This window comes from Solanum verrucosum, unplaced genomic scaffold, assembly GCF_900185275.1.
Source record: "Solanum verrucosum unplaced genomic scaffold, falcon-dt-bn FXZP01000015.1, whole genome shotgun sequence".
NCBI lineage: Eukaryota > Viridiplantae > Streptophyta > Magnoliopsida > Solanales > Solanaceae > Solanum > Solanum verrucosum.
In genome coordinates, this window is record NW_026020070.1 from 1,044,439 (window position 1) to 1,116,527 (window position 72,089).

The following is a 72,089-nucleotide window of genomic DNA, read 5'->3' on the forward strand; positions in this document are numbered from 1 at the left end:
TCCTTGGAGAATGAGTACTCACCACTGATTTTGTGGAACTGGAGATCGAGAACTGATCTAAGCGTAATCTGGATGCTGAGAACCTGAACCTACATCACGAGAAGATGTAGCACACGTATGCGCCAATACTTGAAAGGTATTGAGCATGCAGGATAGAATACAGCTGAAATAACATATAACTGAACAAAGCAAATAAGCAATGATATAATCTGAACATGATATAGATACTGAATGCTGAGATAACTGAATGCAGTGACCAATTTATAACATACTGAAACTGAATATTGACAATACTGATAAATGGTTAATGCAATAGAATCTGACTGAACTATGGGAGCTACTAATAACCGATAATAAAACCACATGAGCTAAATATGGAGTCCTATGTATACGCCCCATCGAGAGGACCCAATACACCCGGCCAAAGGTGTAGAGGCATGCTGGCGTGATCACTAACTGATATTGCCCACATAGGGGACTTACACCTACGTGGCTAGTAGTTCTGGGACTATATGGGTACGTTGAACCTAGTCCAACTCGGTATTATGCTACTCCCAATAGATTAAGTGATTAACACATTATGACTGAATATCTGTAATACTGGATAACTCAAAACTAAACATGCAAAACTGAGAATGCAACAATTAATCTGATAATGATGCATTCATAAACCGAGGCATGTATAACTTAATACTAAAATATCTATCCTAGCATGTGTAATTCAAGAACTAAAGAAATACATAGCTAGGGTTCTGAAATTCATGCAAGAAACTGAGAAATAACATGATAATCTGATTTGGAACATTTAAATAACTAATTCATGATGATCTGTTGAAATTCTAGAAACCTAGGTGTGTTCATAATCATGGAATCAAGAATCTGACTGAATTCTAGGGACATAATAAGAGAAAGGAACCCACTAGTGAAATTCCACATACCTGGTGACGAATTCCACGGAGAAATCTTTTGATTTCGGGGTTGGAATTGATGGAACCTTGTTGCGTTCTTGAACTAGGGTTCTTGACCTTTTTCTCCTCTCTTGATTCTAATTTTCTAAGTTTTGATTAATGATTCGACTTAGATAAGTTCTAGTTATGTTTCTAGGCTTAAACTGACTAAAACATTATGATTTAGGGTCTAAACGACGTATCTTAGGGGTCCAACGAAATAGGAAAAGGACCAAAACAACCCTAACTTAATTCTGGCGAAGCCCATCTGCGAAAGGAACAACGGTCCGTCGTTTGATCTACCGGCCGTCGTTTGGGTCCGTCGGTCAAGTCTGTCCGAGAGGTCTTCACTAAAACGAGCATAACTTTTTATTCGTAGGTCATATTTTAGCAAACTTGGTGGTGTTGGAAAAAGGATTCAATTATCTATCATATCATAGGTCATGGGACACATAATTCATTTTGTGCTAAGAGTTATGACCATTTGAAGTTGACCTAATCAACAATTTCCTCTAACTGGTTGTTCACCCCACGTATGGTCAGACCTACGGACCGTAGATCGAACGACGGTCCGTGCAGGTAGGCCGTAGTTCGTGTCAGAGGTTGTGTAAAGGGGTCTTGATCCATGGACACAGACCATGGACCATGGTCTGACTTACAGACTGTAGGTCTGTCCGTGGGTCGAGACTTAGCCGATTTTCTGAATTGGGTTTGGGGAGGGGTTGCAGTGGTGAACCACGGACCACCAGCACATGTCGTGGTCTGACCTACGGTCCGTGGATGGCAACCGTGGGTTCCACCTGCAACTTCTCAAAATCTGCATTTTTGGTCTGTTTCGGATACGGGGTGTTACAGTCAAGGTTGAAGAATTTCAAAGACCCACTTCTAATTTCTCAAAAATAGAAAACTTCAATTCTTCAAAGCAAAGGAAAATATTGTCTCAATACTCTCAGTTCTAAACTCTCAATTTCAAAACTGATTAATAAAAACTTAGATTGAAAATTCCATACTAAACTACGAATTTTAAAATGTATTTATAGTCACCAAAAATATGATGTGAAGGACCATTCGGCGCAGTAAGTTGGGATCACCGATCCACTCGACGATCCGCCCTTTGGTCTATTCCAGCACCTTTTTTTCTTTGGCCTTCAACATCTTCAAGTTCTGTAACTTTGGGCGATCTAGCACTGCATAGCGGAACTGTTCGGCGACACGCCGACTGCTCCTTTCTATCGTCGACTTGATTTTCTCCTTCAAGGCCTGGCACACTGGAACTTTAGGCAAGATCATGGCAATTCAGTGACTCGCCCAATGGGTTAGGCGATCATCAGGCCTTCTTTTCTTCATTCTTTAAGTTGTCTTGCTCCTTTTTGCTTATTAATGTCCATGTTTTGTTCCTCAATCCAAATACCTAAAAATCAAGGATTTACATAAGTTATTGGCACAAAATATGCATTTGAGGACACTAAATCTATTAAAATAAATCCCTAAATGAGTCTAAATCGTGGACTCATCAACACCCCCAACTTAAGCTTTTGCTTGTCCTCAAGTAAAACTCAAGTCCAGCAGTTCAAAAAGGTTGTCTCAAGCAGTGCTACACAAGACTCAATCATGAATGCACACAAAAAGACTCAACTTACTTATGCAAGGATCAATTGCGCACTCAAAGATTCAAGTTGTGACTCACCATTATCAAAGACTCTCAAGTTCACAATACTTGCTTCAAATGCAAGTTCAAGCTCAACAAAGGTATTCAAATGCCCTCACACAAAGGATGATTTCATATTCACACACAATGGTTCAACACTTTATAGCTCCGGAATCAAATGCAACACTCACACTCACAAAGATGAACACAATGCATGACTTCACCCATAGGTTTGCCCGTATTTTCCAACCAGCAATTGCTTCAGCTCACTTAAGATCAAAAAGGGCTTTTCAAGTCTTGTAATGGAGCTGAGTGTAAAGGTATGTTCATTTAGGCTCAATGGTTGTAATCTTCATAAAATATGGTATGAACAACGCTTTCTTTCCTTTTCTTCATCATTCTCATTCATGCTCAAAAGTCACCACATTATTCACTTTCCATGGAATATCGAACACCTCATTTTCTTTGTACTTTCATAACTTTTTCATTTTTTTCCTTTTCATTCTTTTCTTCTTTTTTTTTTTTTTATATGGAGGGGTTCCATCTTTTTCAAAACCATGGGTAAAAGGAGACTTTCTTGCACTTCTTGATTTACCTTCTCTTTTCACCACACCCCAACTTAGGCTTTTGGCCTAAGTTGGCTATTCACACAAACCACAAATCATGAGGATTAAGGGTGATGGATCAAGAAAGGTCACAATTTCATCAAGTTTCTTCCAAGAAAAGGGTAAGGCTGAAAGGGTGCTCAAGCGAGGTTTACACACTCAAAAGGTAGGCCACAAAAAGAGGTATAATGTCAAATTGGTTCACACTTTTCACAGTTGCCTAAAATCATTTCAAGAACTTGCATCACTTAGTCAACCGTACCAACGGGGCAAATTCTAGGTGTCATCACACATGGTTCACAGTAACCTCATCACACAAGGCATTGACACCAATGTCAAACAAGACTCCACACTTTTACTAGTGTGTAATGCTCATTACAAGAGACTCAATTTGATATTTGGCTAGTCACAACGAGATGCAAAAACTTCACATATTGTCTATGCAACTTCATTTGGCCTCATCGTAGCCACACATTTATTTTTATTCAATTATGAGCACTATTCAAGTCATAGGTATTGATCAAGACCGATACTCAAATTTGCAAGAAAACAACCACATTCAAACACAAACAAGAGGTGGCTCAATTTATTTTTTAGGAAGGGCTCAAAAATCATTTGCAATTAAAAACAAGGAGCCACAAGCTCAATCATCCACAAAATGCAGTATTAACACAATTTATAGCTCAAAAACCCAAATATATAGACATAACAATAGTCACAAAAGGTTGGCCTCACCCCACCACAAATTTAAAAAAAACATTTGTCCTCAAATGCAAGAAAAATAATATCTAAAAGTCAAATAACGTAAGACAGAGAGGGAAGTAAAAAGGGATCATATCTAAACAGTTGCTCCATCTGTCTGTGCATCAGTTCCCGGTGTAGTGCTCGGAACCTGGGCATTAGTTCCCGGAGTCACCTCAGAAGTACCACCAGCCCCACTAGGGTCAGCTAAAGGTGTGTCTGCCAACGAAGTCTCCATAGTTTCATTGGTCATGGCCTCCCTGTAAGGCCCTCCTAAGAAACTTCCTCAGCAACCTCAAGCATCTCCTCATCCGTCTCAGCCTCGAACTCAGGGTCAGTTGCCTCCTCAACTCTAACCTCATCTCCGGTGGTAGCCGGAGGCATCTCTGGCACATCTAGAATATCCACCGTAATCATGGACATTTTGGTGGACTTCAGTTGATCCACATCACTCCTCAGCGTAGCAATAGCGTCTTTTAAAGTCGTCACTTCCTCGGTGGCCCCTTGGCCACGCTCACATACCGCGATCCTAGCTGCAAGGGCATCAATGGTAGCACTCAACAGTGTCACAGCATCAACAAGGGTTGTCTGAATCATGCCCAGAATAGAGGCCTCAAGTTTGGCAGCACAATGATCGGCAGCATGGGCTAGCTGCCCCATTCGGAGTAATACAGCCTGAGTGAGCGAGGCGTGGGAAACAGCAACAACAGCAGCTCTGGGAGGCAATGTAGCAGTAGAGTTACTAGGGGTATCAGAAGGAACAGCACCAGAAGTACCTGAAGGCCGATGGGCCAGAGTAGGCAAAGGTACCTTAGCATGTAATGTATGAGGATCAACAATCGGGATGTATCCACCGGGGCTGCCTTCTTCTTCTCCGCCTGATCCTTTAAATACTCCACCTCGATCCTCTGGATATCGGTAGAGGATATGGGAATCACTTCCACATCCTTCTTCAAATCTCTAGGAACTCGAGCCCGTCTACATAGCTCAGTGATCAACACCGGAAAGGGAAGGGAAGTCTGGCGCTGCTTGGCCCGCATGAGCATCTCTGATGCAATTATCATCTCCAAGTTTAGTCGCATCCCCGCAATGAGGCAGCCTAGGTAGGATGCTTTGGTGTGGCAGAGAATAGACTCATTTTGGGAGGGCATGATCGTGCTACTGATGAAGCCAAACCAATACCTCACTACCACATTGATGTCCTTCTTCTCAATAGTTACCCCAACCTCAAGCCACTTAGGAGTGTCATCTGATATCAATGGAGTCAACCACTTTTTCATGTTCTCCACCATCTTCGTCCTGATCTTGTATTGGCAGTCATCCTCAAGTCTTGTAGTGCATTCTAGGACGGCATTGATGGCAGTAAAATCACATTGCACCCTCTTCCCCCTGACAACCACGTAGCCAACCGGTTTGAATTTAGTTGTCGGCTTCTTCCCTTGTGGTATCAAGGCACTGTACGCGTTGTAGAACTCTCTAACCCAGCTTGGAATATATGGGCCACGGGGCTTGGTGAAGATCTGGAATTTATGAGACTTCAGACAACTCATAATCTCTGGGTACCTGTCAATGACCCTATCAGTTCACAACCTCTTCTCCTCTATAATTGTCCTCAGTCTCTCACTTTTTAGTCTGTTCATAGACTTGGGAGAAGGACCCTGTATCGGTTGTGCTAGGACCGCATCATGTACTGGAGCGGGAGAAGGAGTAGTGGTGGCATGAGGAGTCCTGATCCTAGACGGATCGTTCATCTTTTTTTATCGCAGCTCAGCCCTCTTTGTTGCCAACAGTTCATCATCTTCAGGCTCTGAACCTGCAGCCTGATCCTCCCGGTGCTCACCCTCACTCTCAGAAGTAGTGAGGTGAGTGACGTAGATACCGTCACTGTCGGAGTTGGCCTCCGGTGACGCAGGTGCCTTTCCTTTTCCCTTGCATTTCCCACCAGTTGTGGAAAGTTTGGTGGATTTTCCCCTGGATGCAGCTACATCCTCATTGATAGTTATCCCATTTGCCTTCTTATGGGGTGGTATGTTTCTACCGACAACTTTTGGTCTGGCCATGTCTCCAAAACATCAGGAAAAAGTTACAAACAATTCAATTAAATGCACAGAAGAATATTTGCAGACAGACTCGTCGAACCGGTCGGCGAGTCACCGAATCTCTTTGGCAACGAGATCAGACTCGCCGAAAGGATTGGCTTAAAAATCTCAAAAAAAATTGGCAAGTCGGTGATGGGATGGAATTTCAGTGAATTGCCGACATATTAGCCTACCGAAATTTACAATGCAATTAAGGGTCAGGGGCACAGACAAAGGGCAATGAATAAGGGATTTCGCCGAGTCGCCGAGTGCATTCGGCAACCTCAGGCTTCTAGTCGAAAGTTACAGAACCAAATTTCACATTTAGCATGAAATTAAAGGCGAGATGGGGAACTTCGGCGAACCACTGAGTGATTCAGCGAGCTCGACCCAGCTCGCCAAACGACCCAACGTGCCTAGCTACTTTCAATCCAACTTCCCAAATTCAACTCTGCATCCCCTGAACACAAAGTCAAAGCATGAACTTCTACAATTCAACTAAGACCCTTACACCCATTACCCCGGGATACTCAGACTTCGATCAGTTTGGCCAAATTTGGCCATTTGATGACTTTTACCCTTAGGATTGACGTCAACTTCTCCATCATTGGGTAAATTATGTCATTTGGCACAAATGTGGGCTACATCAGACTTCATCCGACTAGACCCAACAACACGAAAGCACAAGCCCACAATTTTAACCAATTTTAAGGCACAAAATCTTGGGAAATTAACAACACAGGCATTACGGCCAAAATATTCAAATGAAAACAGGCATTCTAGCATACAAACACTATTAGAAAGGCCCAGCACACATCACTAAGATAAGATCATTGCAAATGAGTACAAAAATTGCTAAAAATAAATTTGGAATTCGGAAAACCAACCTTTGATGCCGATTAAATATTTTGAAATGCTAGGCGGCAAAGTAATCCACTCCGAACACACAATCAACGACTCAAATATGACACAAAAGCAAGTAATATAAAAAATACTTTACGGATGTGAGTATTGGAAGTTTAAAAGTGAGGGAAAGTGAAAGAGTTGGAAGTTTAAACCTTTTGCCTTTAAAAACCTCCCAGTTCTCGCCCATTCGGCGACATTAGTTTTACTCGCCGACCCACTCGGCGACACGCCGAGTGGGCTCTTACCTCGCAAAGTTTTACACGACCTCCAGTTAATGTGAGGGTCCAAATGGCAGACTAGATCGAGATCGCCGACCTGGTCGGTGACTTACCAAATTGCTTTTGGGCTCGCCGAGTTTTACAGACTCCAATTTAAAATTGTCTTGAGTCCAACGGCGGTCTAAGTCAGACTCGCCAACCTCTTCAGTGAGTCACCAACTGGACTATCAACTCGCCAACCTGCACTTTCAAACACCTTCCACACTTTGACTTGCACAATCAACACACCATTATTTCAAACTTAAAAAGAAAGAAAATAAAACTTGGGTTGCCTCCAAAGTAGCGCCTTAGTTAACGTCGTGGCACGACGCAAGTCCCCACTTAAGTTGCATTTGTGGGGTTTGCCTCACTTTCATAAAGCCACCTACCGTCTTGTTGTGGGTAGAGAGAAGACAACACCTAGTTCATTTGGGACTCTAGAAGCTGAATGAACATGGCGTGAGAGGTTGTCATCTGATTCAGCATCAAGACATTCTCTCTTACCTCACTCAATACTCTGTTGTGTTCTTCGACCTTGTGAAGAATGAGTAAGAGTACCTCTTCTATTTGTCCCCCCTCTTGTTTCTTCATTATTCGACGCTCATGAGGGGGAATGTAAATGTCCTTGTTTTTGGACATTATCTCCAAGTCCTTCACCTTTTTGGTCAAGGTCTCCCGCTGAGTCAACAATGTGGCCAAGTGTTGGTCCTTCTCAGTCTCCTTGTTGGTCTTGGCCACACAATCAATGAGTTGGGCTGATGTTTCCTAGGATTGTCGAATCAAACAACCCGAAGAGAGTTGGTCAGCCACCATTCTATTTTCGGGGCCAAGACCCCGGTAGAAACATTCCAGAAGCATCTTATCTGGAATCCCATGAGTTGGGCACTGTTGCAATAGGGACTTAAACCTTTGCCATAACTCATAAATGGCTTCACCCTCCAATTGCTTGAAATTTAGGATGTTATCCCTCAAAATCATCAATTTGAAAGAAGGGTGATCCATTGCGTCACTGTTGCTACCAGATATGCTCCAATTATCTGCTCAAACAGCAACACAAACACCAAAACTAAAAATAAGTAGGTTCAACTATAACTAACAAGAACAAAATTCAACTTAACTAAAGAATCTTAAAAAAAAACCAATCCCAAGTAGCGGCGCCATTTTGATTTCACGTATCAGGACACTTCTTCCAATTCTAAGTGCCAACGGTCATTAGTCAGTAATATAACCCAACTAAGTGAGTTAGGGTCGAATCCCACAGGGAGTGGTACATGCTTAAGATTCAAGAGCCAAGTACAAATATGTTCAAGTCAATCATAGGTAAAGACATTTACGAATAAAAGCATAGTTCAAATTAAGAGTGACACAAGTGCCAAATAACAAGGGGTTTGATTGAAATTATCAACTACAACAGTATTCACACGAATAAACAAGTAAAGAGACGGGTTCTTGGGATGTGATTGGATTATAGGCTAAGATAGACAAATGGGAGATTGCAATTGATAGTAAATAGTTGTAAATCAGTGAATAAGCTAGACTTTAGTAGGGATAAACTTTCTCTCGAACAAGTTACCCTGAATCAAATTGGTTTCTCTCGAATACCAATAAGCATCAATTAAGAACAACCTACGCTTTAGTCCATTCACTCTCTCGAGCTGAATGTGTGGAAAAAGGTTTAGGATTCACTCTCTCGAGCTGAACCCATGATAACGCAATACCCACAGACCATCAATTCAGTAATCTTTGTTTTAAAACCGCTCTCTCAAGCAAGCTAAAAACACGACGGTAGAGTTGCATTTGCAACTACAACCCTTTAGATTAAGCCACAATTACTGAATGAAATCACTTTTAAACAACATTTAAACTATCAATTAGCAATACCCAGCAGCTAAATCAACCCATAATCACACCCCAAGAATTGGGGTTTTAGCTAGACATTATAAAAAGATAAAAAAACTTACCAAATTGTGTTTCCATCAACTGGGTAAGATTAATTTCGTCTTTACAAAGGTCAAGGTTGAAGAATTTAAAAGACCCACTTCCAATTTCTCAAAAATGGAAAACTTCAATTCTTCAAAGCTAAGGAAAATATTGTCTCAATACTCTCATTTCTAAACTCTGAATTTCAAAACTGATTGATAAAAACATAGATTGAAAATTACATACTAAACTAAGAATTTAAAATGTATTTATAGTCACCAAAAATATGCTGCAAAGGACCATTCGGCGCAGTAAGTCGGGATTGCCGATCCACTCGGTGATTCTCCCTTTGGTCAACTCCATCACCTTTTTGCTTTGGCCTTCAGCATCTTCAAGTTCGGTAACTTTTGGAGATCTAGCACTGCATCGTGGAACTGTTCGGCGATATGCCGACTGCTTCTTTCTATCACCGACTTGATTTTATCCTTCAGGGCTTGGCACATTGGAATTTTAGGTGAGATCATGGCTATTCGGCGACTCACCCAATGGGTTAGGTGATCATCAGGCTTTTCTTTGTTCTTTCAGCTACCTTGTTCCTTTTTGCTCATTAGCGTCCATGCTTTGTTCCTCAATCCAAAAACTTGAAAATCAAGGATTTACATAAGTTATTGGCAGAAAATATGAATTTGAGGACACTAAATCTATTAAAATAAAGCCCTAAATGAGTCCAAATTGTGGACTCATCACTATGTATTCCCAAAGAGTAAATGGTTTCACATTTAAGCAAGAAAGGAAACTATGATTTCTAAAATAACCTTTGAGCTAGTTTTCCGTAAAGATTAAATGCTTTCACAATTAAGTAAGAGAGGAAACTTTGATTTCCAAGAAAGCCTTTGAGCTAAGTTTTCAGCAATTATCTCAAACGACAAAAAGAAGTTATGTTTTTAAACATAAGAGCTAGTATCATATTTTGGGAGTAGTATTGAGAACCGATATGGGGGAGAGTTCAGACAACTCCCTAAACAATGTAGCCATCATGGGTAAAAAAGGGTCATACTTTTGAGATGATTCCTTAGGGCTTTTTAGCATGGACTAGTGGATCCACTTAGTAGTCAGGTTCTAGACCCTCGGTAAGATATAGGACGGCCCTGGCAGTGTGAGGCAAAACACAGTATCATCATAATAGCTCTTAAGTGATGGTTGTCAGTGATAAACGTTTCAAGGACACTTCACCCAATTCTAAGTGTCAACGATCGCTAGTCAGTATAAAACCCAAATAAATGAGTTTGGGTCGAATCCCACAAGGAGCAATACGTGTTTGAGATTCAATAGTAAAGTGTGAACATGGTCAAATTAGTAATAGGAATAGACATTATCGAATAAAAACATAATTCAAATCAAGGGGTGACACAAATGTCAAATCAGGGGGTTTTGGTTTGAAATTATCAACTACAACAACAACAAACAATATGAAATAACAATAATGAGACGAGTTCTTGGGATGTGATTCGATTATAGGCTAATATAGACAAATGAGTAATCGCATCGGTTAGGAAATAGCTTGATATTAGTGATTAAGCTAGACTATAAAGGTAAACTTTCTCTCAAATAATTTACCCCGAATCAAGTCGATTTCTCTCGAACATCGACAAACATGCAAAATAAGAACAGCCCACACCTTAGTCTATTCACTCTCTCAAGGTGAATGTGTGGAATTGGGTTTAGCATTCACTCTCTCGAGCTGAACCCATATCAACCCAATACCCAGTGACCATCAATCAATAATCTTAATTTTAAAACCTTTCTCTCGAGCAAGCCAAAAACGCAAGGGTAGAACTGTATTTGCAACTACAATTCATAAATTAAACCACAATTAATGATTGAACTCACTTTTAAACAGCATTTAAACTAACAATTAACAATACCCATAAACTAAATCAGCCCATAATCACATAATCATACCCCAAGAATTGGGATTTTAGCTAGACATCATAAAAAGATCAAATCTGTTACCAAATTGAGTTTCCATCAACTGGGTAAGATTGATTTCGTCCTTACAATGGTCCAATTTGGAGAATCTCAAAGAATCACTTCCAATTTCTCAAAAGTGAAAAACTTCAATTCTTCAAAGCTAAAGAAAAACTAGAGAAAACTTGTCTCACAGTTCAAAAATCTCTAAATATGAACACATGCACTATTCAGAATGAATAATGATAGATAGATACTAAACTAAATGTTCAAAAATGAATTTATAGTCACCAAAAATGTGTTGCGACGAGCCTCGGCGCAGTAAGTCGGGCTCGGCGATCCGCCCTTTGGTCAATTCCATCACCCTTCTTCCTTGACCTTCAGCATCCTCAAGGTCTGTAACTCTGGGTAATCCAACACTACATTGCGGAACCACTCGGCGATCCACCGACTGCTTCTTTCTCTCGCCAACTTGGTTCTTTCCTTCAGGGCTTGTCACACTGGAACTTTAGGTGGTCAAGAATCCATTCAGTGACTCGCCAAGTGGACCTAGCGATCACTAGACTTGCTTTTCTTCATTCTTTCAGCTCGTTTTGTTCCTTTTTGCAAATTAGTGTCCTTGCTTTGTTGCTCAATCCATATACCTAGAAATCAAAGGTTTTACATCAGTTATTGGCACAAAATAAGCATTTGAGGACACTAAATCATTCTAAATAAAGACCTAAATGAGTCCAAATCTCGAACTTATCAGTTGATTAGAGAAACTCCCACAGAAGTATTTTGTATTCTTAAATGCATTCCAGAGTTTATATTGTATCTTTGCATACATACATAGTTACTATTGTATTTCTAAATACACAGAGTTGTTATCCATGTTTTAAAAGCAAGAGTTAAGTTAAGTTAAGTTGAGCCCATGTATGTTCTTTCAGTTCCTTTCAAGCTTATGTCTTATTTTAGTATTCCCCTCGCATGCTCGTACATTCAATGTACTCATGCCATTTGGCCTACATAGTTTTTATGATGCAGATACAGGTAACTAGGATCAGCATTCAGTGCTCCGTTGATCTAGTTGAGCATTCAGAGTCTTGTGGTGAGCCTCCTTGCTTTCTGGAGGATCCTGATATGTCTTGTCCTGACATCCCTCCCAGTTTTAGAGGCTGCATAGATAGACAGTTAGTTAGTTCATTTCTCATTATTTTGTTATTGGCTTATGTTTTGAAACTTGAGTTGCCATCTTGGCTAGTTGAATGTTTCTTTTAAGACATTCTAAGATTATTTCATGAGTTCATCATTTGACACTATTTTCTTGTGTTTAAGTCTTCCATTGTGTAGTAAGCTAGGCCAAGGGTTCGCTTGAGGCCATCAATGGTTCTCGAGTGTCAGTCCCGCCCAGGGTGTAGGCTCGGGGCGTGACAAACTTGGTATCAGAGCACAGCGTTCAAGAATCCTAGGGAGTCTATGAAGTCGTGTCTGTAGAGTCCCAGTTATTGATGTGAAGTGCGCCACATTTATAATTAGGAGGCTGCAACACTTAGGAACTATCTCATTTGTTTCATACTTATTTCGTGTGATAGAGTGTATCTCTATAAAAGTTTTTTTCTAACTCCTTCTTGCGCGTATATTTCTGATCATGCCTCCATGAAGAGTTGGCATAGGTCGTTCGGCTAGAAGAAATGCTGAACCACATGAACAAGGGTACCTAATGCACCAGAAGTTCAACCCAAAGGAGAGGTCACTATTGCTGAGTTCCGTGAGGCCATCCAGATGTTGAGCCAAGTTGTGACCAACTAAGCTGGGCAAGAGAGAGAGAATCGACAGGAATTGGTTGATACTTCAAGGATCCGTGAATTCTTGAGGATGAATCCACCGAGGTTCACTGGTTCAAATGTTACTGAGGATCCAGAAAACTTTGTTGAGGAACTTCAGAAGCTTTTTTAGATCATGCATGTTGCTAATGCAGAGAGGGTGGAACTAGTTGCATACCAAATGAAGGGTGTCTCTAGGATCTAGTTTGATCAATGGAAGAAGAACCGAGCTGAGGGTATACCACCTGTGAGTTGGGCTTGTTTTGAAGAGGCCTTCTTGGGGCGTTTCTTCCCCTGAGAATTGAGAGAAGCAAAGGTGCGAGAGTTTCTCACTCTTAAGCAGGATTCTTTAAGCATTCATAAGTAGAGTCTGAATTTCACACAACTTTCCCCTATGCTCCGGAGATGGTTGGTGACATGAGGAGCAGGATGAGTTTATTTGTTGTTGGGTTGTCTCTCCTGTCAAACAAGGAAGGCAAGACAGCTATGCTGATAGGGGATATGGACATAGCAAGGCTAATGATCCATGTACAACAAGTTGAGGAGTACAAGCTGAGGGATAGAGAGGAGTTCAAGAATAAGAGGGATAAGACATCAGGGAATGAGTCTGGGTATCAAAAGAGCAATGCAAATCGGTCTTTCTTCCAACATAAACAAAAGGTACATGTTACATCATCTGCTAGTGCACTTGCACCAATGAACAAAGGTGAGTACAATAGTTAGAATTTCAGAGCTAAACCTGCCTATTCTCAAGGTAGTATGGCACAAGGGGGTAGTAAGTCTCCTGCATGTCCTAAGTATGGTAGGAACCACTAAGGGATGTGTCGTGATGGCTCCACTGGTTGCTTCAAGTGTGGCCAAAATGGTCATTTTATGAGAGAGTGTCCGAAGAACAAGCAGGGTATGGTAATGGAGGCAATAAAGTACAATCTTCTTCAATTGCTCGACCAGACAGGGCTGCATCTAGAAGAGCCACTTCAGGGGCAGACGGAGGAGGAAACTGTCTTTATGCTATCGCCAGTCGCCAAGAGCAGGAGGATTTGCCAAATGTTGTCACTGTTATGATCCAAGTCTTTAACTTTGATGTTTATGCTTTACTAGATCCAAGATCGAGTTTGTCCTTTGTAACTCCTTATGCTACGATGAATTTTGATGTTCCTCTTGAGAAACTTAGTGAGCCCTTCAGTGTTTCTACACCTATTAGTGAGTCTATTCTAGCAGAGAGAGTCTATCGTGATTGTACCATTTTCATCAATCACGAGGGCACCATGGTTGATTTAGTTGAGTTAGACATGGTAGATTTTGATGCCATTCTAGGTATGGACTGGCTTCATGCATGTTATGCCTCAGTTGATTGTAGAACTCGAGTAGTTAAGTTCCAGTTTCCTAATGAGCCAATTATAGAGTGGAAGAGTAGTTTAGCAGTGTCTAAGGGTTGTTTCATTTCATACCTTAAGGCAAGGAAGTTAGTTTCAAGGGGTGTGTCTATCACTTAATCCGAGTTAATGACTCTAGTGTTGAGATACCTCATATTCAGTCTGTTTTAGTAGTAAAAGAGTTTCCAGAAGTCTTTCCAGATGATCTTCTCGAAGTCCCGAGCGAGTGAGAAATAGACTTCGGTATAGATATTCTTCCTGATACTCGTCCTATATCTATTCCGCCATATAGGATGGCACCACTAGAGTTAAAAGAGCAGTTGAAAGATATCCTATATAAAGGTTTCATTCGACTAAGTTTCTCACCTTGGACCGTTTTGTCCTTGTTTGTAAGGGAGAAGGATGGTTCTCTTAGAATGTGTATCGATTACTGTCAGCTGAACAAGGTTACTATCAAGAATAAGTATCCTTTTCTGAGAATTGATGATCTCTTCGATCAACTTCAGGGTGCCACTTATTTCTCTTAGATAGACCTCAGATCTGGCTACCATCAGTTAAGAGTAAGGGAATGTGATATTCCAAAGACAGCTTTCAGGACCCGTTATGGTCATTATGAGTTTATGGTCATGTCGTTCGGTTTAACTAATGCACCTGCAGCGTTCATGGACCTTATGAATAGAGTATTCAAGCCTTATTTAGATATGTTTGTTATCGTATTCATTGATGACATACTAATCCATTCGAGGAATGAGGAAGATCATGCTAGTCATCTCAAAGTAGTTCTCCAGACTCTAAAGGATAGAGAGTTGTATGCCAAGTTCTCTAAGTGTGAGTTTTGGCTTGAGTCTATGGCATACTTAGGCCACATTGTTTCCGGTGATAGAATTAGAGTTGATACCCAGAAGATAGAGGCAATGCAGAATTGGCCTAGACCCACATCTCCAACTGATATTAGGAGTTTCTTGGGGTTGGCTGGATATTATAGAAGGTTCGTAGAGGGGTTCTCATATATTTCTTCCCCTTTGACCAAGTTGACTCAAAAAATAGTAAAGTTGCAATGGTCTGAAGCTTGTGAGAAAAGCTTTCAGGAATTGAAAAAGAGGTTGACTACTGCCCAGTATTGACCTTACCAGAAGGTATGCAAGGCTTTGTTGTTTATTGTGATGCGTCTAGATTTGGTTTAGGTTGTGTTTTAATGCAAAATGGCAAAGTTATAGCTTATGCCTCCAGACAGTTGAAAGTTCATGAGAAGAATTACCCAACCCATGATATAGAGTTGGTTGTCATAGTATTTGCTTTGAAAATATGGCGTCACTATCTTTATGGTGTTCATGTAGATGTGTTCACCGATCACAAGAGTCTTCAGTATGTGTTCAGTCAGAAAGAGTTTAATCCCATACAGAGAAGGTGGTTAGAGTTGCTCAAAGATTATAACATGAGTATTCTTTATCACCCAAGTAAGACTAATGTTGTTGCTGGTGCCTTGAAAAGATTTTATATGGGTAGTACCGCCCATTTTGAGGAATATAAGAAAGAGTTAGCTAAAGAGGTACATAGATTTGCACGATTAGAAGTTAGACTAATGGATTCCACAGAAGGAGGAGTAGTGGTGATGAATGGGGCTGAATCATCATTAGTGTCAGAAGTAAAAGAAAAGCAAGACCAAGATCCTATTTTTCTTGAATTGAAGGAAAATATTCATAAGAAAAAAGTAATGGCTTTTGAACAAGGTGAGGTATCAAAGTAGGTTGTGTGTACCAAGGGTGGCTGAACTCCAAGAGAGGATCATAGAGGAAGATCATAGCTCCAGATATTCTATCCATCCGGGTTCAACAAAGATGTATCGTGATTTGAGAGAAGTTTATTGGTGGAGTAGTATGAAGAAGGTCATTGTAGAGTTTGTTGCTAAGTGTCCGAATTGCCAACAAGTTAAGGTAAAGCATCAAAGTCCCGGTGGTATGGCTCAGAATATAGAACTTCCGGAATGGAAGTGGGAGATGATAAATATGGATTTCTTCATAAGTTTACCAAGGTCTCGCAGGCAGCATGATTCTATTTGGGTGATTGCTGATAGAATGACTAAATCAGCCCACTTTTTACCGGTAAAGACTACCCATTCAGCAGAAGATTATGCTAAGTTATATATTCAAGAGGTAGTCACACTTCATGGGGTGCCAGTTTCGATTATATTAGATAGAGGTGCACAATTTACTGCACAGTTCTGGAAATCTTTTCAGAAAGGCTTGGGTTCAAAGGTGAAATTAAGTACTGCTTTTCATCCTCAGATAGTCAAGCGAAGCGCACTATTCAGACTTTAGAAGATATTTTGAGGTCATGTGTGGTTTATTTCAAGGGTAATTGGAATGATCACCTACCTCTCATTGAGTTCGCTTACAACAATAGTTACCACTCTAGCATCTAGATGGCTCCTTATGAAGTTCTTTATGGGAGAAGATGTAGATCTCATATTGGATGGTTTGAAGTTGGTGAAGCTGGGTTGATCGGACCAGAATTAGTTCATCAAGCTAAGGAGAAGGTGAAAGTTATTCAAGAGAGGTTGAAAACAGCACAGAGTCATCAAAAATCCTATACAAATGTTAGGAGAAGAGACTTAGAGTTTGAAATAGATAATTGGGTTTACTTGAAAGTTTCACCCATTAAGGGTGTTATGAGGTTTGGCAAGAAGGGTAAACTTAGTCCCTGGTAGATTGGTCCTTACAGAATATCCAAGAGGATTGACAATGTATCTTATAGGTTGGAGCTACCACAAGAGTTAGCAGGGGTCCATCCGGTATTTCATATTTCCATGTTGAAGAAGTGCATGGGAGATCATTCACTTATCATACCAACTGAAGATATTGGTATCAAGGATAACTTGTCTTATGAGGAGTTTCATGTTCAGATTCTAGACCATCAGGTTCACAAGTTGAGGACCAAGAAAGTAGCATCAGTCAAAGTTCTTTGGATAAATCAATTTGTTGAGGAAGCTACTTGAGAAGCTGAGGAGGATATGAAGAAGAGATACCCACATATCTTCGAATCCGGAGAAGTTCCAAATTAAGGTATAAATCCTTTTCTTGTCTTTTATTTTAAGTTGGCCTATTGTAATTACATTTTTCTTGTGAGTGTTTGATCTAGGTGTTAGATATTACGCCTTAGCCTACTAAGAGTAGTCTCATTCGAGGATGAATGTTCCCAAGGGGGAGATACTGTAACACATCGCTATTTGAAAGAACTAGAAAGTCTTAGAATTAGAAAGAAACCATTTTTGGAAATAATCAAATCTGGAAAGTTTGACAAAGTTAAGCTAAGTATGAGTTTTGGGTCAACTTCAAATGACTATAAATCCTATCTCAGGACGAGTTAGGTTTGCTACAAGATACCATAGGAAAACATCTTTGAATTATCTTTTCAACGCCACTGAATTTAATCAGTTTCGAGTTCGTATAAGGGAGATATGCTCATTTGAAGTTGGGATGTCAAGATAAGGAAAGTCAAAACCAGATTTTTGAAGGATATTATGGTCTTTTCACTACCGAGTTAATTAAATTCATTTTTGGTAATTAAGTTGGGGTCTCAAATGATGGTATTCAGTTTACTCTATTGAAATAAGTTAGGGTTTTGAGATAAGAGAAAACAAAAGGAGAAAAGAAAAGAAGAAGCAATGAATCGCCAAGTTCTTGAAGATTTGCTTGTGGATTTCGCCAAGGGGTGATCCCTACGAGGTATGTGTGATCACATAGCGTTGGATTAGTTCACCCACGCGCCAATCATGATTATATTCAGTGAATTTGTGTCTTGAAAGAAGAGTTTATGAGTTCTTGATGACTATTGTTGAAAGATTCGTTTGAATCTTGATTGTTGAAGTTGTTAAGAAGATCTTAATTTAAATTCATGAAATTAGATGTCGTTTTGAGTAGATTCTTGCATATTTTGGTTATGTAGTCGAATCCTAAGTATTTGGGGAAAGACCCAATTGAATCTAGAGGGTTTAGAGTTGAAAAACGACCAAAGAAGTTCGTCAAAATTTTAGGGAAAAGGGGTGGGGCGCCGCGCCACTCAGAGCGCCCCACAAAGTGTTCTGTAGTTGGGGCTCTAGGGCGTCGCACCAGCCAGTGACGCCAGGTCAGAGCGCCAGGGACGCCAGGTCTTCTACCCTTTCCCACTTCTTTCCGTACTAGTTCCTTGAAACGTACCTATGTTTTCTAGTTGATTTCTACACTCTAAGGTACGTCTAAACAACATGAAATCATCCATAACATGAGATCATGAGCCTTGAATCCATAATTCAATTCAAGAAAAGTTAAGAGTCAAGTCAAGAGAAGTTCATAGAGTTTTCCAAAAGTCTTTTACAAACGTTTTAACTTTGTTTTAAGACTTGAGTTTTGAGTTGAGTAAAGAGTAAAGACTGAATTTCATTTCTTCAAAAGAGTATATCGGGACTATTTATTCCCAAAGAGTAAATATTTTCACATTTAAGCAAGAAAGGAAACTTTAATTTCTAAAAGAGCCTTTGAGCTAGTTTTCAGTAAAGAGTAAATGCTTTCACAATTAAGCAAGAGAGGAAACTTTGATTTCCAAGAGAGTCTTTGAGCTAAGTTTTGAGCAATTATCTCAAACCACAGAAAGAAGTTATATTTTTAAACATAAGAGCTAGTATCATATTTTGAGAGTAGTATTGAGCACCGATATGGGGGAGAGTTCAGACAACTCCCAGCCCCTATAAACCATGTAGCCATCATGGGTAGAAAGAGACCATACTTTTTAGATGATTCATTAGAGCTTTTTAGCATAGACTAGTGGATTCACTTAGTAGTCAAGTTCTATACCCTCGGCAAGGTATAGGACAGCTCTGGCAGTGAGAGGCAAAATGTTGTATCATCACCATAGCTCTTAAGTGATGGTTGTCGGTTAGAGAAACTCTCACGGAAGTATTTTGTATTCTTATATACATTCCAGAGTTTATATTGTATCTTTGCATGCATACAGAGTTACTATTGTATTTCTAAATACACAAAGTTGTTATTTATGTTTTAAAAGTTTTTCTCTATACTGCGTTCATATTATTGCTTTATATTGAAATGATTTAAGTTAAGTTGAGTTGAGCCCGGGTATGTTCTTTCAGTTCCTTTCAAGCTTATGTCTTGTTTTAGTATTTCCCTCGCATGCTCGTACATTCAATCTACTAATGTCATTTAGCCTGCATCGTTGTAATGATGTAGATACATGTAACCAGGATCAACATCCAACGCTTCGTTGATCCAGTTGAGCATTCAGAGTCTTGTGGTGAGCCTCCTTGCTTTCCGAAGGATCTCGATTTACATTGCTTTAGTAGTTTTCAGTTGTTAGGATGATCGGAGGTCTTGTCCAAACATCCCTCCCAGTTTTAGAGGCTTCATAGATAGACTGTTAATTAGTTCATTTCTCACTATTTTGTTATTGGCTTATGTTTTGAGACTTGAGTTGCCATCTTGGCTAGTTGAATGTTTATTTTAAGACATTCTAAGTTTATGAGTTCATCATTTGAGACTATTTTCTTGTGTTTAAGTCTTCCGCTGAGTAGTAAGTCAGGCCAAGGGATCGCTTGGGACCAATAATGGTTCTCGAGTGCCAGTCCCGCCCAGGGTGTAGGCTCGGGGCTTGACACCCTTAACTTTCCACTTCTTTATCATGTCCACCTCCATATAGATGCTACATGGAGTATCCCAAACACCTTCAACGGCATTCTTTAAAAATAAAGAATCAGTTTCCAATATCAATGGAAACAGATTGTTGTTCACACAGAATTCCAGTCCATCAATGTACAATCTCTTCTTTACCTATTGATTTGGAAAAAATAACATTTTTAAATACCAACACTCAAGCAGAAAGGTGTATAGATAAATAGAAACATATGTTTATATTACCTCGCAACCAACTAAAAATACATTTGGTGTAATAATGTTGTGTCACGTATATTTTTAATATATTTTTGTTGTGAATTTGATTAAGACCTATAAAAGGAGAATTATAATGTGCATCAACTAAATAATGAATAAGGTATATATAATTTGATAAAGAATATGATATGTTTAAACGGTTGGAAGCTAAAGGTGAAGAAATAAATACATGACACATATTAAACTTGTAAATAAAAAGTTTATAGAATTTGTACATGTCTAAAGGTAGATGAAAGGTCTTCCCAATTAATTTTTATAAAAAAAATTAAATGATAAATATACTTTTAAAGGACATTTTAGTAATTCAACTTATGACTTAGACTCTTTCCACTTTTAATAGAACTAGTTTCACGGCACGTGCGTTGCACGTGTGTATCATATCATATAGTATACGATATTGTAAAATAGAATTAATATTACTAAGTTAAAGTATTTTAGTGAATAATTATAACTGAAAGAATATTGGACAAGTGCTTTGAAATGATTAATATAGATTTTCATAGAGTTAATTGTTTTTTTAGACAAAAATGACCAGATATCATTGAAACATTTCAAAATGCATTCAAAAAATTTAAATATGGGGAGAAAGTGATATTTCTTAAGTAGTATTGTTCTTTACTTTACTCAATTCGGTAAATAAACTTAACCAACAAAACAGAAAAATAATATCAAGATAAAAAAATGGTCAGCAATAAATTATGACTGTAAATGATGGACATCATTTAATTACAATTATTTTCTTAGATATTAATACTTGAAATTTAATATGTGCATGACACTAAGAACGATTGTCATAAATATTTTAATATTTTATCTTTAAACGTGATATAACTTTTAGATAATATTATTATTCAATTAATATTTGAGTAAGGCTATGATATAGATGTAATTTTACAAAAACAAAAAGTGTTCTTATATAGTGAATGTCAATACTTTTATAAGTAGAAAGTTATAGATTAAAATATATTACGTCAATAATTAGTTCTAAAAAACAATATCCTTTGTTTTGCCGCATACATATCATATAGATGTTGTCTTATGAAAGTATCTAATATCTTATAGATGTTCTATCGTGACATAAAACATTAAACTTTTTCAATTAAAAAATAAAAAGATGAATAAAATTTAAAGTATTATTTATAGAATCTTTAATTTGATTTAAGATCATTTTATGATTAATCACTATTTTCTTATCATTTTTATATAGCTAGAAAGGAGTGTATCTTGTGACATAACATTTTCTTAGATCAAAATGATCACAAAATAACAGGAAATTCATACTTTAAAAAATCATACTCAACATAAATATAAAAACGTAAAAATATGTGGATCAATTCATAGCCAATGAAGAAGGAAGACTAAAATATATGTGCATGATATATTCACGCTAGTGTTTCATTTAATTGAAATCTCTTTTGCCACCAACATTTTACTTTCTCCGTTCATTTTTACTACATATCTATTAAAAAATTATTATTATCATATTATAAATAAAAATGAAACTCTATTTTTGAAACAATAGACTTAACATCAAAACTACTAATTCAATGGACTATGTTGATGCCCGATGTTTTAGCAAAATTAGGAAGAAACTCCTTCATTTGATGTTAAAAGAATATGAAATGGAAATACAAAGAAGAAATAGCTTACCCCAATCATGTGCCTTTTTTGTATTTGTTTATTATTATTGTCTCTCCCACATCTTTTTCTATTTATTTTATTAGAAAAAATAATCAACAATGTGTGTATTTAAAATCTCTCTCAAATGAAAATACAAAAGAAATTATTCAAGAAACAAAATAAGAAAAATGAATGAAAATTCTTGCACACTATCTATAGAAGATTTCAATGTGAAGCAAAGTTCATAGATAATTGCATATTTCTTTGTTCTCTTATTTTCTTCTTTAATAGAAAGTCAATACCTAAATTTCAATGCTAAGAACTTCAGCAAAACTTATCAATGGATTCAGAATGAATCATTTTTAAAATTTTTAAATGATCTCAAATTGTCACAGAAAAGAGATCCCCAAGAATTTATAAGGAGTGAATGGTTGTGATTTATGACCGAAGAAACATGAAGGTAGAAATTATTGTGACTATTTGTAGGAAATTTGTCTTTTCTTAATGAATAAAACATGTAGGTTAATTAAAGAGTATTAATGTTCAAAATGATATAAATAATATTGATGTATGTATGTGATGAAAATCATCAGAGGAAAATATGAGTGTGAATTGATGAATGATTTGCTACAATTTGTTCACCAACTCTTTCTTATTTGGTATCTCAAACTTCATTGGGTTTCGAACTTAATCAACTATTGCAAAGACCAGTTGAGATCTTTTAAGAAGAAGAAGAGTATAAAACCAAAAAAAATGTAATTTAAAAGTGAGAGGAAACCCCTCTATTTTTAGCTAACAAATAGTAGTATGAATACGTTCTAATTGTGCCTTGTTAGATAAGTCACAACCCTTCACAAAAGTTCATGCTAATCGGAAAAGACATAACCCTTTGAAAAAGTCACAACTCGTCGGATAAGGCACAACCCCTTTGGTAAAGTCACATCCCTTTGAAAAAATCACAATCCTTTAGAAAAGTCACAACTCCTCGGAAATGTCACAACCCGTCGATTAAGTCACAACCCTTTGGAATAGTCAAAACTCATCGCAAAAGTCACAGTCCATTAATGTGAAAAGGTATCAACCTTTAATATAACATAATGAAATAAATTGAGTATTTTTAATTGGAGTATTATAGTAATTCAACATTCATGTTTGGGAGTTCATGCTTTTAAGGTAGTATAGATGATCTTGTTGACTTATATTACTAAAATCTAAACAAAATGAAGCTTAATTACTCCATTCTCATAATATTTTTTACATGATTTTAATTTGAGGAATAGTTTTTAGTGGTATCAATTAAGGGTCGAAGGAATTCATAAAGAAACAACCAAAATGTCCAAAAGCAAAATTGTCGTCATAAAGCTACCGTTACTATAGAAAATTAAATTGTTAAATCTCATATTGTATAAATTGTAGAAAAATAAAAAAAATGAAAGGGTGAAAATGAACAATATATGTATGTGTTCGCAACAGTATGTTAGATAGACGATAAAGTAACACAATCAAAATATTTTATTCAAAGTAATAATCTTTTAGCAATCTTTATTTAAATTACTTCTATTTTTTTTTAAAAAAAAGAAAGCATATTGCATGAACTATTCAACTATTATCAAACTCATCCTGTAGTAATAGAAGTTTTGTCAATTAAGTAACACTTACAAGAATAATAACACAAACACAAAGAAAAAAAATTCATAACAATGCAAAATGATACATAATTACATAAAATATAGGTTACATACCAAATTTATTTTGGACAACCATACCTTAATCTCCATAATGGAAAAGAAAAACTTAAAATCATAAGCTACCATAAAAAAGATCCTAAAGAAATATATAGGCCATATCTTATACTTCTAAACTTAACACTTGAATTTTATTGTAAGAAAACTCCTCTTTTTAATTTCAGAATGAAGCTATATGTTCTTCTCCTCAGTTAGCTTCTTGACGACATGTATTTATATCACTATCTAGAAAGAAGACAAGAGAACAATAGATGATAGAAAATAAAAGAATATGATGATCTAAGGAGCAATTTATTGATATTTATAGTGATATTTAACTGTCTTTTCATCTTTCAAATTTATTAATGGAGCACATTGAATCATGATACATAAATTTTATTTCGGTTTCAAAATTCAAAGAGTCACCGAATTGGAAGAGTTTCATATGTTATTTTGTCTTCTACTCTAATTGAATTTAACCTAATCAATTATAATTATAATGTCATAACTAAAAAATTAAAGTGTAGTTGTTGGACTTCATATTCTATCATTATATAATTAAAATATTAGTATTTAATAAAATAATTAATTTTATTTTGATTTAGTGGAGGAGCAAAATGGTAATCCAACTTTGAAAGTTGGAGCTTCCCATTTTAATAATATATGCTATATATAATGATATGATGATGAAGATCTCATTTTTAACACAACCTACCTTGATTGCCTAGCTAATGCTACCGTCGCAAGCAACCTCTCAAAGAATAAGGAGTGAACGACCCTTCTATCTAGATCAAAAGGATGGTCACATATGGGTGTACATGAGGATGAAGTAGTTTGATCAATTCAATTTTATTTCATTGGAGTAGATAAATCTTGAACAACCCAACCTCTTTACAGAGTGCCTTAAGGTAAAAGGCGAAACTGCAAATTTGATAAATGAGTAACTGCACATGTGAAATTATATTGTCTGTTTTATGCATAAAAAGAAGGAAGAAATCCGGTTATCAACAAAAATTGATATAATTTGGCAATGCAGTGTGTCAATGTGAATGGTAATTGACAGGTATGTAAAATTCATAGTTTAAGTTGTGAAATTGATTATATAAAAAAAAAAAAAAACTTCTAAGTGAGCCTCTTCTTGCTCTCAACAGCTTCTTTAAGTTTCCTTCCAAGTGCATATGCCAAAGGAGGTGGAACAGCATTTCCTATTTGCCTGTGCTTGTGCAAAATGTTACCAGAAAATTGGTAGCTGTCTGGGAAACCCTGCAATTCATGATACTTATTATTATTATAAAATCCCATCAAAGGCTGAATATAATACAATTTCTGCACCAACATTGACTTGTTTCCTCTTTATGTTTGAAAATCATTACTCTTCTTTCCTAACCAAGCAATTTCAAATTGTCATGCATTGATGAAAATACTACACCCTCAGACTATGCCTTCACATATTCTAAAATGTGTCTTCATTTTGTAAGACTTACTTGAGAACGTGCACATTCACGAACTGTAACAATCCTGTCTTGCTCTGGATGAAAGCACATCCCCACCTTACCCATCGGCTGGGGGTCAGTAATGGAAGTGGGGAAGTTCCCATCCCAATCCAACCTTCCAAACAGCCCCTTCCACTGGTTGTGCCTCTTAGCAGTGTTAGGCAGGCACCATGGAATCAAATCAACTAGTTGACCGTTAGATAGTTTAACCTGCACCACACAACACAAAACATCTTATACACCTACTTAACCCTTCAAATCACAAAGCACATATTGTTTCATCAAAAGCACTGGATGATTGCCACAACACCTTTTCATCCTCAAGGTCACGCCAATCAGCTCCTGGCCGCTTGGGAATTCTTTGGCACCTGATTAGGTTAAGCTCATTCATCTCTTTTGAAATGTGATCAGATAATGTTATTGAGCTTCCCCGAATCTTCTTTTGGAACCAGGATAGTGGGTCACCTTGATACTGCATTAAGAATGAATAGCATAAATTACAGAGTACGAACAAAGGCGTGATATGATTGCATAATCTATAGAAACAAAAGCAGCATTGCCCTCTTTCTTCCAAATTCAGAAAGTAAAAGTCCCTACTCAATACACTGTCTTTCCAGTTCTCTAGTCAATTCTTGGAAAAGGTCAAGGGTTCAAGGAAATTCAAGTTTAGTACCTCTATACAAGTCTTGCATGCCCCATTGCCAACAACAGGAAGATCTCCAATTGTGTCTCTAACAGTAAGTGAACGGAATGGAGCTCCACTAGCAGTACTCCTCACAGCTGCATAGTGTGAAGTTTCAGATAATGCGATTTTTAATTCTGGGACAGCAAAAACATGCATTGGTTCTGGCCACTCTGGAAGAACCTCCTCTGGGGATGCAGCCCAGATAAATGCTCTCTTCCTAGACTGAGGAACTCCAAAGGCTCCGGCTTCAAGGATACCAAACCTAACCTGATCACAAGAAAATTGATTGTCAGTTTTGATAATTAGTAACATACATACCTATAGAATGTGTATGTGTGTATATATATAGAGAGAGAACAATATGTACCTGATAACCCATCTCAAGAAGGGAAGCAACAGTTAAGCGAAATGTTTGTTTTTGGCTAAACGACACAAAATTCCTAACATTCTCCAAGAGAAAGAACTTAGGCCGATAATAATCAGCAAAGGATAAAAATGCCAGAATCATCTCGCACTGTACTTTACTCCAGGTGCTCTGATTAAATCTATTCATTCCAGAAAACCCCTGCAAAAGAACACACCATTTAAGCTACAAAGTTTACTAAACATCAGGTTAGATGTGAAAGAGCTTAACAAACCTGACAAGGAGGGCCTCCATTAATGAAATCAACTTGTCCAGGAAGTGGCAAACTATTCAGTTCGTTCTCATCCATTGCTGCAGCTAATTCAGAAGCCTCTGGAGTTGAGATACAGTCATCAGAATCTCCGCACTTCTGCATGACAGCCCTGAATTGAAACCAATATCTGGTCATTACTGTTATGTACTTAGATATGTTCATAAAGGAAAGAGTAAAGATTGTATACCCAAGGACCTACCTCAAAATCACATTGCAATTATGTATGAACACCTTTGTCTTTGGATGATTAAGTCTAAATGCATCTCCAGCAGGCGCTTCGTATTCAATTGCCCAATTTGTATCTGTGACACCTGAAAGAATAAAACTTTCAGACGAAAGTTCAAACTACATCTATTACAACTACAAATAAGCAGAGAGAAGGAAGTTACACGAATGCTGCAGCCCCTCAGACAAGCCACCACAACCAGCAAAGATATCTAGTGTGGCCAAACGATTCTGAGGAGAAGTTTCATTTAGTTCCCCAACTTCATCCTCTCCTTCTTTTCCCTTCCCCTTCCTCTTCCTTGATGTCGCATCATCTAGCTTAATTTTTGAGAATCTCAACTTTATCTGAGCTGGCAACTGCTCAAAAGTACAATCAACTTAGACTTAACAAGAAAAATAAAATTCAGAAACAAATAGGGCAGATAAATAAAAGGTAAAATGTATTGTACTAAAAGGACTCTGACCAATTGCTGTTAAAATAAGAATGCAAGAGTACAAATTATGAAATGGGTACCTTTTTAAGGGATCCATTCAATGGATCATACAAATATTCACAAAAGAAAATATGGTCGAAGATGGCAGGGACGTCTTCAGACGAAATATCATACTTCTTCCTCACTTCACATTTACCTTCGATTGTTTCCACAGGAACTCTGTGTATATCCTCACTGTAATAGATCTGGAAGAGCAGTAGCAATCAGAAAATTATAATTGCAGAAAGGTTTGCATAGGAAAAAAAGTAAAATCCCCTAATAGACATCGTTACCTAGCTGATTAAAACAAACTTCCTAACATGACATAGTAAAAGAATTAGTATATATTAACAACTCTAACCAGCTATTAGTGTGGAGACAAGTTATAGTATTATGTAGCATATACCTCCCGGATATCAGAAGAGTATGCCTTATCTGAAGATATATCCTCTGGTCTGAAGAATCTCCTTACTTTGACGTTTGTAGAATCTACTTTAGCTTGTTTAGATCCCTTGGGACCAACAATTTCTAGTAATTGACATACTACATAGGCCATCAACCCCACATTTCTTCCAGCTTTGAAAGTTCCATTTCCCCCTCTTTCTGCAGTAAAGTGATCGGGGCTTACATAAACAAAGTCATCAACTGAATACTCAGTCCCCAGATATACAAAACTGGAGTTGGACATATCAAACTTGAAGGATTCCTTTTCCTGATCAGTTCGCTGCAACTCACAGGAGTAGCATAAACCATTACCATGACCCATCTTATCAAATGGGAGTCTGAAGAAAGCACCTTTTTCAGGGCGATAAAAGCTTTTGCAGTAAAATTCAGTCGGCAATCCCTTCCTCTTCCTGTCTTCTGCTTTTGCTCTATCAAGTTTATCAGCATTCGTGTTTCTATGCTGGTGTCCCCAAGGCATCATTCTGATATTGACAGCTATACTTTCTTTGACATCTCCTAGTTGCAGATTCATGCATTCATTGATCAAAAATACCTCTCTCTCATTAGCTGCATTTCCAAGTACAGTGTCAGATCCTCGTTGCATCATTCTTCCATGAAGCATTTTGCTACCATCCAATTTTTCAAACATGTATTCAACAAAGTACATAGAAGGAAGCTCATCTGGTTCATCATGTTCCACTAGAACTGAGTCCCCAACAGCTATCTCATGTCCATGAACTCTAGCCCTTTTAAACAAATGTTCACCAGAAGCTGTTTTACCTATTGATTCCCCATCCCACTTTATTTCTTTGCTGTCAGAACATGACTTAATATGCCTTCTTGTAGAAGGTGTATGAGCTTTCTCTGGAACATCCAAGTTCTCCTCCGGAACATCATCCTCTTCATTTTCCTCTTGCTCATCTGCTTCTTCATCATCCTTCACCTCACAATCAATCACCTCTTTTGACACCTCGGGTGAGTAATTGGAATAGTATTCCCCCCAGATTCTGTTGATTAGCCTTGTTGTAGTAGCCTGCATAGCTTTCCTTTTTACAGATGGCGCCATAGATGCTCTAGGATTTAAGTTCTGTTCAAGTCTCTGCATCACTTTCTTCTTCTTAATCACCCATTTTGTATGGTGCCTCTCTTCCATTTTCATTGAGAGACCAATCGCAAATGCACAATTCCTGATGCTTGCATCAGGAAATTCAGAGAACTGCTGCAGAATAATTTGCCCATGTACAACCACATATCTTTCCACCACATCTACATTAGATGATATATAAGCAGGATGGTCTTTCTTGAACTCTGAAACCCTTTTAATAACTTCTCCAAAAGAAAGTCTAGCCACACGATTCTGTTCCTTTAACAAAGTAATGATGCTCACTGCCAATCTTGCAGTCTTTATGACTGGTTCGTACCAAGGAGCATACTGTTTCAACGGCTTCCCAAGCCTATACCTGAATTAGAAATAATATGCATGAGTAAAGCATCTACAATAAATCCGCAAGCAAAAGCACAAAAAGAAAAACAGTCAAGTGTATCAGAATATAATAAATAGCAGTCCCAGCTATTGGCGTAATAAAGGGAGGTACTTGCAAAATAATTCAATCACTCAAAAGGAATTAAGTGTAATACCAGGCCATATCAGTCCGAATTGATATAAAGATCATTGAGGACCCAAACTCAATCATCCATTCTTTTATTGCACTCAAGTAAATTGGCATTCCATCCATCTCAGCTGATCTAGAACCACCTAAAGAGGAATGATTAGCATCAGTGTCAAAATTGTATCCAGACCCATCATCAGCAGTCATCACTCCAGACCCAAAAATGGTTACATCAATATCAGCACATGCTTTCATTGGCAGGAGTTCTAAAGAAATTAGCCTTGAGTCCGAGTTGTACAATGCCCAATTATGAAGCATACTGCGAGGCAACTCATCAATATGGTATGTATCAACCCCACTGTCAAAGACAATATACTCATCAGTCTCTTCATTAGATGTTTTGTAATATGCAGGTAAAGGATAATCACTTGCAATCTCATCCTCATTGATCTTGATGTATATTTTGCTGGATGAGGAAGACGTATTGCGGCCTTTCTTCTGCTTCAAGGAGCACCAATACTCCTCTTCATGTAACAATTTTGCCAATTTCAGATCTTCATCTTCTGGCGCTGGACCATTAGCCAAACCAGATTCATCTATCTTGTCTTCTCCATTTCCTGCTTTTGGGCCAATATGTAGAGCCTTACCAGATGATATAGGCTCTGGTTGTGCAAGTGTCTCCTGCTTACTGCTTTCATCTTTAAGGGAAGCCAGGACAGGTAGCTCAACAAAAAGTTGATCAGTCTTCTTTGATGTATCATCCAGACCAATAAGTTGCTTATAGATGAACCCGCCCTGAGTGATGACAAAGTCCCTGATGGATACACCACCTGAAAAGCATTTTATGCCAGTCATCGCTCGGACAACCCCAGCAAGCAACTCGTCAAGGCTTAAATCAGGATTCCCTCCAGATGACTTTGAAAGCTTCTTATAAACCTCAACGCAAGCCGTTGCCTTGGCCAAGAAGTGGTCATAAAACTTCTTATAACTACCTGAGGGTTTTATACAATCATAATCAGCTATCTCAGTTGAGATCCAAATGACAGGAGTTCCATCTTCATAGCCAGAGATAGCCCATTCTTCAATACGCCCAAAGCCTTCACATCTAATTCTTTGTGCTTTTACTTTGTCGAGACTATCCTCAAGTGGTAAAATGAGACCACTGATAAACAGATCATCAACCTCAGACATTCCAAAAGGTTGTGGTATTCCTTCTGAGTTATGAAATACAAAATCCGTTAATCTTCTACAGGGTCGTTGAGAATCTTGCAGACCTGCAGTTAACCTAATAGCCATATCCTCTTCCTCTACACAATGGTCCTTCTTTGTTTCAATGACTGAAGAATTTTTTGATAAATGCACAGATTTCTCTTTAAAATCTGAACAGGCAGCAGCACGCTTAGGCCTTTTACATGCAGCAGTGGGCTCCTCAATAGTTTCAGAAACAGGCTGTTTCTTTTCCTTCTTATCAGTTGCAGATGCCTTCCTTCTTGACACAGAATCTTGTTTGTGTTTGTTCTTTTTGTGTCCTGATTAATCAACAAAAATACAGAGAAGGATGAGCCATAGCAAGAACTGAAATGTTTCTGTTATCATTCTCACAACAAAGACAAAGCACTCCAAGGAAATTTAGTACAGGGTGGACCAGAAGCTAAGAAAGAAGCTTTCTGAACTTCCCTGTGAAAGAGTCATTATTGAAAAGCATGAAGTGGAATTGAACATCAAAAGAAGCAGCAAAATTAAGAAAATGCAGCACTCAAAGTTAGGCAAATACACTTGAGTCAATTGGTGTGAGGGACAAGGTATAATAATCCCAAGGATAAAATGCATGATTGTTCTATCCTGCGCTTGGTTGGAGGTACTAGGTAGTCCTGAGACTATTTATCCCTCCATTTATACCTTAGTGATGGATAAATTATCCCATATATATGGTGGAATAATTTATCCCGGGAAAACCTGTTCCCAACCAAACGACCCCTTAATATCAAGCAACATTCCATGCACTAGCATAAGCAAAAAAAGCATAAATGCTAAGGGGGATGATATACACATGGAAAAAACACTACAGGCCTGTGAAATGACCATCTCCTACAGGGCACATTAAATATTTTCCATTTCAAGAGAGTAGACTATATTGGCATAAGATTGCTTTGCTGACTCTAAAAGCTGTCAATAGCACAAGTCACTGCACCATGCAAATTTGTTAACTTTTATAATCCACCTTAAGCATTATATCTAAGAGGTCAATACAGTAATATTGTGCATACAAGTAACACAACAAGCAATCTTACCCTTACAGCAAATTCTTAGTGTGGACATCACAAAGCAGCAATGAGGATTTTACTCCAAATATCTGAAGGCATCAACTAAGAGACTGGGTTGTGGCTGTCTATGTTTTAGCAATGCGGGTGTGAATATGGTGCACAATCACAAACATAAATTTATTTTACTTCTTTTATTTTATTTGTTGGTGTTTAACTGGACACAAAGTTTAGGACGTGGAATAGCTTTATGAACTATATCAATGGTAGTGGAGAACATTTTAAGTTGTGGCAACAATACTAGTTTGATAAACATCACATCAAGAGTTTAGAATTTGAATAATGAATTTGAAACTTTGAAAGTTGTAAAAGTTTTACAGAACAACTGAAAAACAAATCAAGGGGATGGTGTCGATGGTGTCAAGCATTGTAGTATTTTCTAAAATAGGAAGAATGCTATGTCAATGGAAACAGATGGATTTTATGCAATGATGAGGATTTTCAAAATAAAGATAAGGAGCATCACAAATTTATATAACTCACACATATATAACAAGAAAAGCACTGTCGTATCCTCAAGGACCATAGTATAAATACAAAAACTCAGCAAATAATGCTACCAAATTAAATCCACAAGGTAAATGATCTCTGCTAGAATATAAAATCAATATATACAAACAATGCCAAATAAGATTACCAGCCATGAGATGGTAATAGTTGAGAAGCAACCTCTTCTTGCAACTAAAGAAGATCTTATGGGTTTGCCAAAAAGGTATGCAATAGATTATGGACAGATCATTAGATGATTCTGTCAACTATAGTACAAACAAATTGAGATGAGATTGATTCATGAAGAATTCTCAGTAAGTGTTGCTGGTGAGACTGAAAAAGTTGTTTATGCCATAATTACTTCACTGGATTATTGAGTTGGGAAGTATGTTATTCTTTGAATGAATTTGGTATAAGTTAAGTGGGGATATTTTTAGAAATAAAAGAAAATAAATTGACAACCCATAACCAAGAAAATGTTATGAATCTTTAGGGAAGGATCGATTCACAGGGCGATATATAAATCAGCTCGTTAAAGGGAGGCTGAAACCTTAGAGTTCATTAAAAGAGAGAACTCCGATCTCTTCAGCTCTTTAAAGGGAGACAAAAACCTTAGAGTTCAATGGAAGAGAGAACTCCGATCTCTTGCTTTTTGCTTAATTATGAGTTACTGATTTATTCATCAAAAGCCCCTTTAAATAGGAGTCTTATTACATCAATAGGAAGTCTAATTTTTATGAAAGTAGGAGACCTAAATCCTATTCCAAACTAATAACTATAACTTAATCTAATCCTTATGAAACTCTAAAACTAAACCCTATTCTAGAATAATAAATAAAACAACTAAAAATATAATTAAATACTTAAATTAATGACTTCCAACGCATCCCTAACAGAAACATTGACAATTAAGTTCAAATGGTAGAGGCCAGTGAGCAAGCAGCAAAAAACAGTGGCAGTTTAACTAACTGAAATTCATTTAAATGCAGCAATATGTCCTCAGTTATAGTTTCTGCAGTTCAAGGTGGTTATAATAGTTGACCTGACCAATATTAGACAAGTCTCCATTTCAAGATCCCCAAATGAGAAACAAACATAGTCTTACCAACACTCCTCCAACAGTTCATGAACCGAACGAAGTCTTACCTACACACTCTATGCAGAGAGAATAATTATGGATTTACTTAACCATACAAGCCTTCTAGTAAGTCTTCCTACCACCCACCTCCAACTTATTTCAACTAAACATGCATTCATAATAAAGAGCCGTTGATGCTCAAATTAGAGGAGTGATCCCCACAATGTGTTGTCCAACCTAGACATGTGTGAGGCAGATTCTCTGGAAAGTAGAAAGAGGAGTCAAGACCCTCATCTTTGTCATTGTGCATACACCAACAGGGTCCCAACACATAGGACTTATTAAGTTGCACATGGTCAGTCATCCCATAAACAACAAATTTATTAATGTCAAATTAAGAAACCAATCCCCACAAGGTATTGTCCTTTTCGCATATTGGTGTGGCATATTATGTCTTAAAAGAGGGCTCATGAGGTCAAGAGGGGAGGGAGCTTATAAATTGTACAAGGCCCTAATCTTTGGACGATGTGGGACAAGGTCCCATTTACACCAATAATGCCAAAATATCAGAAAGTGGAGTTCAAGCTTCAGTTATATACAGTCAAGTAAACATCAAACATTTGACAGAAGATCTGAGAAGCATCTTTTTCCGTAGATGACAAAACTGTACACCATGACCTCTTGGAAGTGTGTACTCTAACATCATTCAAAGATCATACTGAACTATGTTGAATTACACTTCCCCTTTATTTTCAACAGACGTGCAACTAAAATGCAACCATAAGGTTTCCACATAAAATCTCAGTGAGATCAAGCTCATAAATGCAATAACTATCACTCGCAGTGTTGTGAAAGGTGATCACCTCGTCGCCAATGGCGAGAGGTGAGGCGACCCTTCATCACCTTTTAGCTTTGAGGCGAGGCAACCTTCAAAAGGGAACGTCATGGCGACCATGGCGAGAAAGGCAAGAGGCAAGAAAGGCGACCAATTAAGGGTTTTAAAAGTTAAACGGTAATTCTAGGATTTACTTTCCAAATTTGCAGAGTTGCACTTTTAGACTGTGACTGCGACTCCAACCAGTCAACTCAACTCAACTTCTCCGACGACTCTGAAGTCCAACCAATACATATTTCTTCATCTCTTCTTCAAACTTTTTCTTCCTCTGTTTCTTATTCCTTCTACAGACAGAGTTACTACTACCTCTGCTTTTTTCTCACTGTTTTGACTTTTGTTCTATTTTTTTCTCATTCAAGTTCTAGATTTTTAGTATGTACTATTTATTTTTAGTTTTTGAATTAAAATATTTGCTAATATGTTAGTGCTATTGAGATTATGATTATTTATTTAAATATTTTCACTTTTTGGTATTAATTGGCGCCGTACTTCAAAAAGGCGAGACAACGCTCTCCTAACCTAGTGGTGAGGCAAACCCTTGTCGCCTTTCACCATCCAAAACACTGAATACTAGAAGACAGTAACTTTTGAAATTAAATATTTTGAATAAACACATGCCAAACTCTATGGAGGCAAAATTAGAAACCACAAACACTAACATCACTAATCATCCTACTAGTCAAGGGCAGACCTATGCAGTAGATGCCAAGTGCTTCCATCAACCAGCACAATTGTTATAGTTGGATAGAAAATATTGAAAAGCAAATACAATGAACAATTGAGCACCCATAAATAAAAATATTTAATGGGAGCTTTGGTTCTGAACCAAAAAGTTAGCCAGACAGCACCTGAGAAGCAGAGGGTTCAATTCTATTTCATAAAAAAATTATTTACAACAAATCTCAACTGGTTTCATACCTCAAACTATAAGGCTTTCTTCTTTCTTTTCAACCTTGATATTTTGCTAACTGCGTGACCATTTCTTTTATATTTAATTTTCACTTTTTCTATTTCCTATATCTCATTCATAAGGACAACAAACTAAAGCATCTAGAATATTTACCTTGCATCTTGATGATGCTATTATTCATTATTTTCGATGTATGAAAAGCGGAAGAATCTTGGGAGTCATTTAGTTTGAACATAATTTTTCCTTTTTTTTCAAATATCACATTTTTTATGTCCAAATGCCTACTTACTAACTAGAAAAAATAAATTCATCACTCCACATCACTCGATTCAAGAACTAATGTCCTATTAAGGAACCTCAATTGAATTACCTTAGCAATAATAATACTAACAATAGTTTGCTTAGTAGACTTGTGACTGGAATATATATTTTTCAATAATAAAATATGAGATATGGTTAAACTCTCACCCTTCCACCAGAGGCGTATCCAGGATTGCGGGATGATTGGTGCATTATTACAAAAAGGTTGATCTAAAATATAAATTTAATCGGTTGGACATATAGGTTCTTATTACTGAAAAACCGTTAAAATTAATATTATAGGTCCAAAACTAATTAAAATGTCAAAAGTGTTACCAATAACCATTTAGAGAGGTGTTATCTAATTTTACAAACAAAAATAAAACAAGATGAATATAAAATTCAAATTTCTAACCTCACGTAGAGAGGTGCACCCAGTCATCATCGCATTATATGATACTCTGAATATGGGTTCACACATCTATATTTCAATATTTTTCAAAAATATAACACTACTATATATGATCTCGGGAGGAGAGCATGGGTTCACGTGAACCCGGTGACCCCTCCTTGGATACGCCTCTGCCTTCCACAACCTTAAAATCTTTGGTCCAATAGCAGAAAAGCAAATAATAATAAAACAGTGAATGGATTCGCACAAATTTGGAATCTCTATGGTTCGGTTCCTTAATTAATCAAAATCAAGTTAAGAATGTTGCAAAGAGAGGATTATATGAAGAGAGAAAGATCAAGATGCAGCGAAAGTAGAGTCGCAACGACAGAAAATGTATGTATATATATGTAAAAAAGGAAAGCAAAAAGCATAAATCAAAATTACCAGCATCAGTATGGATGAGCGCGAGAGAACCCATTTGGGAAGGAAGATTTGAAACTTGATATTCACTTCCTCAATGTCTACTGCCCTAGCGCACACACACTATTGTCTACTGCCTATTTATTGGGTGAGAATTCAAGTGAAAAGGCGGGAATCAATTGGCGCCGCATTCCAAATTTTTGTCTTCCAAATCAAAAAATATTTATGACCAAAGGTTGATTTGGTCATTGCACTTTATTTCTGTGGGTCCTTACTTTATCATGTCAAAACTCCTTCTTCTGCTCTTAATTTCTATTTCTATTTACTTTTTCTCCTTTCATAATAATTACATTTACACCCAAACCTTATAAATGGACTGTGCTTTCACCATTCCTAATCTTTGCTTCTTTATCCTCTAAAAAAAAATTGTCACCAATTACTACATAGTATTGCACAATATCTTAATTTATTTCGTAAACTAACATATCATATATATAACTGCTCAATTTTTGTTTGTCTATTACTATAATTTTTCTGCCCAAACTCGGAGACGAACGTTTTGATTCCAATTTCTCATAGATTTGCTCTTACGAACAAAATGGTACACTCCTCCTTCCGCCTCCTTTGTTTGGTGTCTTGCTAATTTACCATTCATTGATTTTCTGGGTTTTCCTTTTCAGATCTACCAAAAAAACCCTTATTGGAGGTGTATCTTTTCACCTTCATTTGCTTGGTTTATGTCTTGTTTAATGTTCTATTTGTTCATTTGAATTGTTACTTTCCATTTAAACTTAATGTTAATTTGGTTGGTTTGTTAAATCCGATAATATCTCTTGCATTTTATGTAACACCCCAAATTGGAAATGAGGCAAAAAGCAGCTTTAGGAAAAACTGCAAGTGTGACCCACGAGGGTCAACCATGCCACGTGGTTGGATCCACGCCCCGTAGGTGGGTGTCGTGGATAGGGCACCCTGAGAATTGTCTAGGAAAGTGACCCACGCCAGGACCCACGGCCCGTTGATGGGTCGACAATCAGTGGCTTGGGGTCCGTAGGTCCTGACCCCAATTTTCAGGTCTCTGATCCCCGAACCACGATTAACAAGGACAGACCATAGGTCCATCCACAGTCCGTCGGTCATGGTCTTGTGGATCAGGCCTGACAATTATTTTTAGGGACTTAAGGGTCTTTTCTGGTTTTAATTAAATTGAATTTTAATTAAATTGAAGTGATGTCGTTTTGCCTAGACCTAGACCACCTATATAAGTATTTTTAACCCCCAAAATCCTCCAATTAAGTTATTCTCTCAAATCACCTAGGAAAACTCAATTCCTCTCTCAAATATTCTCTCTCTAGAAGGTAAAAGAAGAAGAAGGAGACTGAAACTAGGTCAAGATCAAGTCTTCCAATCTTCAAGCTTTGGTGGGCTTTGTGATTAAGGTATGATGGCTTTTAATCCATGGGATCCTTCCTCCCATGGAGTACCCTAGAATTTCACATTTTGAAGAAGAATTTCCCCTATTCTAGTTAGGATTTCTTCCATTGTTGTGGGTTATGATGAATGTTGATCCAATTGAGTGGATTATGATTGTTTATGATTGAATTGATAGAATTGCATGTATTTAGGATGAAATTGCATGTACCCATACCTATCCTATGATTTTAGGGTTGAATTGATATGTTGGGTTTGATGCCATGTGAGGGAAACTCTATGGGTTAGATATCTCCTTATAGGGTTGATGATTTATTACTAGAATTGCTTTAGATAGAAGCATATATGATGAACATGATGTTAATTGCTTGAGAGTAAAGCATAGATGATGATCTTGAGATGTAGTGCTTTGAGAGTAAAGCCTAGACTATGAATTATTGATTCATTGATGTTATGATTTGGAAGAGATACTTCCCATATTGAATTGCTAAGCATGATTGAATGAATGTAAAAGGTTTACTCACATGAATGATTCTAGGTTGAAAAGATTGCTTACCTAAAATGAATCTAGACTAAAATGCTTAATGAATGATGAGGCTAGAGGCAATTACCCTTGACCTCCACATGTAAGGAGAGGGGATTTCCCATGCTCCTTAGAATTGAACAAAATGTGAGTCCCCACGTTTTTACTATGATGAATGGACATGGAGGCGAGTACCCATGCTCCTTATGAAATGATGTGGAGGCGAGTACCCGTATCATATGATGAGATTGTGGAGGCGAGTACCTGCAATCTAAAAGTAAGTAAGGCAAGAGGCGAATATCCATTATCCTTTATGAACTAAGCATTGAGGCGAATCCCCATGTCAAAAGTAAGTATGACTAATGAGATTATGTTATGAAGTTGATTGATTTGGAGTGTTACTAGATATGCCTTCCATGATGTAAGCTTGACTAGAGGCGGATGACCTATGTCTTGGCTAAGGATAAGTAAGGTTACTTAAGGAAGTATTCCTCTTTCATTATGATGCTTATTATGTATTGATTATGATTTCGCTTTATGTCTTATGTTGACTAATGCTTATGTTTTGTTGTTTATGCTAGCCATCATATTTAGTACTTGAGTGTACTAACACATACTCTTGCCTACATTCTTATCAAATGTAGGATTCGGCGTTCCCAATTCACACACTTGTGACTAGGTTCCTAGAGGATTGTGAAGGGAGTTTCTCTAACCGACAACCATCACTATGAGCCTAAGTGATGATACAACATATTGCCTACGCTTCTAGAACTGTCCTATACTTTTCCATCATATAGAACGCCTTAACTAAGTGGATCCACTAGTTTATGCTAAAAAGCATTAAGGAATCATCTAAAAAGTATGATCCTTTTCTACCCATGATGGCTACATATTTTATGGAGACTTGAGTTATTATGAACTCGCGTCCCCATATCGGTGCTCAATACTACTCCAAAAATATTTTGAACTCATATCTTTTAAAACAAAACTCTTTCTTTGGTTTGAGATAATTACTTAAAAGCTCTCTTGGAAATTGGTGTTTCCTTTCTTGCTCAAATGTGAAAATATTTTAACTCTTGGGAATACTTAGTTCTCGTATAATCTTTGACGAAATGAACTTTTCTCTTATTCTTTACTTAACTCAAAGCTTAAGTCTTAAAACAAACTTAAAGCGTTTTAGAAAGACGTTTGGAAAACTCTATGAATTTCTCTTGACTTGATTCTTAATCTCTTAACTTGACTCTTAAATTTCCTTGAATTGAATTATGGATTCAGGGTTCATGATCTCATGTTTATGGATGATTTCATGATGTTTAGATGTACCTTAGAGTGTTGGAATCAACTAGGAAACATAGGTACGTTGGTAAGGAACTAGTACGGAAAGAAGGGGGAAGAATGAGAAAAACTGACGTCATTGGTGCTCTGAGAGGTGCGGGGCGCTCTCGCGCCAGAGGGTGAATATCAGGGGCTGGGTTGGGGCGGTCTTGCTGGCTCGTCTCCCTAGTGCCCAAACTTCAAAGCCCCTTTTGGGGCTCTCTGGTTGGGGTGGCGCCCCAGGCCCCTGCCAAGGTGCACTCCGACTTTTCTTGCTCGTTTTTCAACTCTAATCCCCCTATTTCAACTTGGTTCTTTCCCCAAATGCTTAGAATCGACTATATCCTCAAGATACATAAGATTCTACTCGAATTCACATCTAAATGCATGAATCAAACTCAAGAAACGTCAACAACAAGAACCCACAATATGTCAAACGTATTTCATCAAGAACATATAAGATTTGCTTTCAAAACAATACAACTTCGCTGAATTGAATCATGATTGGCATGTGGGTGAACTAACCCAATGCTATGTGATCTCACATACCTCATAGGGATCACCCCTTGACGAAATCCATGATCTTAGCTTCGAGATTTTCACGATTCTTTCTTCTTCTCCTCTTTTTTCCTCTTCTTTTATCTTCTCTAAAACCCTAACTCAATTTTCAAAAGCGTAAACTGACCAAGTTCAGTTTAGACCCCTAAGTAATTACCAAAAATGAATTAATTTAACTGGGTATGGAAAAGACAAAATATCCTTCTAAAATCCGGATTTGACTTTCCTTATTTGAACAACCCAACTTCAAATGGGCATATCTCACTCATACAAACTCGGAATCGCGCAAACTTGGCGGAGTTGGAAAGATAATTCCAAGATCTTTCCTACGGTATCTGGAAGCACACCTAACTCATCTTGAGCTGGGAGTTATGGTCGTTTGAAGTTGACCTAAAACTCAAACTTAACTTAACTTGACCAATTTTCCAGATTTTTCATTCTTTCCTAAAATGATTCTTTCCAATTCTAACTCTTTCTAGTTCTTTCAAATAGCGAGATGTTACACATATCTCTCGAATTTCCACCTCGCCAATCTTTCCAACCACTATCTTTATCCTTCTTCCAACCTTGGTGCCCACATTGTCGTTGATAATTGGTGTGAGAATCCGCCATTTGATTTCCCAAAAATTGAACTTCCTCATTGTATAATTCCTCAAACTCAGCCTCATCTGGGCACTGTCCAATGTTGGTTCCAACCGCATTTACCGACTTGAGTCCACCTCCCATGACATGTTTAGACAACAAATCAAGTTGTCATTATTTTGGCCATGTTTTTATCTCGTTCATTGTCCTTCTCAATTTTCTCTTTGCTCAAACTCACCTATATAGTAGACACTTGGTCTTCTCTAGTATTCCATGCTCGGTTAACTTTGGTCATGTTATCTAGCAACAACGCAACCGCATCATACAGCTGTCTCATTAATCAATCTTGGACTAACTGATCAGCCACACCTTTATTGACTGAATCAAGGCTGCGATAAAAGTATTATAACAACAATTTTTTCGGAATGCTATGCATTGGGCATTGCAAACGCAGCTTCTTGAACCTTAGCCATGTCTCATGTAGAGGTTCACCTCCAATACATTTGAAATTTTGGATCTGGGTTCGAAGTTTAACTTTCTTCGAGGATGGAAAGATTTTCTCCAAGAAGGCATCATTTAGCTCCTCCCACAAAGTGATATAATCATTTGGCAATTCTGCCAACCATCTTATGGCCTCTCTTATTAAAAAGAATGGGAATAACCTCAGCCTCATGAACTCATGAGAGAGATATTTGAACACAAATGGTCCACATACCTCTATGAAATTCCCAAGGTGTTGATGGGATCCTCATGAGTTAGGCCTCAAAATTTCCTTTCAGTTGGAGCAATTGTAGCATTGTTCTGGTTATGTGAAACACAACCCTCCCGTTTGTGGGAGGTATCCAGATGGCTCCCTGGTTTGAAAAATATTCATATGCATATCGTTCAAATCACCCATGTTGTTGTTTTGACCATAGTTACTATCGTTGTCACTACTATGGTCAATCATTGTAAAACACCTACAAATCAGCCAACAACAACACAAAACAATAATCTACTACAACTAAACAATATTAAAATCGAATTTCTTAATTAGAATTCTCAACCACCATTCCCCGACAGCAACACCATTTTTGATAAACACTCAAATGTCCTCCTTAACCAATTAAAATGGATAACGGTCGTCATTGATCAATATACCCAACAAAGAGTCGGGGTCGAATCCCACACATAATGATATATCGTAGACAATTCCTATCAAGAAATTTGGATTGTAAAATTGCTCATTTGCAATAGTAAGAACAAGTGGGTTGATATTCCACCAATTTAATAAAATCTATGGTTATCAGTTATCACAATTAAACTAAAATTTCAAAGAATTCAAGAGTTAACAAGCAATCTAGGGGTGCGGGGATTGAAAATCAATGTCACATAGGGGTAATTGTGGTGCTCTTTAGTGATGACCATTCATGAACATGCTAGGTCATCTTCAATGACGCTAATCATCTTTAGATCTCGAAGCACCTATGCATAGAATATCTTTTCAGTCTTATCTAAATGTCAATCTAAACAACCTAATATATTACTCTATTCTCTCTTCAGATGCAAAAATAGGGAAAATAGATCCGACTCATAACCTCTATTTTCAAACAAGTTAAAGACATCAATCCTAAATTGCTAGTATTGAACTAAGTACCCACTCTAATCAATCTCTTTTGAGCATCAACCGGAGATCGGAAGTAAGAGTTAAATTTACAACCTTAACCCATAAATTAACCCCATGATAATTAGCTCAAATTCATGTATGAACAATAGAAACATAGAACATAACACAATACCCACTACATTAAATCAACACCCAAACCCATAATTGCACCCCTAGATCTTGGGGTTTTAGCCACCAATCATAAAAAGTAAAGAAAATATACCTGTCACGCCCCAAACTCAAGGGGCGCAACTGGCTCCTAATACCAAAACTCAGGCCCGAGCTGACCCTGCTGAACCATTTGCTACTAGCGCATGACAAACATACACAATCAAGAAAACGAACTAGTATATCCCAGCTTAAAACTAAGCCCTTGGCCGGTAAGGCCCTGTCAACATAAATATAAAAGAAACAGATACTCCCAAGAGTTCATATAAAGAAATAGCCAACTAGCATAGAAGTCCTGACTGGGTCGTCGAGGCCACTATGATATCTATATAAAAAATGGAAGCAGGTATATATCAAGACAATATATCAAACAACTCACAAGCTTCAGCAAACCAACAAAACTAGGCCAGCATGGCCATAACCTAGCTGTACACCTCACACACTAGTCTGCAAGCCCCAAAGAGTAGTAAAGATTGGCGGGACAGGGCCCCAGCCTACCCACAAAAATACACACAACAAAAGCTGACAAACCTCCAAACTCTGGCAGCACCGGAGGAAAGGGGCTAGCCAACTAGATAGAAGTCAATCCTGCTACTGAGGAGGTCTACTCGATAGTCTATCAGGATATGCATGCATGAATGCAACGCCCCAAAGCAATGGGGTGTCAATACAAAATAATGTACAGAGTATGAAAGGTTGTAGACTAAATGAGCAAGTATCATAATATACCAAAAACAATCAGGTAAGGAAATCAAATTTAGATAAGTATGCCAACTCACTACTGAATCTAATAAAATACAATAATGATCAGGGTATGCCTCAATTTACGGACCTGTTGATCTAATATGGCAATTGGAGTTTCCTTGTAGGACGAATCCTATGTGATCTGAACATCCTTGATTGGGACAACCCGATAAGGGTCTCCTACGCACTTTCGTAGCATCGATACATGGAAAACTGGATGAACAGATTCTAGCCCCGAAGGCAATTCTAACTCATAAGCCACTTGTCCTACCCTCCGTAGGATCCAATATGGCCCAATGAATCTTGGACTAGGCTTGCCTTTTTTGCCAAATCTCATAACACCTTTCATAGGTGAGACTTTTAGGAATACCAAATCATCGACACAAAATTCAAAGTCCCTTCATCGCACATCTGAGTATAACTTCTGTCGGCTTTGAGCTATTAGCAACCTCTCCCGAATGAGCTTAACCTGCTCCACTGTCTGCTGTACTATCTCGAACCATCCAATGGGGGACCTACATTTTCACCCATACAAAGCCTCATAAGGTGCCATCCCGATGCTGGAATGATAACTATTATTGTATGTGAACTTAATAAGAGGTAAGTGGTCATCCCAACCTCCCTTGAAGTCTAGTGCACACACCCGTAACATATCCTTGACTGTCAAAATTGTATGGTCAGCCTGGCCATCTGTCTGAGGGTAAAAGGCTATACTAAGATTAACCTGTGTCCCTAGCCCTTTCTGGAAGGACTTCCAGAAGTTAGCGGTAAATTGTGCTCCTCTATCAGAGATAATAGTTACTGGGACACCGTGTAGCCTAACAATCTCTCTAAGATAGAGCTCTGCATAGTCTTCGGCCTTAAGAGTAGCCCTGACTGGTAAGAAGTGGGCTGATTTTGTTAGTCTATCAACAATTACCCAAATAGAGTCAAACTTGCGATGCGATCGAGGTAACTCTGTAATAAAATCTATATTAATTGCTTCCTACTTCCACAAAGGAATGGTTATCTCCTGAACTAGCCCAGCGGGCTTTTGGCGCTCAACCTTCACCTATTGGCAGTTATGACATTGTGCAACAAACTCAGTAACGTCCTTCTTCATCCCGTGCCACCAATATATCTCCTTTATATCATGGTACATCTTCGTCGAACTAGGGTGAATTGAATAACGGGAATGATGTGCCTCTTCCATAATCCGATGTCGAAGCCCTGTAACATTCAGAACACACAATCGACCGCGACTTCTAAGGACTCCATCTCCTGCTATATCAAATACTAAAGTCTGTTGATTCTGAGCCTTGGCTCTAAGCACCTCTAAGCTAGGATCCTCTTGTTGCCATAAAATCACTTCTACAACTAGAGATGATACAGTTGTGTCCTGAGTTGTTACCCCACTATCTTCTGCCTCTAATAATCTGACTCCCAAGCTAGCTAACTAATGAAGCTCTCTCGCTAGCTCATGCTTCTCAACACCTAAATAGGATAAACTACCCATAGATCTTCGACTGAGGGCATCAGCTACCACATTCTCATTTCCTGGATGATATAAAATATCCACATCATAGTCTTTCAGTAACTCAAGTGATCAACGTTGTCGCAGATTTAACTCCTTTTGTTTAAATATATATTGAAGGCTTTTATGATATGTGAAGATGTCAACATGAACTCCATACAAATAGTGTCTCCAGATCTTTAACGCATGCACAACTGCAGCCAACTCTAAATCGTGGGTCAGATAGTTCTTTTCATGCTTTCTCAACTGCCTTAAAGCATTTGCGATAACCTTACCATGTTGCATTTGAACACATCCCAACCCAACACCAGAAGCATCACAGTACACTTGAATACAATCACTCCACTAAAAAAGAAACCCTGCTGCCACATCTTTCACACACTAGTCTACAAGCCCCAAAGAGTAGTAAAGATTAGCGGGACAAGGCCCCAGCTTACCCATAAAAATATATGCAACAAAAGCTAACAAACCTCCAAACTCTGGCAGCTCCGGAGGAAAGGGGCTAGCCAAGCGGATAGAAGTCAATCCTACTACTAAGGAGGTCTACTCGGTCGTCTATCAGGACCTGCATGCATGAATGCAGCGCCCCAAAGCAATGGGACGTTAGTACAAAATAATGTAAAAAGTATGAAAGATTGTAGACTAAATGAGCAAGTATCATAATATGCCAAAAGCAATCAGGTAAGGAAATCAAATTTAGATAAGCATGCCAACCCACTACTGAATCTAATAAAATACAATATCTAACCAAGCCCCCATAAGCCCGGTAGGTACAAACAACATACCACCTACTTAGTCCCCCATAATCCCAGAAGGTGCCAAATCAATCTACATAACCTTATCGGTAGCTCCTTGTCTTTGTAAGAAGTCACATAGCCTTTTTTGGCAACGATATAGCCCCGTAGGCAACGCATAGCCCTCTTAAACAACATCATAGCTCTGTGGGCAGCACGTAGCCCTCTTTTGCATCACATAGCCATGTAGGCAATACATAGCCCTCTTTGGCATCAAAGTAGTCCCGTAGGGAACACATAACACTTTTTGGTATCAATATATCCCTGTGGGCAACACATAGCCCTCTTTGGCAATAACATAGTCATATTAGACAACATCATAGCCCCCATAGGCAGTTCATAGCTCAACAACTAACCATAATAGCCCCAAGGGAGACAACAAATAATTAAATAGGCTGAAGGCGAGTAATTTAGCTATAAACAATATATATGAATAATGTCCAAGTCGTTCCTAACTTAGGGTTGTTCTGAATAGATTATGAGTCCCTAAAATGAGGGTTTATAACCCCTCAATCAGCCAACCACTCACACTTTCATCTACAACATAACTAATATTAACTACCCTATTATATCACTCCCAAGCTCTAAGGAAACATGCCGAACGAAGGGAGTAGCCTTAACATACCTTTTCCTTCATATTTATGCTGAAAATACGTCTGTCCACACCACTACAACACTAAAGAAAAAGGTAAAATCAATCAGTAATTAAGGATAAAAATTACTATTCGATAAGAGGACAAGAAGAGATCATGAACACACAATGAGTATTTGAGGAGTATTTCTCTAATTTTCGTAGGTTTCTCACGATTTGGAATGAATAAAAATGAAGAAGATGCTATCTTATAAGCTTCCACCGACTTAGGGGACCACCTCACGTGCCTTCATACGCAGTCTCGCAAAAACGCAAATATCTCTCTATTCTGAAGTCGTATGAACAAACCGTTTGATGCATTGGTAACTAGACTCGTAGACCTTAGATTTAATGGGTTGTGGGCCCCATAAATCGTTATATATTAGGATAAAACTTCCGAAACATTTGGCCCAAATTTCAGAGAAATCTTTAAAAATGAACTTACGATAACTTTCGCCCACTTTTATTTTGCGACTTACCTTACTTCAAAACTTGAGATACAACCCTTGAACGCTTAAAATATGACATACCACATCATTCTTAATTTATCACTCACCCTCTTTGTCTTTCCACGAATGTACGAATTAATTTAGATGGTTAGAAAAGTTGGGGTGTTACATCCTTCCTCCCTTAGAAATATTCGCCCTCGAATGAAAAATATGAGTCACACGGTTATGTCCTTAGGAGTTGACAAATTTTAGAGAAAGTATCATTTGTGAATGTGACTATCTAGAACCTGAAACACATAAATTTTTAACCTAGGGGTCTCATAAGACGACATAAATAGCTAAGCACTATAGCTCCACAATAACAGTGCGAGCAAAAATACAACGACGACAACCATAATAATAAGCAATAATATAATTTTTTTTATAGGTATCTTACCCCACTGCACCAACATAAACTGATATGCCATCACCCTGGGGTATGAAACAAGTGAGGATATTTGGACCTTATGTCATCCTCAGCTTCCCAGGTCACCTCTTCTCTATTCTTGTTTCTCCACAATTCTTTAACCGAAGCCACCTCTTTGGTCCTCAATTTATGTACCTGTCGATCTAATATGGCAACTGCAGTTTCCTCGTAGGACAAATCCTATGTGGTCTTAACATCCTCAACTGGGACAACCCGATGAGGGTATCCTACGCAGTTTCGTAACATCGATAAATGGAAAACTGCATGAACAAATTCTAGCCCTGAAGGCAATTCTAATTTGATATTGATTTAAATGATTGAATTATGATCTCTTATACATGAATTGATGAAATAATCTGATTTTATGATGATTTCCCCATTAACCCATGTAATCCCCATGCTTTCAAGTTATGAATCATATGATGTAAGATTTTGATTGTAAAGGAAGAGTTTTGTGAAATTAAGCATGTATTGATAGCTTTAAATGAATTTATGATGAAATCCATATCTAAACCTTTGTTTTCTAAGTGTTGATGATTAGAAGTGGGTTTTGAACCTTGAAAGGATAATTATGGATTTATACATTTTCTTATGAAATCTATGCAAATGTTTTAAGGATGCTTTGAGAGTAAAGTGTCAATGATGATGATGTATTTTTGAAAGGATTTTTATCATATATACATAAAATCAAGATATGAAAGGTTTTCTCATATAATAAGGATTCTAAGGTTGGAAGGCTTTCTCACCTAATTGAATCAAATATTAAGAGTTATCCGAATGAACTTAGCTTGGATTGGTTATTGAAAGATTCCTTTCCATGGATGATGACTTAGCTTGGATAGGCAACATAAAGTGCCTTTCCATGGATAATAAGAACAAGAAGAATTGACTATTCGTTGGGATTTATGCTTAGCACCGAGAGGATATTGAGATGGAAGTTCTCCCGTGAGTAGAGGTCGAGTTTCTATAAGCAATCTCTTGTACTTCATCTATGTGCCCCCATAGGATGATTGTCTAGATAGACATTAGCTAGTGGATCAACTTTAGCTCAGATTTATGGTCCTTACCTTGGCAAGTAGGACAACCCTTTTCGGTGTGGGAGACACCGGGGGATCATGTTATATTTCACATGGTCTATATGTCATTTTAGGCTAATTTCCCACATTAATAATGAACTAAGGTTACTTCAAGAAGTATCTCACATGTGTTCAATCTTTCAAATGATGTAGCTTGCATTGACATTGTTTTATGATTTATGTTTTCTAACTCTTTCATATCATGTTTAGCTTGGTCAATTGCATGTCATGATATGTCCCCTTTTTAGCATGCTTTAAATGTTTTATGCATAGCTATCATAATTGGTACATTGTTTTGTACTAACGCATAATCTTGCTTACATTTCCCTAAATGTAGGGTCCGACAATCAAGTTTCTCAGTTACGTGGATAGTGGTTGAGTTAGTGATTTCCCAAACTTTGGTGAGTCCTCATGCTTCGATGACGGATATTCACTATTTCAATTTCTTTTATGTATTTCACTTTTGGACACGATGTATGGGCTAGGCCCAATTTCATTCTATTGTACTAGATGGCTATATTGGGACAAGTGTTTTAGACTTCCGCTTTTATTTTATAAAAACCATTGGACTTGGAATATTGTTTTACTCTTATTGTTCTATTATTTATGTTATGAAAGCTAAGAGGCTTGTATGGAGTCCTTCGTGGTTCTATACGCCATGTCACATCTAGGGGGTACCTCTGGGTCGTGACAAACTTGGTAATCTGAGCATAATGTTTAGAATGGTCCTAGGATTTCTCATAAGCCACGTTTAGTAGAGTCTTGTTCATAAGTGTGAAGCGCGCCAGATTTATGAATGAGAGGCTACAAGATGATTAGGAAATTTACTTCTTTCATTACTCTAAAGTTGTGCTATGAAGTTTAACTTGATAAGGTCTCTTTCCTAATACTTATCCGATGATGTACAAGATATGGCTACTCGAAGAGCTTATGCTTGAAGGAATGTGAGTGAGATGCAGAAGAAGCTCCTCCCCAAACTCCTCAAGTTCCGGTCGATGCTTTGGTTGAGCAAGTGACTAATGCAGAGTTTAAGGCTAATTTCCAAGTGTTGGATATAGCCGTGAAGGCCCAAGACAATAGGGAGGTTTTAGTTCCCGTGAACCCAAATTTGGGCACGATGACTTATAGAGTGTGGGACTTTACTAGGATGAATCCTCCGGAGTTTCATGGTTCTAATGTTGAGTAAGATCCTCAAGAGTTTATTGATGAGATTTATATAGTTTTGATGATCATAGGAGTTACACCGGTGGAAAAAGAAGAGTTGGCCGCTTCTCAACTAAAATGTGTTGCTCAAACTTGGTTCAACCAATGGATAGAATAGAGACTGGAAGATGCGAGTCCTTTAGATTGGGTAAAGTTTAAGGCTACTTTTCTTGATTGGTTCTTTCCCCTTGAGATGAGTGAAGACAAGGTGATTGAGTTCATTAACCTTCGACAAGGAAATATGAGTGTGAGGGAATATGCTCTAAAGTTCACACAATTGTCTAAATATGCTCCATTAATGGTTGCCGATTCAAGGGCAAGGATGAGTAAGTTCGTTTTGGGTGTGTCTGAAATGGTGGTTGAAGAGTACTGTACCGCCATGCTTATTAATGACATGGACATTTCTCGTCTCATGGTTCATGCACAATAGATTGAAGAGGATAAAGTTAAGAAAAAGTCTAGAGAGGTAAAGAGGGCTAAGATCGGTGATGGAAATTTCTCTTATGCAAGGTTTGATGGACATGGTCGTTCTAGATTTCGACAAAAGTTTTCCGGCCAAGGTTCCTCCAATGCTCCTCCTAAGTTCAACAAAGATAGGGTGTCTAACCCTAAGACTCAAGGAGGAAATGGTAGCGGATCTTCATCGCCCATGTTTACTTTTACTAGGTGTGGAAGGAAACACGAGGGTAAGTGCCTAGCCGACACAGACGGTTGCTTTAGTTGTGGTAAGAGTGGTCACAAAATGAGGGACTGTTCAATGCTTATGGCTAAAGGAAGAGAGGGAAAACAAGCTCCTCCTAGTGGTTTGGGTCCCAATGCTCCTAAGCAAAACCGATTCTATGCATTTCATACTCGTGGTGAACAATAAGGTTCTCCCGATGTGGTTACCAGTATGTTGAAAGTTTTCCAACTTGATGTTTATGCTTTACTTGATACCGGTGCTACCTTGTATTTTGTGACGCCATATATGGCTATGAGGTTTTATGTTCTTCCGAATGTGTTATTAGATCCTTTTTCTGTCTCTACTCCTATTGGTGATTCTATTGTGGCTAAGAGGGTCTATAGAAAGTGTCCTGTTTCCTTGTCCCATAGAGTTACTCTTGTTGACTTGGTAGAACTTGATATGCTAGTTTTTGATGTTATCTTGGGTATGGATTGGCTGCACTCATTTTATGCTTCTATCAATTATAGAACCCGTGTAGTCAAGTTTCAATTTCCGAATGAGCCAATCCTAGAGTAGAAATGGGGAAATTCTATGCCAAAAGATCAATTTGTCTCTTCTCTTAAAGCTAGAAAGATGATTTCTAAGGGTTGCATTTACCATTTAGTTAAGGTGAGGGATGTAGATTCCGAACTCCTACTCTCGTGTCGGTCCCCGTTGTTATTGAGTTTCTGGAAGTGTTCCCAAATGATTTACCTAGTATTCCTCCCGAGAGGGAAATAGACTTCGGTATTGACCTTCTCCCAGATACGCAACCTATTTCTATTTCTCCTTATCATATGGCTCCGACATAACTTATGGAGTTGAAAGAATAATTGAAAGATTTGTTGGATAAGGGTTTCATCCTACCGAGTATCTTTTCATGGGGTGCTCCAATTTTGTTTGTTAGAAAGAAAGATGGGTCTCTTCGTATGTGTATTGACTATCATCAGTTGAACAAGGTTACCATTAATCAGAAAGATCTAAATCTTTGCCAAAAAGGTGGCTTGAGTTATTGAAAGATTGTGATATGGGTGTTCTCTATCACCCTGATAGCAGATGCTCTTATTCGGTTATTTATGGGTAGTTTTGCTCATATTGAAGAAGAAAAGAAATATTTTGTTTGAGATGTTCATAGATTGGCCTTATTAGGTGTTCGGCTAGTGGACTCCACCAATGGTGGTGTTATGGTTCACAATGGTTCTGAATCGTCCTTTGTGGCGGATGTGAAAGCCAAGCAAGGTCTTGATCCAATTTTGGCCGAATTGAAAGAAGCGGTGCTTAAGAAATCCGTTGAGGATTTCTCCTAAGGGGGAGATGGTGTGCTTATATACTAAGGTCATTTATGTGTTCCAAATGTTGATAACTTGAGGGAGCAGATCTTGACAAAAGCCCATAGTTCACGATATTCTATTCAGTGGGAGCCATAAAGATGTACCGTGATTTACAGGAGGTCTATTGGTGGAATGGGATGAAAAAGGATATTGCAGAATTTGTGGCTAAGTGTCCAAATTGCCAACAAGTGAAACTTGAGCATCGAAAATCGGGAGGTTTGTCCCATGATATTAATATTCCTACTTGAAAGTGGGATGATTTGAACATGAATTTTATAGTTGGGTTGCCTCACACCTGGCGACAACATGAATCTATTTGGGGTATAGTAGATCAGATGAAAAAATTGGCTAATTTCCTTCCCGTTAAGTTTTCTTATTCGGCGGGGGACTATGCCAAGTTATACTTAAAAGAAATGGTAAAGTTGCATGGAGTGCCTTTGTCCATTATTTCTGATCGTGGTACCCAATTCACTTCTCAATTATCAAAGTCCTTCCAAAAGGGTCTTGGTACTCGTGTTAAGCTTAGTACGAGCATTCATCCCCAAACCGATGGACAAGCGGAGCGTACTATCCAAACCTTGCAAGATATGTTAAGGAATTATGTGATTGATTTTAAGGGTAATTGGGATGACCAGTTTCCATTGATTGAGTTTTCTTATAACAATAGCTATCACTGAAGTATTGATATGGGTCCATTTGAGGCATTGTACGATAGGAGGTGTAGATTTCCTATAGGATGGTTTGAGGTGGGTGAAGTTTCCCTAATAGGTCCCGAATTGGTACACGAGGCCATAGAGAAAGTTTGACTTATATGAGAAAGTTTGAAAATGGCTCAAAGTTGGCAAAAGTCATATGCCGATGTGAGAAGAAGGGATCTTGAGTTTGATGTTCAGATTGGGTTTACTTAAAAATCTCAACTATGAAGGAGTAATGAGGTTTGGTAAGAAAGGGAAGCTTAGTCCCCGATATGTAGGCCCAAATCAGATTTTGATACGTGTTGGTAAGGTTGCTTATGAGCTAGATTTGGCATCGGTGCATCCAGTTTTCCATGTCTCCATGTTGAAGAAATGTGTTGGTGATCCGACATCCATAGTTTCCTTAGAAGGTTTAGGAGTTAAGGAGAACCTTTCATATGAGGAAGTTTCGGTAGAGATTTTAGACCAGCAAGTCAAGAAGTTGAGAAATAAAGAAATAGCTTCTGTGAAAGTGTTGTGGAGGAATCAGTTAGTTGAGGGTGCTACTTGAGAGGCTGAGGCCGATATTATGTCCCGATATCCTTATCTTTTTCCTTCTACTCCTATTTTAGCTTGAGGTATTGAGTTCCTCATGGTTTGTTCCTTGTTTTGAAGTCATGAGTCTTATGTGTTTCCATTATTTCCTTGCATAGCTTTACCAAAAGTTCAATTTTTTAGAAAATGAGTCAACTTGATTGATTTCTACATGTTCATGTGCACGTGAATATGATTTGCATGTAGACTACATGATTTAATGTTATGAGCATGAGTTTTTGCTTGGAGTGAAGTTTCCTTTTCCGATATATGCATTTGAGTATGTTGTTAGCTTGGAGTTGATGTTTCCTCCTCGGATGTTAGCTTGGAGTCTATGTTTACTCCTCGAATATGTGCATTGCATGCAGGATGGGCTGTTAGATCTAGTTTCACCCCTCTTATGATGATTTCATAATGTCCTAGCTTGGAGTCTATAGTTCCTCCTTGGTTGTATGCATTGCATTGTAGGTTGGGTTGTTAGTTCCTTTCCTACTCTTTTTGTACCAGCTTGAATCTCATTCGAGGACGAATGGTTAAGGCAGTTGGAACCACGGCCAAAACCAATGGACAATTGGTGGGACCATGGTCTGTGGTCGAGGGTCCATGGTCCAAACCCCCAGAAGACCCGTCTCTTATCCGAATGACGGACCACCAGGACGGGCCGTAGGTCAGTCCACAGTCTGTCGACTAGGGTCCGTTAGTGGTGGGTTCAGCAGTTAAGTTCAGGGGTAGTTGGGTCTTTTTCTAATTAAGTAACTCCTATACTACGTCATTTTACCCTTCATTAAGACCCCTATATAAGTGTTTTCAACCCCCAAATTAGCCCATTCAAGTCATTCTTCCAAAATCACAAAAGAAGATCAATTCTTCTCTCCAAAATATTTCTCTCTCTAGAAACTTGAAGAAGAATAAGAATTCAACCTAGGGTTTCAAGTCAACTCTTAATTCCTCCATTGAAGATTAACATTTGGCTTCAAGGTATGATAGTTTTCATCTATTGATTCCTTCCATTCATGGAGTTCCCTAAATTCCTCTATTTTCAAAGTTAGAAATCCCCAATTGAATTAGGGTTTTCTTCAATTGTCATGGGTTCTGTAGATTATTGATTTAAATGATTGAATTATGATATGTTATGCATGAATTGATGAAGTACTATGTTTTTTATGATGATTTCCCCATGCTTTGAAGTTATGAATCATATATTGTGTGATTTTGATTGTAAAGGAAATTTTTGATGAAATTAAGCATGTATTGCTAGCTTTACATGAATGAATGATGAAATCCATATCTAACCCTTGTTTTCTAAGTGTTGATGATTAAAAGTTGGTTTTGAACCTTGAAAGGTAAATTATGGATTTATGCATTTTCTTATGAAATCGATGCAAATGTTTTAAGGATGCTTTGAGAGTAAAGTATCAATGATGATGATGATGATGTGTTGTTGAAAGGATTTTTCTCATATACACATAAACACAAGATGTTAAATGTTTTCTCACATAATAAAGATTCTAAGATAGAAAGGCTTTCTCACCTAATTAAATCAAATATTAAGAGCTATCTTTATAAACTTATCTTGGATTGGTTATTGAAAGATACCTTTCTATGGATGATGACTTAACTTGGATTGGCAAGATGACGTGTCTTTCCATGGATAATAAGAGCAAGAAGAATTGACTATTCTGTGGGATTTATGCTTAGCACCGAGAGGATATTGAGATGGAAGCTCTCCAGTGAGTAGAGGTTGAGTTTCTAGAAGAAATCTCTTGTCCCTTACCTATGTCCCTGCATAGGATGATTGTCTAGATAGACATTAGCTAGTAGATCCACTTTAGCTCAGATTTATGGCCCTTACCTTGGCAAGTAGGACAACCTTTTTCGGTGTGGGAGACACTGATGGATCATGTTATAACTTACATGGTCTCTATGTCGGTTAAGGATAATTTCCCACATTAATAATGAACTAAGGTTACTTCAAGTAGTATCTCACATGTGTTCAAGGTTTCAAATGATGTAGCTTGCATTAACCATGTTTTATGGCTTATGTTTTCTAACTCTTTCATATCATGTATTAGCTTGGTCAATTGCATGATATGAAATGTCCCCTTTTTAGCATGTTTTAAATGTTTTATGCATAACTATCATACTTGGTACATTGTTTTGTAGTAGCGTATACTCTTGCCTACATTTCCCCAAATGTAATGTCTGACAGTCAGGTTTCTCAGTTTCGTGGCTAGTGGTTGAGTTCGAGATCCTGAGCTTTGGTCAGTCCTCATGCTTCGAGGACGAATGTTCATTGTTTCACTTTATTTCATGTATTTCACTTTTGGACATGATGTATGGGCTAGGCGCAATATCATTCTATTGTACTAGATGGCTATATTGAGACAAGTGTTTTAGACTTCAACTTTTCTTTTATAAAAACTCTGGACTTAGACTGCTGTTTTACTCTTATTGTACTATTTCTTATGTTATGAAATATAAGTGGCTTGTATGGAGTCCCTCGGGGTTCTATACGCCATGTAACATCTAGGGGGTACCCCTGGGTCATCCAGGTTGGCTTTGGGAACTCAATGGAAATGCCGACCCTTTGACATGGGGAGAATTGAAATTGCTTATGAGGTTCAAGTATGTTCCAAAGTGGTACCCAAAGCTTTATCATGTTGACCCGGGAAGACAAGTTCTTAGATTAAAGTTTGACATTTGTGGATCTTTGGGGTTGTATCTTGTCCTTGATGATTGGTGCAATCTAAACTACATCACTCCACCTACAGTAGCCTACTTAAGACTACCTCGAATATCAAGGCGTTATCCATATACCATGGAGGGATGTAAGGGTACTGAAGTTGTAAAGGTCTCTTTCATACGCGGTGAATGTTATGAGGAGGTTCTGTGTGATGTAATACCCATGGACTTTGGTCACTTGTGTTTTGAAGCCAATTGGTTTAACAAACATAGGTTTCGAAGTATTGTATGGATCAATGGGGAACACAACTATTTCCACCTCCTAAGGTTCAATATGAGAGATAAAATATTGTATAAGTAAGGGAGAGCAAGGTGGCAACCTCAAAGCGGAAAAAGGAGAGGTTGAGTGGAGTGAAATGAGGGGGTTGCCACAATCTCAATCTAACCTTTTTGTTTATCTTTCACTTTGTAAGGGTTCTTATGTAGGTACAAGCATGATGAATGGAGGAACACGAGTTCCCAACAAAGATCCTACCATTGAAGGTGTGATGGATGCACTTTTAGGGTGTCTCAACATTCCTAAGGGAGTGTCATTCCAAGGTAAATAAGACCTTTGTTGTGAACGTCAAGGTATAATAGCTATACTTAACACTTTAAAAATTGCAAATGAAAAAAGTGTAAGTGATAGCTTGTCTTTATGTGAGCCTAATGTTTCTTTACCATGTGTTGATAATGTACATGTTGAGAGTGTGGATACACTAGTTGATCCTATTGATGACCGAATTGATTCTTCTAGTAAGATCGATTTGTGTCCACCTAGTTTTGACACCCTTGCTTTAAGGGATAGTTCATTATCATCTGATAATTGTGTTGATCAACTTGCATTTGAGTCTTGTTCACTAATTGAGGAATCTTGTGATTTGATTAGGAACCTCAATTTAGTGATATTGATAATAATGTTGATCATTTGAATAGGAGTGACTCTTTGAGCATATCTTTTGTGGAAGTGTAACACCTCAGATTCGAAAAGAAGAGAAAATTTTAGTTTTAGAAATATGGTGCCAGTTCTGACGGTACGACCCATGGACTGACACATGGACCATAGTTTAGCTTCGTGGTTGGACATCCCAAGATCCCAAAAGTTGTCAAGTGCTAGTACTTAGTGACAATTCACTAGGTCAGACCGTCATCCAATCCACGAGCCGCAGAGAGGTTTCATAGGTGAGTCTTAGACTTAGAGAAATTTCAGAGTCACAAGTCGAGAACGACGACTGCGACCCATGACCTATCACCTGAACCATGATCCGCAAGAAGGGGTTTATCGTTCGTGGTCCAATAATCAAGTCTTTGAAACCAACGACGGCCGACCATGACAGTCTGTAGGTGGAACCATAGACAGTAAGTCCCCACCGTCCTTGGTGATGACAATTATTTTTTAGGGGCATCTTGGTCTTTTCCCCAAATTTTTTAATTCAATTCCATGTCATTTTCCCTATTTTAGAACACCTACATCAGTATTTCAACCCCAAAATTTACCCATTTGAAATCATTCTCTCAAATTCCTAAAAGATGAACAAGTCTTCCTCTCAAATATTTCTCTCTCTAGAAATTGAAGAAGAAAGCTAGGGTTTACAAGTCAAGTCTCCAATTCAACCATTGAAGTCAAGCTTTTGGCATTGAAATATGATAGTTTTAATCCATGGTGCCCTTTCCTCCACAAAGTTAGAATTCCCTCAATTGAGTTAGGGTTTTCTTCCATGTCATGGGTTCTTTTAAATATTGATTTATTTAATTGTTTTATGATCTATCAAGCATGAATTGAGATAATTACATGATTTTATGATGAATTTCAATGAACCCATGCTTAACCCATGTTTTCCAGATATTGATGATTGGAAGTGGGTTTTGAACTATGAAAGGTGAATTATGGAATTATGCATGTTCTAATGAAACTTAGTTTGGATTGGCAAGATGACGTGCCCTTCCATTGATAATAAAGGCAAGTTAAGAAATTAACTATTCCGTGGGATTTATGCTTAGCACCAAGAGAATATTGAGATGGGAGCTCTCCCGTTAGTAGAGGCTGGGTTTCTAGAAGCAAACTCTTTATCCCATATCTATGTGCCCCTATATGATGATTGTCTTAGATAGACATTAGCTAGTGGATCCACATAAGCCAGAAGTTCATGGTCTTACCTTGGAAAGTAGTACACCCCTTTTTGGTGTGGGTTATACACCATATTTCGTGTTGATAGCTCACATGGTCTTATATGTTGGTTAAAGGTAAATCTCCCACAATAATGAATTAAGTTTACTTCAAGAAGTATCTCACATGTGGCTCGAGTTGATGTTTATTTGCATTGACCATGTTTTATGACTTGTGTCTTCTAGTCCTTTTACATTCATGGTTTAGCTTGGTCATTGAATTATATGAAAATGTCCCTTTCTCATGTTTTCAAATGTTTTACACATGGGTATCATACTAGGTACATATTTTGTACTAACACATACTCTTGCCTACTTTTTCCAAATGTAGGGACCGACCTTACAGATTCACACTTCCGTGGCTAGGATCTTATATAGAAGATTGGAGTTGGGGTGAGTCCTCATATTCCGAGGACCGAGCTTGATTTCCCTTTTGTCTTTACTTAAAATTTTGGAACTCGATGTATGAGCTACGCCCCGATATACTCTGATGTACTAGATGACTTTGAGACGATGTTTAGATTTATGCATTTCTCTATAAATCTCCTATATGTTAAAACTGTCTTTTAAATCTCTTTATTCTATTATATTGTATGATGAAAGATAAGCGGCTTATATGGGGCCTCTCGGGGTCTTATACACCATGTTACTCCTAGGGGCTACCTTGGGTCATGACAAAGTTGGTAATCATAGCACAAGGTTTAGAAAGGTCATAGGAAGTCTCATAAGCCACGCCGAGTAGAGTCTTGTTCACGAATGTTTAGTGCGCCACATTTATGAATGAGAGGCTATAAGATGTTTAGGAAGCTCCACTTCTTTTATTACTCTAAAGTCGTGTGATAGAGTTTAACTTTATAAGTGGTCTTTCCTAATCCTTATCCGATGCTCTACTTGATAAGGCAACTCAAGAGCATATGCTATAAGAAATGCGAGAGAGAATGTGAAATGAAAAGCTCCTCCAATTCCAGCTGACCCTTTGGCCGAGCTAGTGACTAATGTGGAGTTTAAGGCTGGTTTTCAAGTATTGGCTCAAGCCATAATGGCCCAAGGCTATAGGAAGGTTGCGGTCCTCGTGAACCCAAATGTGGGTACGCCGACATCTAGAGTGAGGGACTTCACTAGAATGAATCCTCCAAAGTTTTATGGTTCTAAGATTAAGGAAGATCCTCAAGAGTTCATCGATGAGGTTTACAAGGTGTTGATGATTATGGGAGTGATGTCGGTGGAAAAGGCGAAATTGGCCGCTTATCAACTTAAGGGTGTTGCTCAAGTATGGTTCAACCAATGGAAAGAAGGGAGAGCGGAAGATGCGGGTCCTCTTAATTGGGAAAAGTTCAAAGTTTATTTCCTTGAAAGGTTCTTTACCCTTGAGATGATGGAGGAAAAGGTGCTTAAAGTCATCAACCTTCATCAAGGAAATATGAGTGTGAAGGAATATGCTTTGAAGTTCACACAATTGTCTAGATATGCTCCTACTATGCTTGCCGATCCAAGGGAAATGATGAGTATGTTTGTTTCGGGTGTGTCCGCGATGGTAGTTAAGGAATGTCGTACCGCTATGCTTATCAATGATATGGACATTTCTTGTCTCATGGTCCATGCTCAACAAATCGAAGAGGAGAAACTTAAGGAAAGGTCTAGGGAGGCAAAGAGGGCTAAGACCGGTGATGGTAACTTCTCACATTAAGTTTCGACAAAGGTTTTCCGGCCAAGGTTCCTCCAATGCTCCTCCTAAGTTGAACAAAGATAGGGTGCTTAACTCGAGACCTTAAGGAGTAAATGGTAGTGGATCTTCATTAACTATGTCTACTTGTGCTAGGTGTGGAAAGAAACACGAGGGTAAGTGCTTAGCCGACATAGATAGTTGCTTTGGTTGTGGTAAAAGTTGTCATAATTTGAGGGATTACCCGATGCTTATGACTAAAGGAAAAGAGGGTAAGCAAACTCCTTCTAGTTGTTCGGGTTCCAATTTTCCCAAGAAAAATTGATTCTATGCACTTCAGACTCGTGGTGAACAAGAGGGTTCTCCCAATGTGGTAACCGGTATGTTGAAAGTCTTACAAATTGATGTTTATGCTTTCCTTGACCCCGGTGCTACGTTGTCTTTTGTGAAGCCATATGTGGCTATGAGGTTTGATATTCTTACGGATGTGTTGATAGATCCTTTTTCTATCTCTACTTATGTTAGTGATTCTGTTGTGGCTAAGAGGGTCTATAGAAAGTGTCCCATCTCCTTGTCCCATAGAGTCACTCTTATTCACCTTGTAGAGTTTGATATGCTATATTTTGATGTTATCCTTGGTATTGATTGGTTTCATGCATGTTATGCTTCTATTGAATGTAGAACCTACGTAGTAAAGTTTCAGTTTCCAAATGATCCCACCCTAGAGTGGAAAGGGGGAAATTCTATGCCTAAGGGTTAGTTTGTTTCTTGTCTTAAAGCTAGAAAGATGATTTCGAAGGGTTGCATTTACCATCTAGTCAGGGTGAGGGATATAGATTCTGAGACCCCTACTCTTGAGTTGGTCCCCATTGAAAACGAGTTTTCGGAAGTGTTTTCCAGATGATTTACCCGATATTTGTAACAACTCGAATCTCAAAATAAAGAAAATCCTAGTTTTCAGAAAAATTGATGCCAATACCAATGGAACTACCCACAGACCGTAGGTAGAACCATAGATCATAGGTGGGGTTCCGTCGTTAAGGTCCAAATCTTAATAGTCTCTGATCCTACCCTCGGTCGACCAATATGGTTTGTGGTTGGACCTATGGACCGTAGGTGAGGGTCAACAACCAGTTGTAGGAAAATGGATGTTGGGTCAACTTCTAACGGTCATATCTTTTAGCACAAAATGAATTAGGTCCCATGACCTATCAAATTAAAGATAATTAAGTCCTCTTTCCAACGCCACTGAGTTTGCTAAAGTCCAAGCTTGGAGTAAAAAAGTTATGCTCGTTTTAGTGAAGCCCTTTCAGGCAGAGCATGAATGATGACTCCGTATGATGACTGGTAGTTCAAACAACGGCCCATCAGTCATGTAGTAGATGTCACTCATCAATTTTAAGTCAGTCGTTTTGGTCATTTCCCCTATGCGTTGGGCACTTAAACTACATTGTTTTATGCCTAAACTACGTCATTTTACTCAGTCTAAGCCTAATAACCTAGTCAGACATACCCAAAACCTTTACTCTCCAAAAATCACCCGAATTAGAGAAAGAAGAGGAGGAAAGTCTACCAGCCCTCTCAAGAACATGAAGAAGGTTTTCTTCAAGTTTCAGCCCTGAAATTAAAGGATTTCTCTGTAAATTCCGTCACCAGGTATGTGGGATTTTACTAATGGTTTCCTTTCATCCACTAGGTCCCTAGAATTCAGTCAGTTACTTGATTCTCCATATCTTGATTAGACCTAGTGTTTCTAAATCTTTGGATATTTGTTGTGATTTAGCTACGGTAGTATTCTTAATCGAAATAGAATGTTTCTTGAAAAATTTACTTAAATACCCATATGAAACTCAGAACCCTGGTTTGTGTAAATTCTCTTAGTTCATGAATTTTACTCGCTAGATCAGTTAAACAGATAATCATGCTCCAGATTTTGAATTTTACATTATCAGTATATAAATATTGCATTCTCAGATTGCATGTCAGTATTTCAGTTACATTGTGTCATATACATAATCAGTTGGGAGTAGACTTAGCACTGAGTTGGACTAAGGTTCAACATAGCCTCATAGTCCCAGAACTACGTGCCCCCGTAGGAGTATAAGTCCACTCTATTGGGCATCAGATTTAGTGATCACACCATTCTTGCCTTTATACCCTTGACAAGGTATATTGGGTCCTCTCGATGAGGCGTATACATCGGACTCCACGTTTAGCTCACGTGGATTATATTGGTTAATAGTAGCTCCCACAGTTAGACTCATAGTACATTTGACCAGGTTTTCAGTATATACTTCAACATTCAGTTTATCATGTCATGTTCATGATTAGTACTTGGTCATTGCATTCAACTTAGCTTTTCAGTTATGTTTCAGTACTTACATTCTTGCTCAGTTTATGTCATTGTTTAGTTATGCTTTGTTCAACTTATATATATAATTGTTCGACTTAGTATCTATATCATGTATGCTCAGTACTTTCCAAGTACTATCGCATACTCTGCGCTACATCCTTTCATGATGTAGGTTCAAATACTCAGCCTCCAGATCACGCTTAGATCGATTCTTGGTCTGTAGTTAACAGCTTCAGTGGTGAGTCCTCATACTTCGTGGACAATAGACATGCTTTACATTTTAGTCTTTACATTCAATTTTCAGTTTTGTTAGAGTAAGATGGGGGGCATGTCCCATTAACTCAACTTAGTTAGAGGCTTTTTAGACATAGTAATAGATTCATCTTGAGTTGTTAAGGTGAACTCTTAGTATGTTTTATCTATTCAGAATAGTTGGGTTTTTCCCCATTTTAGATAGCCTCTGTTTTAGCTTCCGCATAGTATATGTTTTACTCAGTTATTTTCAGTATGCTTGATATATGCCAAACTCAGGGTTAGCTTGGGGTCACTCATGATTCTAGGTCTCATGTTACGTCAAGGGGGTAGCCTCGGGGTGTGATAAACTTCGTATCAGATCATAAGGTTCAAGAGTCCTAGGATGTCTGAAAGCCGCACTAAGTAGAGTATCTTTCATGGGTGTGAAGCGTGCCACAACTATGAGGGGGAAGCTACAAAGTGTTGTAAGAAAACTTCACTTCGTTTGCTATTCCTATCGTGCGTAGGTATGATCCAACTTCTCCTTTCTAATTTGTCATTATCCATTTCAAATCATGCCTCGTCGTAGAGCCAACAAATGGAATGCTAAAGCATGCAATGCTAACGTAGTTCCTTTAGTTTCGAACCGTGAGGTTACGAATGCATAATTTCAAAATGTGATCCAGCTCTTGGCTCAGAGTGTGGCCAATCAGAATAATCAACAGGTCCTAGTTCCTACTAACATAAATAGTGGATCAGCTGTAGCTAGGGTTCAAGACTTTGTTCAGATGAATTCGCCTGTGTTTCTAAGGGTTGAAGGTTGGTGAGGACCCACAAAACGTCATTGATGAGGTTAAGAAAATTCTTGGAGTAATGCAAGTGACTATAACTGAGAGTGTTTAGTTGACATCCTACCAACTTAAGGATGTGTCTCATATCTGGTTCACTCAGTGGAAAGATAACACGGGTGCAAATGCAACTCCTGTGACTTGGGATTGTTTTACTGTAGCTTTTCTAGACAGGTTTTTCCTAAGGGAATTAAGAGATGCTAAGGCCCAAAAGTTTATTAACTTGAGGCAAGCATCAATGTTGGTCCAATAGTATGGGCTGATGTTTACCTAGCTCTCCAGGTATGCTCCACACATGGTTGCCAATTCAAGGGCACAAATGATTAAGTTCTTGTTTGGGGTATCCGATCTGGTGAAGACTGAGTGGATCAATGCTATGCTTCTAGGGGATATGGATATCTCAAGTCTAATGACTCATGATCAGCAGGTTGAGGGAGATAAGTTTAGGGAATTGGCTAAGGATTAAAAAAAGGCCAGAACAGGAAACTATGAATTCTCACAACAAAAGTCGGACGGTGGGAATCGCTCACAGTATCAGCAGAGGTCTCTAATCCCATCACCTTCATTAGCAAGTGCTCCATCCCCCAGGTTTTGATAGGATCAGAGAGGTAGGGCATCAAGATCTAGGTCTTAGGAAAGTGCTTCAGGTAACAAAACCTTCCCAACTTGTCCAAAGTGTGGTAAGAACCTTCTGGGCGAGTATCTTGTAGGTAAGGAAGGGTGTTTTAGGTGTGGTCAATCTTGCCATAAGGCGAAGGATTTCCCTTCTGAGAGGCAGGGGCAATGAGGTAACAACAATATGGTTCAGACTACAGCTCTAGCAGCACCAACAGGTTGCCAACTAAGCACGATGCTTCATCTGGTACATGTGGCGATCAGCGCCAGAACATGTTGTATGCTCTTAGGTCTCACCATGACCAGAAAGATTCTCCTGATGTGGTCACTGGTACATTATGAGTCTTTCATTTGGATGCTTACGAATTGTTACATCCAGAGGATACACTGTCTTTTGTAACTCTCTATATAGCAGTAAACTTCAGTGTCAGTCCAAAAACTCTTTCAGAACCCTTCTCAGTCTCTACTCCAATTGGTGACCCAGTTATAGCTAGATGGGCATAAACAAATTTCCCTATCACAGTCTCTCAGAAAGTGACCTCAGCAGATCTTGTAGAGTTAGAAATGGTAGATTTTGATATCATTCTAGGGATGGATTGGTTACATTCCTGTTATGACTTAGTCGATTTTACAAGTAGGATTGTTCAGTTTCAGTTTCAAAACGATTCATTCTTAGAATGGAAGGGTAGTAGCTCACTACCTATGGTTCGATTTATCTCTTACCTTAAGGCTAGAAAAATGATTTCCAAAGGGTATATCTATCATCTTGATTGGGTTAAGGATTCAAACTCCAAAACCCCAACTCTTCAGTCAGTCCCATTATTAAATGAGTTTCCAAAAGTGTTCCTAGAAGATCTTCCAGGAGTTCTCCCGAAAGGGAAATCGCTTCGGAATATACCTCAGATACCCCTATATTTATTCCTCCTTACAAAATGGCTCCAGTCGAGCATAAGGAATTGAAAGAGCAGTGAAAAACATTCTAGATAAGGGCTTCATATGACCTAGTATCTCTCCATAGGGTGCTCCAGTGTTGTTCGTGAAAAATAAAGATGCTTCTCTCAGAATGTGTATTGACTATCGGCAGTTGAACAAGGTCACAATCAAGAATAAGTATCCCATTCCCAGGGTTGATGACTTGTTCGACCAACTTCAGGGTGCAAGTTTCTTTTCTAAGATATACCTCAAGTTCAGCTATCATCAGCTCAGAGTTACAGATAGTGACATTCTGAAGACAATTTTCATAACTCGGTATGGTCATTATGAATTTGTAGTTATGTCTTTTGGACTAACAAACGCTCCTGCAACTTTCATGGATTTAATGAATAGGGTATTCAAATAGTATTTGGACTTGTTCTTCATCATTTATTTTGATGATATCCTCATTTATTCTCGAAGTGAGGAGGAGCATGTGACTCATTTGAGAGTTGTTCTGTAATCTCTCAAAAATCGCCAACTATTCTCTAAGTTTAACAAATGTGAATTTCGGTTACAGTCCATCGCTTTCCTTGGTCATGTGGTATCCAATGAAGGGATCCGAGTGGATTTCTAGAAAATTTAGGCAGTACAACACTGGCCTAGACCCACATCTCTGATAGATATCAGAAGTTTCTTGGGTTTGTGATATACCATGAGTTTACAGTATCTTTTATGCATTTCACTTAGAATATGTGTGTGTCTAGGGATATATTGTATTAGAAATAATGTGTTTTGTATCATGTTTGCAAGAAATAACCTTGGAATACAGTTGATGGAGATGAGGGCTGAAAATATGTAGAAAGAGCCACCCACGGATCGTAGGTCCTTTGATGAACTATAGGTCCTTTGACGAACCGTCATTGGGCAGACGTAGATAGGAGCATCAGGGAACTCTGACCAAGTGTGGAACTACAGAGCAATTGATGGACCGTAGGTCGACTCACGGGCCATCCTGCACATCCTTTGATAGATTCAGAGAGTTGAAGTTCCACTACCTTATGAAAAATCCTAAGGGTGGAGCCACAAAAGGGGACCTACGAACCGTAGGTCGTCCCACGATCTGTAGGTCGAGTCGTCACTGGAAGCCGCATTCCAGACAACTTATTTCCTTATTTTGTTTCTATTTTATTTAGGACATGTTTTCTATAAATAGGAGTTATAAACCTCATTTTCGGGGGTTAGACAACATTGTATACTTTTAGTTTTTGTGTTTCTTTGGTAATTAACTTGCAAACTTTAGCAATTTGATTTCCAAATTTCGTTTGATAAGATTTTCACTTTGAAATTCAATTGGAGATTTTGGGTTTCTTCTACTCTAATCGTAAGTTCATGAATTCTTTTTATCAAAATATGAATTGTGTTATTTCAAGCATAAGTAGCTAAATCCACAACTAGGGTTGTGGGAACCATGAGAAATTAACAAATTATGAATAATAATTAAGTAATTCTTGAATAGTGTTTATGCATGTATTGCTAATTCTTTCACTTAGAAGTCTTTTTAACGGTGCGCAATGTTAGAATTCACCTCTTTGCTACTTTCCGGACCAAGGAGGTAGTTAATGAGAAAATAATTAACAATAGAGATTTAGAGGATGCTATCTAATAGTCTAATGTCAATTAGAGCGAGGGTAACAACTAAGCCATACATTGATGTGATGTCTAATCTGGGGTAAAGGTAAGGGTTAGTAAAGCATACACCCATAGCCGGACCAAGGTTTGAGGTGAAATTCCCTACTTGGAGGACCAATCACTTAGGGATACCTAACTTACCAACATTGCATGTAAAACATTAGGAAAAAATTACTATTATTAGGATTACTTCATTAAAAGCTTATGGGGAACACATACACCCTAGTTTCTCTCTCATATTGATAACTTAAAGTTTGAATCCTGCTTATTTGTTACTTAATCAACAACCTGCCACTTGCTTACGAAAACCCCCCTTTAATTACTTGTCTCTGAAATAGTTTTACTAAACGGATATAATAGTGAGTTAAGTTTAAGTCTAAACCATATTCCTCGTGGGATCGACCCCAACTTACAAGTTGGGTTATTTACTTGATAACGGTCGCTTATACTTCTTTAGGGAGGTGTAATTTGAGCGTATCAAGTTTTGGCGCCGCTGCCGGGGAATACGAATTTTAGATTAAGTGTAACTACATTATAGAACTTTAGTCAAGCATTTCCTTATTTTACGTTTTCTTTTGTTTTTGTTTTCTACAGGTTTCAACTTTAGTGTATGCCAAGTACTCAGAGTCGAGGCAAACCATTGACCCACTACGATCAAAAGTTGAGCAAAACTTTGAGAAAAATGAATAATCAAGGGGTCGAAATCAATCCAATCGGACAGAATCTAGGTGATGGAGTATTGCAGCCTCCTGGGGTTGTTAATGTGCACACTCACGTTTATGGTAGAAATCTTATTGGAGATGCAGAGAGGGTTCATAATCCGCCAGCACTGAGATTGCGTGATAACTACATGGTTGACTTCAATACAGTTGAATCAGAAGTGCCCATTTTTCTTCCTCCTCTACCTCAATGGAATACATTTGTGGTGACCAACAATCTTATGCAGATGCTTACAGTGAGAGGGTTGTTTTCTGGTCTAGCTTTGGAAGATCCGCATTGCCACATGGCTAAATTGAGAAGTGTAGTTGTGTGGGGTGATCGGAGTTAGATATGGATGTTGAAATGACCCAAAAAGTTCTTAAAAATGTGCTTCGAAAGTTACTTGAAACTTGTTTAGCTATAAATAAAAAAAATCCATTTCGTTTTTTGAAAATCCGACTTCATATTCTTGTTTAGGGGGTCAAATTGAGTGGGAAATGGGTCTAACCCAAATTTTAGAGCAACCGTATCAAAATCCGAAATTTCCAAGTGAAGCCTTTTTCGAGGGTCTACTTTGGAGGGTCATATCTCCTAGCACACAAATTATTGGATGGCCAATAACATATCCATGGAAAGTCCTTTGAGTTAGCTACCTAACGCACTTCGTTTCACCTCATTCGGAGTTCGGACGAAGAAGTTATGCCCATTTTCGTAAAATCTGTCCGGAAGGAAAGACAATTTCCAGTGAGCGTTTTTACTGTTCACCCGCCTCATTTTTTTTCTAAGTGTTGGACCATTTTTCCAAAGGGCATATGTTATTTCCTATATACAATTAGTTCAATTCCCATCTCTAAAACATTTCCCAAAACACCTCTCCCATACTTAGACACATTTTCTCTCAAGTTCTCTCAAGAACCCTAATCCAAAACCTTCCTCAAGATTGAAGAGACTCTTGCTCCAAGTTCCAAGCTTCCATTGAAGACACTCTCAAGACCTTCATAAAAACTCAAGGTATGTGGTGCCCAATTCACTTCTCACTTTTGGAAGTCATTCCAAAGGGGTCTTGGTACAAAGGTAAAGCTTAGCACGGCCTTCCACCCTCAAACGGATGGCCAAGCCGAAAGAACAATTCAAACCTTGGAGGATATGCTTAGATCTTGTGTATTGGAGTTGAAAGGTAGTTGGGATGATCATCTTCCTTTGATTGAATTTGCATACAACAATAGTTATCATTCTAGTATCGGTATGGCTCCTTTTGAGGCACTTTATGGTAGACGGTGTAGGTCACCGGTTGGGTGGTTTGAAGTTGGAGAGGTGGCCTTGTTGGGTCCGGATCTGGTCATGGATGCTCTTGAGAAGGTAAGGATGATTAGGGAGAGGTTGAAAACAGCCCAAAGTCGTCAAAAGTCTTATGCAGATGTGAGGAGACGGGATCTTGAATTCAAAGTGGGTGATTGGGTTTATTTGAAAGTTTCTCCAATGAAAGGTGTGGTTCATTTTGGTAAGAAGGGGAAATTAAGTCCTAGGTATGTCGGTCCTTATGAGATAATAAGAAGGGTTGGTAAAGTAGCCTATGAGTTGGGGTTGCCCAAGGAGATGGAATTAGTTCATCCGGTATTCCATGTATCGATGTTGAGGAAATGTGTTGGTGATCCTAACGCTATTGTACCTCTTGAGGTTGTGGGTGTTGTAGAAGATAATTTGACGTATGAAGAAGTCCCGGTTCAGATCTTAGATAGACAAGTTAAAAGGTTGAAGAACAAAGAAGTGGCGTCCGTTAAGGTGCTTTGGAGAAATCAACAAGTGGAGAGTGCTACTTGGGAGGCCGAAGCGGACATGCAAAGACGTTATCCTTATCTATTCAACTCCACTCAAGCCTAAGGTATTAAATCAAGTCCTTTGTACTCCATTGAGTCTTACATTTCAGCCCCTGAATCATTACTGTGCATAAATGTTTAAATTGATGAGTTATGGATGCTTTACACTAAGTTTTGAAATCTTGAAGTGATGTTTAAATAAAAATTTTGCATTCATGTTGGGGCTGATATGTTCTTACTAAGTCTTGCCTTGTACGTCTCTTCCACATTCGGGGACGAATGTTCCCGAGGGGGAGATATTGAAATGACCCAAAAAGTTCTTAAAAATGTGCTTCGAAAGTTACCGGAAACTTATTTAGCTATATATAAAAAAAATCCGTTTCGCTTTTCGAAAATCCGACTTCATATTCTTGTTTAGGGGGTCAAATTGAGTGGGAAATGGGTCTAACCCAAATTTTTAGAGCAACCGTATCAAAATCCGAAATTTCCAAGTGAAGCCTTTTTTCGAGGGTCTACTTTGGAGGGTCATATCTCCTAGAACACAAATTATTGGGTGGCCAATAACATATCCATGGAAAGCCCTTTGAGTTAGCTACCTAACGCACTTCGTTTCACCTCATTCGGAGTTCGGACGAAGAAGTTATGCCCATTTTCGTAAATCTGTCCGGCAGGAAAGGCAATTTTCAGTGAGCGTTTTTACTGTTCACCCACCTCATTTTTTTTCTAAGTGTTGGACCATTTTTCCAAAGGGCATATGTTATTTCCTATATACAATTAGTTCAATTTCCACCTCTAAAACATTTCCCAAAACACCTCTCCCATACTTAGACACATTTTCTCTCAAGTTCTCTCAAGAACCCTAATCCAAAACCTTCCTCAAGATTGAAGAGACTCTTGCTCCAAGTTCCAAGCTTCCATTGAAGACACTCTCAAGACCTTCATAAAAACTCAAGGTATGTGGTGTTGAACTCATGGGTCCTTCCACCCATAGTGCCTAGACTCTATTCTACTCACTAATTCATGGTTTAAGTTAAGATTCATAAATTAGTCTTGTTCTTTGTAATAATTTCCTGCACATTGAATTTTAAACATGAAAAGTGATTGTTTTGAGCATGTTGTGACTCTAGAACTTGAACCTAAATTTGGAATGGATGTGGAGATTTTCATGTGGTATTGTGGGTGTTAAAAATGTGTTGTTGTAGGTTGTTCACTGGTTTGGTTGCATAATTACTACCCTATTTTCCATGCTCTTTGATTCCATTACATGCTTTCAAGGTGTTTGACAAAATGTCCAACTATGGAGAATTGATGAATCGATGCTTTAAAGCTTGAGCTATGAGATGTATGGAAATCCAGAGATGTGTTGATGACAAACTAAGCTTGTGTATATGTTCATTCCATACGTGAGATTGCATTAGAGCCTAATGGGAATTTCCTATATAAAGTGTTGCATGACCATGCCCGGTCCGGGGGAAAAGAACCGGACAACCATGTGAGAGGTTTATATCTCACCACCTAGGATGCTTGGGGTGTGACCAACATCAACTATGTGAGAGGTTTATATCTCACCACCTAGGATGCTTGGGGTGTGACCAACATCAACCATGTGAGAGGTTTATATCTCACCACCTAGGATGCTTGGGGTGTGACCAACATCAACTATGTGAGGGGTTTATACCTTGCCACCAGGGTGTCCGGGTGTGAACGGCATCCCCCATCCTAAGTTGGGGTTATAGATTGGTTGGATCATGCATACACATATGATATCTGCTATTAGTATAGATTTACTTAAACATGTTTTGACTTCACTTTGATCATGCATCCTCATATTGTTATTTATAATGCCTATGAAACTATTTCTTGTATTTCGATTGTGTCCTTGTCTATTGTTGTGTTGCACCCCGCATACTTAGTACATTCCAAGTACTAACGCATATTTTGCCTACATGATGTCACCATGTAGGGACCGGAGCTACTCTTGATCCTTCTCTCCATTCACGTGGCTAGTACGGTGCTTATCCGAGTTGTTGGTGAGTCCTCAATGATTCAAGGGCTATGTTATGTTTCCTACTCCTATGTTTTGAGACTTTAGCTTGCAATTGTATTTTGACTATGAGGGGAGCCGGTAGTATGCCATGGCCCCGTCCTATCTATGTATGTAGAGGTGTGCGTTGGACAAGTGTTTTGTAAATGAGCTTGACTCTTGTTCTATGATATCATTTTGAAATGGTTTGCCCTTAGTCCCTATTTCCCGTTAGTTAATGTTGAATGTACTTCCGCGACTGATGAAGTGTGATGACAAGTTTGAGAGGCTTGTTTGGGGTTCCTTCGGGTTCCTCATTCGCCATGTCACGTCTAGGCCCTAGGCTTGGGTCGTGACAGATGTCATAGGTTTGAGAGTCTTTCCTCTATCATTGACCGGTGATGCTGCGGTGTTGTTTGCTTAGCTTTCATATAATTCAATTCATACATGCGACCAATTGCATTGAGTGTTCATGGCAAAGTATTTCCCAGTATCTAAGAAGCTTAACCACAAGGACAAGTTGAATAATTTCGTTGCACTACTTGGAGAGTCTGTAAGCAGTTCTTGGGATAGGTTCACTGCGTTCATTAGAAGTGTTCCGAATCACCGCATAGATGACGAATCATTGAAGGAGTATTTTTTCAAAGGGCAGGATGACAATGGGTAGGATATGTTAGATACTATCATTGAAGGATCCTATGGTGAGTGCACTTTTGAGGAGATCGCTAAAAAAATGGAGATGATTCCCGGAATAATAAGGCATGGAGCACTAGAAAAGCTAATACTGGGAGAATCTCATTCGCCATTCAAGCGCACCAGATCAATCTAGTGATGAAATTTGTGAGGAGATGGCTCAGATGGACAAACCTTGGGTTGGTAGTGAAGCATGTGAGTGGAAATGCAGAAAAGATGAATACAGTAAATTACCTAACTAGAACTCCACCACCACCAATTGAGGAATGCTACTATGTGAAGGATGCCTATTTGGTGAATGATCAAACGGGAGGTTTGTGAACCAATGCCAAGGTTCCAACTCAGATAATTGGCGCCAAGGTCAAGGAACCCAAGGTCGAAACTATGGAAACTACAATCGACAAATGAACTATGTTCGGGATGGGAACTAAAATCGTGATAACAACTACAACCGAAACAACTATGATAACATGAATGAGAGAGTTGGCCTTATGTTCCACCTGCGAATCGGGAATCTAGTAATAGAGAAGCTGATGGTAGTATGTCACGCATTGAGGATATGATGTAGAAGATGATGAAGAGGTTTGATGCGATTGATGAGAACGTGAAAGAGATGTGGAATGACTTGTTTGGAATCGGTCAAAAAGTTGATGCCCATGCAGTGTTGATCAAGCAACTTGAGCAACAGTTTAGTCAGTTGTCCACCATCGTGAACCCACGTCAGCCTGGCACACTTCTTAGCAACACGATCCAGAATCCAAAGAATGATGGACATTGTATGGCAGTCACTACTCGAGGAGGTGAACATACCATTGATCCCCCTTTGTCGTCTGAGGTTGAAATTGTGGTAGAAAGGGATGAAGATGAGATTGAGGTTACTGGAGAGAATAAAAATGCTATAGATAAGGAAGCAGAGGTAACCCAAAAAGTTGTTCCCATGCCTACACCTCCGGCTCCATTCCTACAGAGATTAGTGAAGAAGACTGAAGAAGGGAAATACCGCAGGTTCATAACTATATTAAAGTAGCTTTTCAACAATGTTCCGTTGATAGAAGCTTTGGAGCAAATGCCTGGGTATGCAAAGTTTATGAAGGATTTAGTGACCAAAAAGAGGGCTGTCAGTTTTGAAGATGATGCGAGGTTACAATATTGTAGTGCTATTGCTATGCGGTCATTAATGCAAAATAAAGAGGATCCCGGGGATTTTAGTATTCCTTGTACCGTTGGGATGTTGCATTTTGCGAAGGCGTTGTGTGATTTGGGTGCCAACATTAATCTGATGCCATTGCCTATCTACAAAAAGTTG

The 72,089-nt window shown here is 38.3% G+C and overlaps 1 protein-coding gene across 1 annotated transcript; it reads right to left on the minus strand.

Annotated features, from left to right (window-relative positions):
- Nucleotides 1–24,652: 24,652 nt before the first annotated feature.
- Nucleotides 24,653–40,500, minus strand: LOC125823859 (DNA (cytosine-5)-methyltransferase 1B-like). Its single transcript, XM_049503229.1, has 12 exons — nucleotides 40,299–40,500; nucleotides 29,170–30,670; nucleotides 27,494–28,991; nucleotides 27,129–27,293; nucleotides 26,779–26,971; nucleotides 26,589–26,700; nucleotides 26,351–26,498; nucleotides 26,080–26,277; nucleotides 25,701–25,979; nucleotides 25,338–25,499; nucleotides 25,019–25,237; nucleotides 24,653–24,797 (listed from the first exon to the last, which is right to left on the minus strand). Exons 1-12 carry the CDS (start codon nucleotides 40,498–40,500, stop codon nucleotides 24,657–24,659), a joined length of 4,818 nt encoding a protein of 1,605 aa, XP_049359186.1. The 3' UTR covers nucleotides 24,653–24,656.
- Nucleotides 40,501–72,089: the final 31,589 nt, after the last annotated feature.

Coding starts and splice junctions, on each gene's coding strand:
- LOC125823859 (XM_049503229.1), bottom strand. CDS start 40,500: ATGGGAGGTGGACTCAAGTCGGTAAATGCGGTTGGAACCAACATTGGA. Junction 26,701..26,778: donor TGAGGGGCTGCAGCATTCGT/GTAACTTCCTTC, acceptor TTATTCTTTCAG/GTGTCACAGATACAAATTGG. Junction 25,500..25,700: donor CATGCAAGACTTGTATAGAG/GTACTAAACTTG, acceptor TTCTTAATGCAG/TATCAAGGTGACCCACTATC.